The 56,153-nt window shown below is 49.1% G+C and overlaps 2 protein-coding genes across 3 annotated transcripts in view; both read left to right on the top strand.

The window, feature by feature from the left end:
• Positions 1-8,748: 8,748 nt before the first annotated feature.
• On the top strand, positions 8,749-48,678 carry LOC135258204 (voltage-gated potassium channel subunit beta-1-like). The gene is made up of 14 exons (XM_064341505.1): positions 8,749-10,676; positions 27,483-27,526; positions 29,786-29,823; positions 32,419-32,498; positions 33,153-33,197; positions 34,431-34,475; positions 35,533-35,576; positions 36,472-36,558; positions 39,708-39,793; positions 41,202-41,322; positions 43,091-43,185; positions 44,207-44,327; positions 45,542-45,630; positions 46,118-48,678. Exons 1-14 carry the CDS (start codon positions 10,459-10,461, stop codon positions 46,205-46,207), a joined length of 1,203 nt encoding a protein of 400 aa, XP_064197575.1. The 5' UTR covers positions 8,749-10,458; the 3' UTR covers positions 46,208-48,678.
• A 4,858-nt stretch (positions 48,679-53,536) lies between these two features.
• The window catches only part of LOC135258203 (protein mono-ADP-ribosyltransferase TIPARP-like), an 11,316-nt gene continuing 8,699 nt past the window's right edge, over positions 53,537-56,153 (top strand). Inside the window, exons 1-2 of one of the 2 annotated variants that reach the window (XM_064341504.1) lie at positions 53,537-53,680; positions 55,448-56,153. The exon at positions 55,448-56,153 is cut by the window's right edge and continues 161 nt beyond it. In XM_064341504.1, coding sequence (XP_064197574.1) covers positions 55,479-56,153 — 675 coding nt within the window. In that variant the 5' untranslated portion in view covers positions 53,537-53,680; positions 55,448-55,478. The other variant, XM_064341503.1, reaches the window with a different exon arrangement.

Genomic DNA, 56,153 nt, shown 5'->3' with positions numbered 1-56,153 from the left:
GCACACTCCCCCCTTTCTCTCTCTCTCTCACTTTGACAAAGAGGAATGAGAGGTGGAGGGACAAAAAATCGGAGGGGGGGATGGGAGGGACGGAAAGATAAATATTGAGAGAGGGAGGAGAGAAAGAGTGGGAAAGAGGATTTGAAGAGTGGATGTGGGGGGTGCGGTCAGGAGGGGAATGGATGGGTGGGCATGGTAGGCGGGAAAGTGGATGGAGTTGGGGAGAGCGAGAATGTTCCGGAATTGAGCGTTATTTATTGGACGAGGGGAGCGAACGTCCGCTGCTCACCGTGTGCTGGGGACAGGAAGACTCCCGGCTCCACAGGCGGCACGGAGGGGAGCAACTCGGCAACGGAATCAGAACAGAGAATCGCGCGATCGACAGATATCAGACAGAATCGCGGAGATCGACAGAGAATCAGAACAGAATCGCAGCAGAATCGGAACAGAGAATCGGAACAGAATCGGAGCAGAGAATCGGAACAGAATCGGAACAGAGAATCGGAACAGAATCAGAGCAGAATCAGAACAGAATCAGAACAGAATCGGAGCAGAATCAGAGCAGAGAATCTCACGTCTCTCTTTACTCTCTATACTTCTTTAAAAAACACGAAGCATTCGTTTAAAAAGGAACGGCGCGCTCTCACCGGTGGTGTGAAACGCACTGGTGATTTCGGTGCAGGAGTCCGGAGGGCCGGTGGGAGAACAGAGCAGGGCAGGGCAGGGCACAGATGTACCTGTACAGGGTCTCCTGTACCGACATCCCCTCCCCCAGACAGAGGGGGGCACCACGCCCGGGGAGGGACCCCTCCAGGCCATGGGCCCCGTCCGGGACCTGCTGCAGGGCAGAGCGGAGGCCGGACCCCCAGCAGGAGCTCAGACAGGTGGAGGAGTTCCTCAGAGCCCACGGCCTGTCCCTGCGGAGCGCTGACCGGACCCGAAACGGGATGCCTTACAGGTACCGACCCGCGCCTGCCCCCCCCACAGGTACCGACCCACAGGTACCGACCCACAGGTACCGACCCGCGCCTCCCCACAGGTACCGACCCACAGGTACTGACCCGTGCCTGCCCCACAAGTACTGACCCACGCCTCCCCACAGGTACCGACCCGCGCCTCCCCACAGGTACCGACCCGCGCCTCCCCACAGGTACCGACCCGCGCCTCCCCACAGGTACCGACCCGCGCCTCCTCCAATCTGGGGGCAGGAGTCTGTGTTACCCCGTCTCCCGCTTTTACACCTGCATTATCACTCATTTTGCACAGACTTGTGGGATTGAAAATTTTTGAAAGTTACCCCAGCCAGAGATTGTGTCATGAGTGATTGTTGCATTTACCTGTAATATAAGGGTGGGTGGTTGGGGAGGTGGGGAGGGGCTGGATTGATCCTTGAGGGCCACCGTCCAGCTGGTTTTTCCAGTTCACTTGGATAAACGCACACCACTCAGAGCTATGCTGAGTTAGGGAGTGCATCCGGGTGCTTAAGAACTTGCTGAGAGGGGCAGCTTTGTTGCAGAGTGGTTATACGTGATTAAGCGGTCCCTGAAGTCCCTGTGTAAGCAGTGTGGTTGCCATGATCGTTATTGTGCCGTCCTGCTGGTCTAATTGCTGGGATATTTGTTACTGTTATTACTCTTGTCTGTTGTTTTGGAATTATGTGGTGTGTGTGTGTGTGTAAGCCTATATGGTCTTTTTTGCGTGTTGCTATATCTGACGGTAGCAGAAAATTCACGTTTTTAATAAAGCAAGCTTAAATAATGCAGATTTTGCGCTTTAAATTAAATTTTCATGTGTAGATCTTGCGCTTCGAGGGTAGTGTGAGCTTCGCAGCACAGAGGCGCCTTCCCCACGGTCGGGAACCCCTGGCCTGAGGTCTCATAGGTGATCCATCCATAATGCTCCCTTTATAATATTTTTTTAAAAAACGTTACTGTTGAAAGAGGCATCACCCTGAAGCTACAGACTGCCGGAGCGGTGCATGCTGGGATACTATCTTGTTATTATAGACCTTAGAGGTTGGATTTAATCACCCAGTTATCGGCATGCTCTCGACTCACAGGCTGCGGGAGGCACTGCGCGCGCGGTAGCCTGCTTACCTTGGGGCTACGGGCTACGCTCGGGTCTGACATGCTCGAACCAGCCGGCGCAGCTCCGCAGACAGCTGGGCGGCAGCGCAGCGTAACGGGTAAGGAGTTGGTCTTGTAACCCGAAGGTCGCAGGTTCGAGTCCCCGCTAGGACGTCGTACTCTTGAGCCAAAGGTACCTGACCTGCATCGCTTCCGTATATATCCAGCTGTATAAACGGATGCAGTGTAAAAATGCTGTGTGAAACGTTGCGTGAGTCGGTCTGGATGAGAGCGTCTGCTAAATGCCTGTAACGTAGACAACAACAACAACAAAAAAAACAACCGGCAAAGTTTTGGCCGTACTTGGCGGATAACTAGCCGCCGCGGCGAGCTCTGTCAGCAGCGCTGATGGGCAATTTATTTATTCATCTTGGGAAATATCATGAATAATTTAATGGATCTCGGCAGGTGTCCCACTAAATACTTAATCACCCGGAGCGATTATACGTTATTAATCCAGCTCTGTGAGCCGCCCTTCTCCCACGCTCTCTTTTTTTCTTCACCCTCAAATTTCGGCTAGCGCCTGCCAAGAGAGAGAGAGAGAGAGAACCGTCTGCAACAGACCACGTAGGTGAGCCAGCCAGACGGCAAAAAAAAAACTTTCGGCCGAACTCATTTACTTCGCTCAGAATATACTGTGTGCGTGTGTGTGTGTGTGATTGAGAGAGTGAGAGAGAGAGAGAGACCGAGAGAGTGAGAGAGAGAGGCAAAGAGAGAAAGAGAGGGGGTGTTTCCATCTGATTTTACTGTTTGTACCTGTGCCACGGTCCGCCACTAGAGGGACCTGTGCTTTTGACGATTCGCTGTCATGACAAAACAAGAGATGCCGCCTGTGTTTCTTGTGATTCTGCCATAAATTCCCCACCTAATCTCTCGTTACCAAGTGTGCCAAATGTAAACGCTTCCTAATCAGCTCCTGCCCGCACTGAATTATGCAGTTAAAATAAAATCACTCTGCTGTGTTTTGTGTGAAAAGCTCAGCTGCGCTTCAGTGTGATAAGCATGTTTGATGTGATTGCACAGACCGCTCTATGCCCTTTTTGGGTTTTGATTGTAAATAAGCCCCCCCTGCGTTGCTTAGCTCAGAGCGTGTTAGTACAGACATCGCACAAGCATGCCCCGTAAGGCTGCACGTTCGCTTGCATGCAAATGTGCAAATTCCCCATTTTTTAATTTTCCGCATTTTTAACATTTCCCCCATTTTAAAGTTTTTCGCTGGTGTCCGTGCGGCTAGCCGCAGGGCAGAGATGGATCTCGGCTTGGGAATGTTGGCTGAGAAAAGCGGTGTTGCTCTGGGACGCAGAACTGCTTCCTGTGTTACTGCGGGACCTTCCTCTCTGGAACCTCGGTGGGCAATGAAGGCAGAATTAAGAATGCCAGCACAGCAATCATCCATACACTACCTCAAACACACACACAGACACACACACACACACACGCACATGCACACGCACACACACGCACACGCACACACACACACACACACACACACACACACACAGACACACACATACACATGCACACGCACACAGACAGACATGCACACACAGACACACACATACACACGCACACGCACACACACACACCCGCACACAGACACACGCACACACACACAGATGAAACGCACACACACACACACATGCACAGACACAGACACATGCACACACACACACACACAAAGTATGCACAAACACAGTTACACAAAGACACAGACGCTCTGCTTTAACATGAACATGAAGGGCCCTGGATGAGAGGCGAAAAGCACAGGTGCAGGTGTTGGGGGTCTGGTGGAGGGGGGGGTGGGGGATGCACCCTGGGGGTGAGCATCACAACAGCCTGAGGCAGAGCCACGGAATCACAGAGACTCGGATTCCGGAACACAGCCTGCATTCCAATGGGCCTCCCTGACAGCACGCTCAGAGAGAGAGAGCGAGAGAGAGGGAGAAAGGGAGAGAGGGAGAGAGAGAGAGAGAAATCGTGTTTCCTCCCATATGTCACAGGGCCAACTGCAACGATTTGATTCCGCAGTTAATCCCTGACAGGGGAGGATTATTCTGAAATTATCGTGGAAAGTTGAATTGGGCCAAGGGCTCGCTTCTGGCTGTATCAGGAGAAAAAAAAAAAAGAAGCTTCCAAGCTTTCCCTTTCTGATAATGCTCTCTTCCTCCTGATTGGTTGGGCTCTGCTCCCCTGCAGAGGAATGCGTTGGCGTATGACGGTCATGTGCTCATCTGGCAGATTATCCATTCACTGACTCCCTGCCCTTCGGATGTCAAAGGGAGACTTTGGTCTCTTAATGCCTCCTGGACGATTTCTCTCTGTAGCCTACTGCAGCCTTAAGAGAAATAAAATATATATATTTTATAAAATCATAATGGCTTTGCATTTCTGCTGCTTTAATAAAAGATCTGAAAGCACTTACTTTTGTTTTGTTTTTTTTTTTTTTTTTTTTGCACTTGCCCGAAGCTCGTTGAGATATCGTGCGATGACCGATTCGGCCAATCGGTGCAAGCCCGAGACCAGGCTGGGCCAATCGGGTTTCGATTTGGTTTGGTTCTGGTGAAATTGCGGTGGGATCTCTGTGTGCCGCACGCCACGTCGGTCCCCACACCATTTAGCGCCTCGCCCCCCCCCCCCCCCGATGATTCACGCGCTCTGGGGAGAAGGTGGCGTCCCATTTTTAGGCTCTCTTACTGGAGCAGATGATGTCCCGGACTCCAGGGGCGCGACGGCTGGGCGTCCCAGCAGAGATTCGGAAACGAAATGTGTCAATTATTTTCAGTGGGGCTGGTTTGAGTGGCACACTTTTTTTTAGAGTTTTGTACGTGGATAATTGTGAGATCCGACCCCCCCCCCCCCCCCCCCATCGGAAACGTGGAGTCCTTCTCCCCTCCCCCCCACCACCCCCCCAGCCTAATGTGAGAGATGGGTGTGGTGGGAGAACGGTTTGTGCTAGAGGAGGCGCGTTCGCTAATGAAGGTTTAATTGGGTTTTAATCCGTTAATCCATCGTTAGCCGTGGTGTGATGGGGTCTTTTCCCCCGCGTCTGAGGGCCGGCCTGCAGGGCTCCTCCTCCCACTTCCTGGTCTCTGTGAGACGGAGCGACTGGGAACGCCTGTCCTGTGCTGTCACTGTGCTCAGCTGCAGCCTCACACCAGCGCTACTGCAAACACACGCACACACACACACACGCACACACAGACTCACACACGCACACGCACACACAGACTCACACTCTACTGCAAGCGCACACTCACACTCTCTACTGCAAACACATACGCACACGCACACGCGCACACGCACACACAGACTCACACTCTACTGCAAGCGCACACTCACACTCTACTGCAAACACATATGCACGCACACGCACACACACACACACACACACAGACTCACACTCACACACACACACGCAAGCACGCACACACACACACACTCACAGACACACACACACACACACACACACTCTCTCTCTCTCTCTCTCACACACACTCACAGACACACACACACACACCACGCTCTCTCTTCAACACACACACACACACACACACTCTCTCTCTCTCTCTCTCACACTCACACACACACACACTCTCTCCTCTCTCTCACCACACTACAACACAGACCCTCCAACACACACACACACACACACACACACACACACACACACACACACACGGTTAATAAGGCCAGGCGCAGTGCCGCTGAGCTGAGTGCCCTTTGAGTCCAGCACAGCGGTGCTCTGCCACTCAGTGTCCGAGCTGGAGAAACAGCCCGTCAATCACCACCCTGCCCGCCGTCGCGCGGACGGAGATTAAAATGGCGGTCGATATACATCAGTCTCCCCTCTGTCTGCTTTCAGCGTGGGTATACTCCTCCCGCGCTGCTGTCAGAACGATAAAACTACAGTAAACGAAACTGTCGGCCGACTGCTTTTCTCGTTTTGAGACAAAACTGAGAGGAAGATGGGCTGTGCGAAGCGAGCAGTTCCCCCCCCCCCCGGTGTGCATCCCTCAGTGTCAGTCCTGGCAAAGCGGAGGTGGGGGCCGGAGGGTCGGGCAGCTCATTCTCCCCCCCCCCCCCCCCCCCCCACAGTTTCTCATTCCCGGTGATTTCTATTGACTGAATCGCACCGGGGCGCAGGTTGGAGCGTGACCGCTTTGTGGGATTCAGTCGTCCCCGGTAACCGTCCTGCGGTAAAAAATAATCTCCTGTGTACGTTAGTGCCAGATGAGAATTTCAGCAATGAGTGAGAGAGAGAGAGACTTTTGAATTTTAACCATCCTCTGTTATTCAGCGCAATGGCGAGTTCAAAACACAGTTTTTATGCATCGATGACAATAAATTCACTTAAGTGAACAAAAGCAAAGAAGACGCCCCTACTCAGTCACCCAATGCCCTGAGCAAAAGAGAGGGAAAGTTAGAGAGAAGGAGAAAGAGAGAAAGAGAGCGAGAGGAAGAGAGAGCGAGAGAGAGATAGAGAGTGTGTGTGAGAGAGAGAGAGAGAGCGAGAGAGAGATAGAGAGTGTGAGAGAGACGGGGCGGGGGGGGAGACTCTGTTCCACCACATTTACTTTTTCCAGTGGCCGACTCACTAGTGTGGTGCCGGTTCCAGTCATAGAGCTATTGGCCTTGTTCCAGTACGCACACCTGAGGTCTGTTCAGAACAAACAGGAAGTACGGCGGCCATGTTGTCCCTCACAGGTGCCTCCTGGTCCGCAAGCATGCTAAACAGCTGCTACGCTACGCGGATCTCCTGGATCGTTGCTGCGACCTCAGCGTCCAACATTTACCCTAACGCTCTGCATCGCGGGCCACACAGTACTACAGGAGCGCTAGTGCCGAGCGAGGAAGGTGGGGAAGACGTGCGTGTCAGTCGGTGAACGAGAGCTGTGCCCGTGGGCGTTGTTGCGGTCGTTATCGCGGTAGAATCCTGAGGGTTCCGTAGACGTCACTTCATTGGCGGTTGATGACGTGTGTGAGCTGCCCCCCCCCCCCCCGCTGCCTGCTTGCCACTGACCTGAGGGACTGTGAGCAACACAAGAGCAAAGCAGATCAGTCCTTTTCGCCGGTTGTGACTTTCTGGCGTGCGATTGTGTTTCTTTTTATTGTGCGTTTTCGTTGCGGGTCAGTGTGTTGCGGCAGATGTGTCGTTGTTGGCTGGGTCAGAATATGCTTTGGCAGACTGAATGCATTAATATGTATTCAAAAAAGTGACTTGGATGTATACATACCATTTTTAAAAAATATGACTAATACTCTCCACAGCAGTATATTCAGAAACATATAACTATATAGAAATATGTTAAAGTGGCAATAATTTATATTTTTGGTGATGAACTGTGAAATTATTATATTTTTAATTGAAATCGTTTACACAGGGCAGACCAACTGGTGATGGACTTCCACTGTCTCTGCTCTGCAATTTTGTTGATTCTCTTTGAGAGTCTGAGGGAGAAAGACTGAGAAAGGTGTGTGTGTGTCTGAAAGTGACAGAAAAAGGGAGAAGGTGTGTGTGTCTGAATGAGAAAGACAGAGGGTGTGTGTGTCAGAGATAGAGAAAGACAGTGTGTGTTTGTGTGTCAGAGAACGAGAGAAGACAGATTGTGCGTATCAGAGAGAGAGAGAGAGAGGTGTGCGTGTCAGAGAGAGAAAGAAAGAGAGGGTGTGCATGTCAGAGAAAGAGAGAGAGAGAGAAAGAAAGAGAGGGTGTGTGTATCAGAGAATGAGAGAGAGAGAGAAAGAGAGAGAGGGTGTGTGTATCAGAGAATGAGAGAAAGACGGATTGTGCATGTCAAAGAGAGAGAAAGAAAGAGATGGTGTATGTGTCCTCTCCTCCTCCTCCTCCTCTTCCTCATCCTCGTTAGTTATGGCAGGCTAAGACATATTGTGCTCCTTATAGGATTACCAGTTTTTACAAGTTCTTTGGTATAATTTGAGCAAATGCATGTAAATATATCTTTTCATGTTTATTTAATAAGATAAGTGCCCTCTCTCATGCACACACACATACGGATACGCGTTCTGTGTTGCGTGTTAATGTGTTTACTGCACTCATGCAAATAAAGCTCCGTTTGAATCAAACTGCTTTTCCTGTTTCTCCCATCTGTCTCGTCGTTTTTACACACACTTTCACCCTCTCTCTCTCTCTCAGCTCAGTTTGACGTGGTTTATTGGCATTATCTCCATAGAGTAAATATGGCTAAAAGGTAATGTTGACGAACAAGTGTACCCATTTACATACATGTACTTACATGTGCATAGCACCTTCAGGAGCATGCGGATAGTATACACACTACACACACAAGCTCAAACACCTTCTCCCACACCCAACCCACACACACACACACACACACACACACGCATCCCTTAAATATGTTTTGTCCCAGTCCACTGACAAAAGTGATAAAGTGCTGTTGGTAAGATACTTATCTTCGCTGTGCACTTGCTGACACATCTCCCTCTCTCTCCCTCTCTCTCTCTCTCACACTCTCCCTCTCTCTCTCCCTCTCTCTCTCTCTCACACTCTCCCTCTCTCTCTCCCTCTCACACTCTCCCTCGCTCTCTCTCTTTCCCTCTCTTTCTCTCACATGCTTGCCAGCTCTCTCTCCCCCTCTCTCTGTCTCTCCCTCGTTTGGCTCGTTCTCTCGTTCATTTGCTCGTTCCCCTCATTTGCTCCTCTCCTCTCTGCGCTCTCGGTTTTGTCGCTCTTCTTCTTCTTCTTCCTCCAGATGCTGGTGTCCTCCGGTCCTCCCCCTTCCCAGCAGCCCCCCCCCCGGCTTGCCGCACGCTCCGTTCTGCTCCGTTCCACGGTTCTGTTAGCAGAGCGCCACGAGACCAGCTGCCTCTCTCTCTCTCTCTCTCTCTCTCTCTCTCTCTCTCTACGCCTCCCTCTCCCTCTCTCCTTCTCTGCCCGATCTGCGCGGTGGTGCTTTTTTAACCGTGGGGTTCCGCCAGCCTCCGGTGAGTCCGTGCCCGTCCGTGCCGCCGCAAAGTTTGTGAGCGTTTGCGTTTGTGTCTGTGAGCGTTTGCGTCTGTGAGCGTTTGCGTCTGTGAGCGTTTGCGTTTGTGAGCGTTTGCGTCTGTAAGCGTTTGCGTCTGTGAGCGTTTGCGTTTGTGTCTGTGAGCGTTTGCGTTTGTGTCTGTGAGCGTTTGTGTTTGTGTCTGTGAGCGTTTGTGTCTGTGAGCGTTTGCGTCTGTGAGCATTTGCGTCTGTAAGCGTTTGTGTTTGCGTCTGTGAGCGTTCGTGTTGTGTCTGTAAGCGTTTGCGTTTGTGTCTGTGAGCGTTTGTGTTTGCGTCTGTGAGCGTTTGTGTTTGCGTCTGTGAGCGTTTGTGTTTGCGTCTGTGAGCGTTTGTGTTTGCGTCTGTGAGCGTTTGCGTTTGTGTCTGTGAGCGTTTGTGGGGGTGTTTGCGTCTGTGGGCGTGTTTGTATCTGTTGGGGTGTTTGCGTTTGTGTGTGTCTCTCACACGTTTGCAGAACTCGGAAACAGGACAGAGCTGAGCGAGAGAGAGAGAGCTGAGCGTGAGAGGGCGAGGGAGAGAGAGAGAGAGAGAGAGAGAGAGAGAGCTGAGCGTGAGAGGGCGAGGGAGAGAGAGAGAGAGAGAGAGAGATCCCCGGAGCTGCCTCTACACTTCGGCACAGCGGCACGGACGAATCTTTACCTCAACTGCTGAGGGAGAGAGGGAGGCGGAGAGAGAGAGAAAGAGGGAGAGAAAGAAAGAAAGAGAGAGAGAGGGAGAGGGAGAACTGGGACATGATCGCGGTTGTGACACACGTTAACATCGGCGGGCTGAGCCGCACACGTTCCGGCTGTGAGATCTGAGCGGGGGGGACTGCGGAAGGAGGGAGAGAGAGAGCGAGAGAAAGAGAAAGAGAGAGAGAGAGAGGGAGAAAAGAGGGAGTCTGCGGTCTCCGTTGATCACAGAAGAAGTGCCGGTACCCCCTGGATGAAACAGAGCCGGAGTCTCTGACTCTGCCTCCCCCCCCCCCACACTACCCACCACCTCCCCCCTCCCCTCTCCCCCAGCAACTTGTTCTCCTTCCTCCTGCATTTTGGTTTGGACTACGGACCTGGGGAAACCGCCGAGGCGCCTCCCGTCCGCTCCGGAACGTTCCGGACCGCCGCCGCTCGCTCCGGCGCTCGGCCACTTCCATGCCGTCTCTTCTCCCGCTCCGGACAGACGCACGGACGCACGGACGCACGGACGGACCCGCACGCTCGCACAGGACTGCGGCGAAAAGCCGGACCCCACAGGCAGACCCCCCCCCGGCCCGTCCCGCTTAGATCCCACGTTCCCGGGGGCTGAGGAAGAGGAGGACGGGAGGAAGACATGCAGGTGTCCTTCGCCTGCACGGACCACAACCTGAAGGCGCCGCGGAACGGCGACGGGCACGGCAAGGCCAATGCCACCAGCCCCAACGCGGGCAGCGCCGCCCGGGCGCGCTTCCGCACCGTGGCCCTCATCGCCCGCAGCCTGGGCTCCTTCACCCACCGCCACCACATCTCCCTCAAGGAGTCCACCGCCAAGCAGACCGGCATGAAGTACCGGTGCGTGACCCCGCCATCTCCGCTCGCCCCCTCTCTCTCTCTCTCTCCTCTCCCCCTCTCTCCCTGCCACTCTCCCCCTCTCTCTCTCTCTCCCTCTCTCCTTTCCACTCTCCCCCTCTCTCCCTGCCACTCTCCCCCTCTCTATCTCCTTCCCACTTTCCCCCTCTCTCCCTGTCACTTCTCTGCTTCTCTCCTTCCCACTCTCCCCCTCTCTCCCTGCCACTCTCCCCCATCTCTCGCTTCTCTCCATTCTCCCCCTCTCTCTCCTCTCTTCCACTTTCCCCCTTTCTCCCTGTCACTTTCTCTGCTTCTCTCCTTCCCACTCTCCCCCTATCTCCCCCACCGCTCTCTCATTCTCTCCCTCCCACTCTCTCTCATTCTGTCTCCCACTCTCACTCTGTCCCTCTCTCCTGCTCTCCCTCTTTCTCTGTTTCCTTCTCTCCCTCTGTCCCACTCTCTCTCTCTCCCTCTCAGTCTCTCTTTTTCTCTCCCCTCTCCCCTTTGTATTCTCTCCTACTCTCTTTCCCTCCTACTTTATCCCACTCTTCTATTGTTTCTCTCTCTGTCTCCCTCTCTCCCTCTCCCTCCCTCTCTCTCCCCCTCTCCCTCCCTCTCTCTCTCCCCTCCTTTCTCTCTCTTCCTCCTCTCTCTCTCCTCCCTTCCTTCTCTCCGCTCCCTCCCTCGCTCTCTCTTTCTCCCTCTCCGTCCCTCCCTCTCTCTCTCTCTCTCTCTCTCTCTCTATCTGAATAGCCCGTACAGCGAGAGCAGCGCTGCAGCCCGTTTGAAGTTTGTTCAGTTGAGAAAAACAGTTTATGACGGAAGTGTTGAAAACCAGCGATTTATCATTTCCAGTCACCAGGCCCTAGTGACAGAACCCCCTTTGTCCGTTTGGGTTCTGGTTCTGGGCCTTCTGCCTGGGCCCGAATCCTGGCTCCCGGGTCGAAACTGTGCCCTGTGGCTAAACTCACTCGGTCCAAATCCCTACGGCTAGCGACTGTCAACCTGCATAGTCCTCTCGGCGTAAATTACGAGCTAAGCTGGAACAATTTTCTGGCCGAACTGGAGGCAAATTATCTACTGAAAGGGCTGCCTCTTTTAATGTGTGGAGGGAGAGTCTACTCACCTGCCCTGTCCCTTCATCTTGTTCTATGTGATTGGGTTTTTTTTTTTTTTTGGCTTCTTCAGTTTAATGTGTCTTGTGTACTTCTGATACCGATTTCTGTGTGGATCAGTCTGTGCATAGGATCGAGCATGGATGTGTGTGTGTGTGTGTGTGTGTGTGTGTGAAACATTTATGTGCTGAAATCGACTGTCAGTCATTGAAATTAGGTACCAGTGGTAAACTTTTGAAATGCTATATTTGTCTGTATTTGATTTAAGATATCAGTGGAAGGACAGTACAGGGTTTCACATCAGATATATGACTGTTTTACATTTAGATGGATTTAAACCAGGTAGCAAGCTGTGTTTGATTCTGAGATTTGATTTGGTTTGAAATGAGGTGTCAGTGTATATTTGATATGAGGGACTCGTTTATATGAGTCTCTGCTTCACGTCAGGCTCCAGTGGTATTTTAAATCAGATATCAGTCTGTGTTTGATATCAGATGTTAGTCCATATGTAAATTAGGTGTTCATATCAGGAAGTGGTGGTCTTTGATATCAGACGAGAGTGTTCGATTTTGAAGTCAGATATCAGCCTGAGGTGTCAGGGATTGAGTTAAAATTCTACTATCATCCTGTATTTTGTTTTTTTGTTTGACATTGGCTATCTGTGTTTTTCTTTTTAGCTGTCATTCCGTGTTTTGTGTCTTGTATATTTTGTCTACTTGTTCAAGTAATATGACTGAGTATGTACATCAAAACAGCGGTCCGAGTCGGATATCTAGCATTTGCCTGCGTTAATCGGGAATTGCCGTAAGATATCAGGCATCAGTTTAATATCAGGAATTGATGATTGAATTGAAATCAGGTATCAATCTGGTGTCGGGGAGTTTTTCTAAATCAAGTGTCCGTCTGCTTGGTCAGCCGCACAGCACTGACACCACACGTGCCACACACACGCGTGTTCGGCACGAGGCCCGTCGTTTGAATCGACGCACGCGTTTTGAAAATACGAGGACGATCGGAGGTCGACTGCTCGCATTTTGATACGAAAGTGTCTTCCTGCGCTGTGCGTCAGGCCCCAGAGCGTGCGGTTTTAAAAACGCGCCGTCCGTCTGTTTGTTTGATGTCAGCCACCCCTGGCGTCGGGTGTCCGCCCGTGTTTTCGATGTCAGCCGTCCGCCCCTGTGCGGCAGGGGGGACTGGCAGGCGTGTCGGATTTCGGGCTCGGGAAGGACGTCGGTCGCACAGTGGAACAGGACGCTCAGGTTCCCGGGTAAACCCCTTTGTGGTAGTGATCCATGGGGACAGCAGGTGTGTGGCGGGCTGTCACCTGTCTCCCTGTCAGAAAGCCTGTTCTCTCTCTCCTTCTTTCTCTCTCTCTTTCTCGCTCTCTCTCCCTCCCTCTCCTTCTTTCTCTCTCTTCATCTCTCTCTCTCTCTCTCTCTTCCTCGCTCTCTCTTCATCTCTCTTCCTCTCTCTCTCTCTCTCTCTCTCTCTCTCTCTCTCTCTCCCCCTCATCCAGCCTGATCGGTTCTCCTCCCTTTTCCCATTGTGATCTCTAATGAGCAGGCATTGTGCAAACCCTAGTGCGGGCGCACGGGGTGTGTTTATCCAGTAAACAGGAAGCTAAAGCTCAGGCAATACATCGGTGACTTACCAGATTTACGTTGTTGACTCGTCTGATCTGCTGAAACCTTTCAGCACACGCAAAACCAATAACGCAAGCAGCGATTGGTGCAGAGCTAATACTATGACCAATCACAATGGGTCGGACCATTTTTTTGCATGTGCTAAAAAAAAAAAAGTTTTGCATGAGGTCATGAGGTATGAACGCCTCATATTTCTTGTGTTGGAGTTTCGTTTTTTTTTTGGGTGGGCAGGACGGGAGAGATCTCTCTGTTCCCCTGCTTCCCCCAATCTTGCGCCTCCTCCATCTGCGTTTTTCCTAATTAGTCGCTTCTTTAGGGCGTTTTACAATACAACACTCGGAACCCATCTGGTCCTCTATTAGTTTGCCGAAAATGCCTCCCCTGCTTGCGGGGTGGGGGGGGGGGAGCGGGGACGAAGGACGAGGGGGGGGAGTCTCATCTCAGGACATTCTGGCAGCAGTGTGAGGCACTAGCATCACTGAAGATGTAAAGATGTTACACAGGTACTGCTATGGCATCCCAGATCCATTCTTTTACTAAACCCTTCTAAATCTAGACTAAATCTCTCCCCCTGATGGAGATTATGTTATTTATATGTGGCTGCCCCCCCCCCACCCCCCAAAAAAAGGAAAAAAAAACTGCCCAGTATAGTTATGCATTTAATAAATTGATTGCTGTATCTCATTAAACAGGGAGGCGTCTCATGACCTTCGATGCTTTTGATGGCGGGTACGACCGTTAATTTGGACTGATTCGGATTGTAGATGTTCCTTGCGTTCCTCTGCTCCTCTCTGCTTACTGTCTGCAGGAGTTTGGGGCTGCAGACGGTGTATTACAGTATGAAGTGTCTGTTTGCTGCCGCAGTGTAGTTCTCGGTCACTCTCCTTAATTAGGTTTCAGAGCACATATCGAATCGGAATTTTTTTTGGCTTCATCCTTCCGGAATGCAGAGCTTTCCGTGTTAAGAATGCAGACCTGAGAGTTTGGTGACTGCTTGTTGGGGGGGTTCTAACTTTTTGGACTGGACTGGACTGGACTGCACTGCTGGGACTGGGGTTGCGGTGCCATGACCGGGTGTCGCCTGCAGGAGGCGCTGTGGTTTCCGTGAGCTACGGCAGGCGAGAGAACGAGGGAGGGAGAACACAGCACACCTCTTCATTAATTTTAATTGCTATTATAATATGCAGACATTCCAGTCATGCTGAGCATTTAATACACTTTTTCCTCTGGGGATTCTGGTTTCCTCCCACAGTCCCACAGACATGCAGGTTGGCTAACTGGAGACTCTACATGGTGACCATCAGGGTTACTCTCGAGAATGCAAAAGAGAATAGCACTGTAGCACAGTGGGTAAGGAACTGGACTTGTAACCGAAAGGTCGCAGGTTCGATTCCCGGGTAGGGCACTGCCGTTGTACCCTTGAGCAAGGTACTTAACCTGCATTGCTTCAGTACATATCCAGCTGTATAAATGGATACAATGTAAAATGCTATGTAAAAAGTTGTGTAAGTCGCTCTGGATAAGAGCGTCTGCTAAATGCCTGTAATGTAATGTAACACGGAGGGCAGGCGACTCTGTAAAGACTCTATGTGATCAGTAAGCGTAAAGGTAATGGAGCAAACCAACAGTTAGTATTGTAGTCAAATGCTAATACTGCACACAGAAAACTGAAACCGAGAAGCACTGATACCTGATTAGAAACCAGGGCTCAGTGCCGGGCGTGCCAGTGGCACGCAGTCAGCAGCAAGGTGTACTGGGAGGTGGTCTACTTCCTGGTTTCAGGGCAGGTGAAGCGATGCCCACGCGGGATCAGCCGTTTTCATCTTTGACGAAGTCTGCAGCAGCTGTGGCATCTTTTCCTGTTTCCATGGCAACATGCACAATAATCTGTGCATTTTATTTATTCTCTTCTTACAGCTTTTTTTTTGGATAATTACACGCTCGGTGTGCGTTGCTGTTGCTTTGACTGCTTTCTGTTTCTGCAGAAAGGTAGAAAAAACTAAATGTGTTATAGCACTGTTATAACGCATGAATTAGCTTGTAACTACTATGTTATAGGTTGGCTTGTGGTTGCACAATGAGTTAATTTCTGTTTTAGAGCTTTTTTAAAAAAAGACTGAGGAGGAATTATTTGCTGAGTTATGATATTTATTGAGGTTGAAGTGGGGCAGGGCATTATGGGTAAGTCCGCAGACAACTGTTCATTTACAGCGTCAGATCTCTTGCTGCTGTAATATCCCATGACTAATTCAAGCACTGTAATTGACCGAGGATGAAAGAACAGACAAAATGTATGAGTTATCTTTACAACCAGTTCTCAATTTAACGAGAGCACGTCAGTAATTATTTAGGGTTTCTCTCTCTCTCTCTCTCTCTCTCTCTCTCTCTCTTTCTGTACGTTCTCCCACTTAATTAGTTAAATGTGTTTTTTTTTTTCCCCTTGTCGTACAGCGGTCTTGCCCAGATGACTCATGAATCTGCGTCTGTCCTCTCTGGTTTAATGTGAAGTGACAGTTTGTCGCGGGCGGGGTGGGGGGGGTGGGGGGGCTTTCTCTGTTTACCGGCGGCTCCGTACGCGGCCGTCTCTAGCCGCGTCTCGGGTAATGGCCTCTGACAGGGGAAGGCCGCTGGCTTTGGGGTCCGCGGGGGTCACCCCGTTTCCGGGGCTTTGTGTCCTTTCTTAGCGCTGTCCATCATCCTCCCCCCCCCCATCATCTTCCTCCCACTCAAATTCCTCCAGTCATTGCATCACCTTTGACCTTTCGCCCACTGCTCCCAGTGTTCCCTCTGCTCGGTTTCCCACGCGTGGCTGAGCTCCCAGGGCTGTGGTTTACACTGGGAGTGGGCTGTGGTTTACACTGGGAGTGGGGTGTTGTTTACACTGGGTGTGGGCTGTGGTTTACACTGGGAGTGGGGTGTAGTTTACACTGAGAGTGGGTGTGTTTACACTGGGAGTGGGGTGTAGTTTACACTGGAGTGGGCTGTGGTTTACACTGGGAGTGGGGTGTAGTTTACACGGAGTGGGCTGTGGTTTACACTGGGAGTGGGGTGTAGTTTACACTGGGAGTGGGGTGTAGTTTACACTGGGAGTGGGCTGTAGTTTACACTGGGAGTGGGGTGTAGTTTACACTGGGAGTGGGCTGTGGTTTACACTGGGAGTGGGGTGTAGTTTACACTGGGAGTGGGGGCGTAGCTGGGTGCCACGTGACAGAGATTAGGGACATCCAGGTTCCTCAAGCTTTATCCGTTCTCTCGTCAAACGGTCCTTTCTCCTACTAGCACCAGGAAGACCAGATTAAGCTCTGAAGTCAATGTATCCCCCCCTTCATCTGCCCCCCCCCACTTCCCTGCTGATGAAATGGCTTTTCGCTCTTAGCATCGTCAGGAATCTTCCGGAGCTTTCCAGTGAATCTTGGAAACAGTTTTGCTGTTGGATGGGGAAGTAAAGCCTTAAAAAGAGCCTTTGAAGATGAAAACTCAGCCTTTATCTGCGATTAGCTCCTGTAAATAGCAGGGCTTGTGTGTGTGTGTGTGTGTGTGTGTGTGTGTGTGTGTGTTTGGTGTGTGTGTCTGTCTGTGTGTGTGTGTGTGCGCACGTATCTGTGTGTGGGTGTCTGTGTGCATGTGTGTGCACGCATGCGTTTGTGTGTTTGTGTGTGCTCTGTGTGGGTGTGTGTGTGTGTGTGTGTGTGTGCACGCTGTGTGTGCACGAGTGTGCGTTTGTGTGTGCAATGTGACGTGTATTTGCATTTAGTAGTATGTATATGGTTGTATGTGGGTTTGTGTGTTTATGTGTACGTGTGCATATGTATGAATTTGTTCATGAGTACTGTTCAAATGTTTTTACATGCATAGATGTGTGTAAAACATGCTGTCTAGGCACATCATGCAACTTTGAGTTTTATGGCCTGTTTTGCCATAAGGCGTGTTACGCAGTTCTGATTGGTGGGTTAGTGAGGACTGAGCATGCTCAGTTGAGACTGATCCAGTGTGCCGTGAAATGGAAGCCTTAGGTTAATTTATGGTTGCTATGGAGATAAGAATTATGTCACTTGAAAGATAATGAGGTGTGCTCACTGGGGGGGGCGGGGGGCGGAGGGGGGGGCGACACTCCCCTCTCTCCCTCTCCTGATCGTACTGCGCAGTGAAAGAAGTGCTTTGTAAGTGACTGAAAAAGAAAAAGGCATGAAAAATTGCCTAAAAAGGTCTGCTTGTCACTGGGGTAGGTGCCATATAGGGTAATAATGAATCATTCTTTTGTACGTTTTTTTTGGCTTCGTAAAGGGTACTTATTAGTTCCAAAAGAACATTGTTGTAACTTACATTTGGGATGCGTACCTCCCCCGTACCTCAATTTCTGAGCGTGTACAGTCTTATTAAGTTTCTCTCATTAATGCCTGTAGTGCGATAGTCAGCTCATTACATTACATTGCATTGCAGGCATTTAGCAGACGCACTTACCCAGAGCGACTCGCACAACTCATTGCAAAGCATCTACACTGCATCCGTTTATACAGCTGGATATATACGGAAGCGATGCAGGTTAGGTACCTTTGCTCAAGGGTGCAGCGGCAGTGTCCTACCTGCCCAGGTGTGCAGTCAGGTGTGCTACCCGTCGCTCTTATGTGTGGCCTTCAAGCTTAAAATCAGGAACCGGTTCAGATCCGAGGAGCCAAGTGAGCCGAGGGTTGCTGCAGAATCCGCAGCTCTAGCTCATCAGCTAAGTGCTGATTAATGCAGCCGTTACTGGGAACGGGAACATTTTAGCATAAAATCTTCATGAAATCATTGTGCATCTGTTTTATTTTCTTCCTGGCCTCATCAGAAACCCGGACGTCATTTATTTATTTATTTATTCAAAAGTTCAACTGCCCCTCGGTCTTGTCGCCCGCCCTCAGCGGCTAAATTATTCACCCGTTCCAATTTGTTTTTGGTTTGTGGCACGTAGTAGAGGAAGGGGGTTTGTGACAGGCAGTCCCACTTAGGTTTCGAGCCTGCAACCTCCCCGGCTCCCAGCTAGCGCAGTGCTCCTCACGTTATCCGGGTGTTAGCGCACGGCCAGCGTGGCCACACACACCTGGGCACAGGTAGGCAGGATGTTACACTGTCCTCGTTTTTTCTGTGCTCCATTATAGTAGCCTTTTTTTATAGCAAGTTTTGCACTGGATGCGCATTGAGTATTCAGTCCCTGCAGTTACAAAACCGCTCCTCTCTCTCTCTCGCTCTCTCTCTCTCTCTTTCCCCCTCTCTCCCCTCTCTCTTGTGCCCTCCACCCCTCTCTCCCTCTCTCTCTCTCCTCTCTCTCTCTCGCCCTCCCCCCCCCCTCTTATTTTAAACGCACTTATTGCTCATTCGTTTAGCCGGGTGAGGTTTCAAAGGAGCTTTCCAGACCTCCTAATGTCCCCCTAAAATGAATACACAATAAAAAAAATTATGAACTATAATAATAAAGATGGTCTAGATAGAGATGTCAATAGATAACTTTTAACAGGCCGTACCGCAGTAGGCAATTAACATTCTGCTCCATGGAAGCGTGGATAAGTCATGATCGCATTATGCAAGACGTACACTATTTAATACAAGTAATAATGGCAGTGATCTCAATGTTACAAAGGACACGCAAACCGGACTATGTTTATTTTATCTGAGCGTCTAGAAGTAATGATTTATTTCTGACGGGGAGACAGAACGGTCGGCCGGAATTCGTCCGGAGTTTAGAACACGGGCAGAAGTGATGTCACAGAGGCGACGTTTTCCTTCGCTCTCGCTGCCTGGGAGGCGCCTTGAACGCTCCCTCTGACGCTGACGGAAATGCTCGCGGGTCTGTGCTCATCCTGGTGGCTTTCTCCTGTCGGTTTTAAAAAAATTTATTTACCCCCCCCCCCCGCCTGTTTCTTATGTCCTCCCAGGGCTGGCAGGGCGGAGTGTGGCTCTGCGCTAACCTGGAGAGATGGTTTATGGGAAGCCGGTCCTGTGGGCGCCGTTACGCTGTAATTCGGTTAATCCATCACCGCCCCTCGGCTTTGTGAAGCTCGAGTGTCCACCCGAGACGGGATTTTTGCCGCTCGAGTTTAGTTTTTTTCTCGTTTCTGTCACCGAGCAATAATGCCCCCGCTTCAACTTCTTTACCCGTTAGCCGACAGCAGATCTGTGTGTGTGGAGGTGTGTGTGTGTTTGTGAATGTGTGTGTGTGTGTGTGTGTGGAGGTGTGTGTGCTTTTTTCTGCTGTGTGTGTGCTCTATTTTAGCACAGTGTGTGTGTATGTGTGTGTGCACGTGCGTGTGTGTTTATGTGCGTGTGTGTATGCTGTGTGTATGAGTGGGTGTGTGTGTGTGTGTACATGAGTGTGTGGGTGTTTACAATGTTGGTAGTTGGGTGGTGTGTTGTGTGTGTGTGTGTGTGTGGTGTGTTGTGTGTTGTGATGTTGTGTGTGTGCGTGTGTGTATTTTTGTTTATGTATGTGCATGTGTGTGGGTGTGTATGAAACATTGATTGGCTGTGGCACTGCCTCTCCCAGCTTGGCGTTGCTTTCTCTGTGGTTTAAGATGCGTAGCAGTGGACATCACTCCGGGATCACCGCAGAGTGGCTGCCGCACTCTGAAATGTGAGCTTAATCAGGTCATGCTTTTTTGCTCAGTGTGTAAAGATCTCGCCAGACTGCTGATTAAAGATGCACGCATAGTAAAACCTGATTTTCCCATCCGGATCCATGGGCAGGCAGTGACTGGCTGTTTGCGTATTGAGTTATCTCTGCGGTCAGTGCCTCTCCTGCTTCTTACGAGCAGCTGTCAAACCCTTTTACAGAGCAGTGCGGCTTTGCATTAACTCTGCTTGGGGAGATTTACACCCTCTTTACAGGCGGGATATTCACTTCCTGTTAAGCTCCAATCGCTGAAGTGTTGGAGTTTTATGTCAGGACCAAAACACTACTCCGCATCTACGTGTTTGCACACATTTCCAGCGGTCTGCGTCATATAAGTCTATAGCCATGCAATAAGGCAAATTCAGGCTTAAATATGTAGTAATAACCATCTTGTTTGTGTTATTGTATCTTTATACATGTTATCAATGCACTGTTTTAATACACCTTTATAGCGTATGAAAATCAAGTTTTTTTTGACTAGATGTTTCCTGATGTCGTCGCAGGACTGATGGTTTGCTCTCTTGAGGGCACAGAGGAAGTGATGTCACAGGTGATGTAGGCCTGTGCCCCTTCTAGGTGCGTCCCGAACGCCGCCCCGCGCTGCCCCAGTGCGGCCGTGAGCTCGGCCACACCGCGCTTTTGGTGGTCGCTCTTTCTTCGGCACGCGACGCTCGCGGACGAAGATTCCAGTCACGTAACGGCTAAACCGGCTGACATGGCTGCAGGCTCATTCTCTCCTCCTCTTCCCTCTCTCCCTCCCCCTCCTTCATTCCCCCCCCCCCTCTCTCTCTCTCACTCGCTCTCGCTTTTTTCCTGTCTAGCTGCCGAGTTTTTAAATAAGAAAATATCTGTTTTTCGGCTGTTGATGTTTGGTGTCCTCGGTTTCGGGTTGTTGATGTTTGGCGTTCTCACTTTTTTCGGTTGTTGATGTTTCGGTGTTTACAACTCCCAGAAAAGAAAGAAAGCCCTTTAAAAATGAATTCTTTCACCCAGCAACATCCAGCCACCTGATCTCCTATTCAAATAGCAATTTTTTCATCCCCATTTTTTTATACAAGAAGCTCAACAATAAGCCAAAAGCAGGCTGCTATGGCGTGGATGCACAATGGGAATCAAAATCATTTTTTATTTTTTTTTGGCAGGAAATTTTTTTCTGGCATTTGAAAAATGAAAAACTTTTTTTTTTTTGTATGCATGTGAAGTAAAGTGTGGGTTATGAATTATTATTATTTAAAATCGTAATGTGAATATGTGCGATGGGTTATGATTTTAATTTAAACAATGCGTAAATGTTACATATGCTGCGCAGTGTGGGCAAGCGAGCAGAAGATCCAATCGCCTGACACGTCTGTCTGGCCACGAAGCAGCCAAAAAACTAAAAAGCGAACCTTCGGCGTCTGTGACGTGACCTTTACCGCCGACGCCGACAACTTGTTTGTTTGCAGAACCGTCGGCCGAGCGGCGGCTCCTGAACACCTTTTGTTTTTACCCCGCCGGTCTTCGCCTCAGCGCGCATCGACCCGTGAACCGGTGCGCGTGGAGGGCGGTTGATATTCACCTGGTAGCGGCGGCCTCGTGGGGCGTGCCGAAAGGCGTTCTCTCAGAGGGCTCAGCCGTCTTCGGAGCCCACTAAATAATGGCGGCGAGGTCAGCCATTTTGTTGGGCTGTGCAACGGGGTCGGTCTTTTGAGCCCATGAAATAATGGCGGCGAGGTCAGCCATTTTGTTTGGGCTGTGCAACGGTGGCTCATGGCTCTTTTTGAGGCGGGAGTTTTTTTTTGTTTGGGGGTGGGGGTGGTGGGGGCAACGTCTCTGCGCTGGCTCATCAGTCAGCTGCCCAGGAGGTGTCCCGCTCCCTTCATCCTGAAGAATGCACCTGCCAGCTTAACAGCGAGAGGAAGAGAGGAACAGGCACGGCGACGCTGGTGACGAGGCACAAAACTGGTTCCGATTTTCGGCTGGCAGGGAGACGCTATTAATAGCGCAACAGATCGACTGCTATTGGGTAAGAAGTAAGCGTTCAGAAACTTTGGGCGTTCGGAAACGTCGACGTTACTGAAATAGACCCGTACCCCTGCGTGCGGGAGCTTGGATGAGGATGGCTTTTTAGACCGGCGCTACAGTGCGAAATCCTCTGTAAAAACTTTATCCAGCATACAAAAGCCTTTTGATTTGCATCAGTTCCTGAAACGTATTCATTTGAGGTCAAAAGTTTGAAGACGCGCAGTCCTGATGGAGTTGAAATCTAGAGTGTGTGTGCGTGTACTGTAGATGTCCTTGTAAGGTTGTACTTGGGATGATGCTCTTTTACTTCCTGTGTGCGTGGTTGGAATGGGAAGGCCTTAGGTCAGGTGTTCTAAGGACATTCTAATCTTACCAAAATATATATTTATTTTAGCCTTTATGTAACCAGGACGGTGAAGTGAGGACATGTTTTTGTTTATGACTATCTGACACATATTTGGTTGAAAAGCGTGCAGGAAGATTGCATAGAATTTTTTTTAAAAGTTCAATGAAAGACAGAATTGACAACAATGCAGCATTCAAACTGAGTTGTGTTGACAAGAGTGTGTTTAAATGGGAGTCCGCCTATCCGCGTGGATATAATCAGTGCCTGTGGAAGTGTTCGCTGTGAGTCATGGTGTGTGTGTGTGTGTGTGTGTGTGTGCATGGATGCTTGTGTGTGTGTGTGTGTGTGTGTGTGTGTGCATGGATGCTTGTGTGTGTGTGTGTGTGTGTGTGTATGCAGACATGTGGAGCTGAACCCTCAGGACCCCAGTCACCCTGACCCTTTTCGAAACTTTAGAAGCCTGCAGTCAGACTGGGTCTCTGGTGACTCATAGGGAGGGGGACATGGAGGGTGCGGGGTGGGGGGATTGGTGGTGGGGTGGGGTGGGGTGGGGGGGCATGGGGGAATGTTGCCCTGCTGTTATGAAAGCTGCAAAAAAAATCCTAAAAATGTCATTAAATCTGTCTCAGCCCCTGAAGCCCTATCTGCAGTGCCTGCACAGGGAAATGACTGCGTGTGAGATTGGTTTCCAGAATCTGATTAATTATGAAGGTTTATCCAGCATTATGTTACAGGCCACTGCCCTAGTTGGCTCGAAACACCCCCTTCCGCTTGGAACCTCCTGACCTGCACGAGGTCATGAAGCAACTGACCCGACTGAGTTGGTTCAGTACCAGAGGACATCCACAGAAATTGGGCTGAAATGCCTCTGTAGTTTCTCCTCCCCCCCTCCCTTTTTTTTGGGGGGGGGGGTTAGGGTTAAAAAGTGAAAAAAAGTCTGACCGAAAGATGGAAAGATGGTACCAAAAGATGGAAGAGACTCTGTACGCTGCGACACGTCCTCAAAAAAAAAAAAAAAAAACATTAAACGCCCCGTTTGGGCATTTAACAGACGCTCTCTCTTATCCAGAGAAACCTCACACAGCTCACGTTCTTTCGATGGGATCCATTTGTGCAGCTGGGTGTTCGGGATAAGCAGCTCGCTCGAGGGCGCAGGGACAGTGTCCCCTGCAAACTATAAGAGTTATAAGAGCCATAATGGCCTGCCTTTATGTGGCTCTGCTCTCTCACTCAAAGCAATTTGCAGTGACGCAGGGGGAAACTGTGTGGCACCCACCTGCAGGCACGGCCGCCATTTTGTGCCAGAACGCTCACCACGCATTGGCTTGAGGTGGAGGGAGGGAGGGAGGGAGGAGAGAGAGAGAGAGAGAGAGAGAGGAGGGGGGAGAGGAGGGGGGGAGAGAGGGAGGGGGGGGAGAGAGGGGAGGGGGAGAGAGGGAGGGGGGGAGAGAGGGAGGGGGGAGAGAGGGGGGGGGAGAGGGGGGGGGAGAGAGGGAGGGGGAGGGGAGGAGGGGGAGGGGAGGAGAGAGAGAGAGGAGGGGGAGAGGGGAGATGGTTAGGGTTAGGGTTAGGGTTAAGCGAGAGAACGATTTTAGCCAATTAATCTGGGGCATGATTAGATGGCAGAATGGTGAGAGCCAGGTTGGGGAATTGAGCCAGAACACCAGCTCCCTGACCATTACCATAACCATGCACTGCTGGAAATCCTTCTCTCCGTTCCAGTTGCTTTATTGGCATGAAATACCAATGTAATTATCGCCAGAGCATACATATAAATGATATGTAAAATAGTAGTAATGATATTAAAATAATAATAATCAGAAATGTAATAGGGTTTAACAATAACAACAATAACAGCAACAACAAGAATATAAGTAAATCCATAAATATGTACACATTTATATGGGGTGGGTGGTCACTCACTGTCCCCCTCCCTCTCTCTCTCTCCCTTTCTTTCTCCCTCCCTCCCTCCCTCCCTCCCTCCGTCTCTCCCTCCCCCCTCTCTCCAATACCATATCTCTCCCCCTCTCTCTTATACTCTCTCTCTCTCTCTTATTAATACTTCTCTCCTACCTTCCCTGTTCGCTAGCCGTGTGATTTATGGCTGTTTTGGGGAGCACTATGACTCAGCACCAGTCTCCAAATGTTCCCTCTGCCCCCCCCCCGCTCGGCGTGTGGATGAAATACACGTCTGTTTCTCTTCCATACCGTAGACATCAGCGCAGGTCGTGTAATATTTTAACTTCACTCCTCCTGGACAGCGTGGCTGGTTGGCAGATCTCAAGGTTAAGACGTCAAAGTCAGCCGCGAAGTCGGTCTGCGCATCAGTGCAGGCTGGGAAGTCTGCTGGCGTGTGACAGTTAGGCTATTGGAGTCAGTCCTGGAGTCTGCTGGCGTCTTACAGTATAGAAATCAGAAGCTGGATGGGAATTTTGTTGGTAGATTCATGTTAAGACGTCCGAGGCGTCTGTGAAGTCTGCCTTCAGACAACAGCTAAGACACTGACGGAGGCGGAGAAATCTTTTAGTACACCATTAAGTTAAGACTTGAAAGCAGGTTTGTGACGGTTTGTGGCTTAGAAGATTACCGTTAGCGATCCTAGCAGGGCGCGAAGTTCGTTCGCGTGTACAGTTGAGACGTCAGAGCACGGCTGTCAAGCCTGTCGGAGTTAAGATGTAAAAACCTGCTTGTGAAGTCCATCCCTAGATCAGTTAAGACGCCAGTGCTGCATCAGCAGCCGGCTCTGTATCGATTGGGAACGCCCTCTAAATGTAGGTACTGAGTGCGATCGCTGTTCCCACATTGATTAGCACGTTTTTATTAACGCTGCCCTCCGGTGGCCACGTGGTGTGTGTGTTTTTTTTTTTTTTTCAGGTTGTTCATTTTCATTCTTGTCCATAATGAGAACACAGAAGGGCCAGATACTCGCCTCCCCCCCCCCCCCCCCCCCCAATCGGATAAGAAATGACAGAATAATAGCAACCCTCTATTTCTTTCTTTCTTTCTTTCTTTGCACCCTTGTTGAAAGAATTTCAGACTGAATTTCCTTTTCCAAGTCAGGGGGATGATACGAAATCATACTGGGGAGGCCAGTTCAACATGGGTGTGCGATTTGAGTGGATTTTAATTCAGAAGCAACGCTCTTTGAGCCTCCAACCCCCCCCCCCCCCCCCAAAAAAAAATGGCTGGAGACCCCTGGATTGGCCTCTAGCACTGCGTGGGCTGTCCCTTTATCGACAGCGGTAAAGGTCGTTACCGCAGCCCATGCTGAGAGAATGATGTCACAGCCAATGAGAAGTGGCAGAACCCTGTCTCCATTCCGCCAGGGCACCCCCACTGCATGCTGGGAGCATCCCTACTCACCACTCCTCTGCCCTGTCTCTCTCGCTCTCCCTCTCATCCGTTTTATCTTTCTTCATCCATCTCATTTTCTCCCTCGCTTTCTCTCTCATTCCTCTTCTTTAAGTTTTATTTTGCCTCCTCTTTTCTGTTCCTCGCCCTCTCGCTATCTCACTATCTTATCTCATTCTGCATTCCTCCTTCACTTATTTATTTCATCTGTTTTATTTTCCTCCTTTCTCTCATTCTGTATTCCCCTCCCCTCTCTCTCTTTCTCTTTTTCTCTCTCTAGTTGTGAGGCAATTTGAACTCTGCATTTTTGAGGGTACAACACTAAATAAAGCCGCCCCCCCCCCAAACTCCCCCCCAAGACACAGAAACTCTTCTCAAACCTTAGAACCAGAATCGACCCCACTTATTCTGCGCTAGGGGACCCTTAAAATGAAGGACCCCCCCCCAACTGCGCTCCCGCCACCACGCCACCGACCTTGCGAACACCCTCCAGGAAAACGCAGACGCATATCATTAGCAATTTTAAAAAAAAAGAGACACAGTTCAAAGCGTCCATATGGCTCCGCCTGCGGACCGCATCAAACTTTCGCCGCATGGAATGACTCGCGCTGCAGCGAATCTCCGGGATGGGAATGGGAGCGAGAGGAATTATAGCAGCTCGCGCGGGGCTGTAACGAGACCCCGCGCGAGCTGCTGTCCGATTCGCTTACGAACTGAAGGCGTGATGCCGGCGCCGGACCGGCCCGCATTTTAAAAAGAACTCGCTCCCTGACGAAAATGCGGCTTTTCGTGGAAGCCTCTAGCCCAGAGACGGCTACGCAGCAGCTGTATTTTCCGCGAGGGATTTGATGGGGAGGGAGGGAAGCGCGTCTCAGATTGCCAGGGTATTAGGATAAACCGTTCCCGCGGTGATGAGCACAGCCTTGCGCGGTAGGGGGTGACGAATGGTCCCCTACGGAGAGCAATTTAACAACGTTTTGCATAAACCGGTCAATAACACGGTGTCATTGAGTCCGAATGGGGCGTGGAGCTGAGGGAACCGCTCTGAATATTGATTTAAAAAAAAAAGTGGATTCTGGTCTGCAGTAAAGTTTATGTCTGCACTCTGGAGCTCTGTGTGCGTGTAGCTGTGTGTGTGCGTGTGTGCGTGTGTGCATGTGTGTGTGTGTGTGTGTATGTATAGCTGTCTGGGAGAGTTTGTTTGAGTCTGCGTGTGCGTGTGTGTGTGTACCCACATACACATACACATGTATTTGCGTGTAAATGCATGGGAATATGTGTTTATGTGTTTATAATGCCACTGCCATTAACTTGCTACTGTTGCTGCTGCTCATTGCTCACTTAGGGACCCACCTGGAGGTTATCCCCGCAGTTTATTAAAACCTCTACTTTCTCTCCCTACCCATCCCTCTCTCCCTCCCTCCCTCTACCCTCCCCACCACTTTCCTCTGACTGTATGTCTTTCTCACTCTGAACACCAACAATTTTTAACCCAACAGCATTATTTACAGGACCCATGGATGTTAATCGCTTAAGATGCAAGATCGCAAATATGCGATTAGAATGTTCTTAACTGAACATTCTAATGCTGATGTCACAATCACTGCTGGCGATTGAAAGCGATGGAGTTCTAGAACACTGACTTAGAGTCTTGAAAAAAAAAACCCCATTCCAGTGGTTAATGCAGTTATTCTGACTTCTCTGCAGGAACCTGGGGAAGTCAGGGCTGAGGGTCTCCTGCTTGGGGCTCGGTAAGTATGCACTCGCCCCTCCCCTTCTCCAAGCCTCCTCTCTCCCTCCCCCTCTCCCCTCCACCGCCCTCCCTCCCCCTCCCCACCTCCTGCACTCTATTGCCATTACTAAGCTATTTAAAAAAAATTAAATAAAAAATAGATTTGTTGTCTTAATATTCCTTTATAATGAAGACCAAAATTGATTGTGTTCCGAGCGCTGAGCAATACCCAGAATCCATGACCTTAGTAGAACGACCTGAAGAGAAAAGGTTTTTTTCAAGAAAGGTGGGGAAAAAAGACGAACTGTGACTCCTCTGCTTTTTATTGGCTGTACAATCAATGGCAGATCATAGGGTATCAGTCATGCTGCATCCCATCGATCGTGGCACGTAACAGACCCTAAGGGATTCCGGGATTGTTTCAGAGAACTCGCATCGATTGATTCCGGGATGATGGAACGCAGCAGGCGTTCCGGAGCGCTCGCGGTGATGGCGATCTCGTTCGTATGTACGGCACGTGCGGTGGGGTGGGGAGGTGGGGGGGGGGTGGAGCGGAGCGGAGCGGGTGACTCTGCCTCTCCCGAACGAGGTTGTGTGCCTCTTACAAACATTCCATGTTCATGTAATATGAAAACAAAGCAAACAACAACAACAAAAAGAAAACCTTTTTTGACCCATTTTATCTGCCTTCGCTGCAGGGAAGAATAGATTACCATAACAACTAAAGGCCCATGTGCTGCTAATTGCTGTAATTTGCTGCTAGGTCAGAGCTCTTCCTGGCTAACTGCCCTTGCCATCTCAGAATTTTCCAATCAATCAAACTTTATTTACAAAGCACATTTCCGACAGAGGGTGCAACTCAATGTGCTGTAAATAAAAAAACAGGGTGATTGAAGGATATAAAAAAAAACATTTAAGTCCTAAGGACAAAACTAAAGGACCAACGAGAGCAAGATGCTCATTCTGATCCAGAATGAGTTTCCGAGGGCCCAAGTACTCCTACACGCAACACCAAACACAATTTATGGAAGGAGAATTGCAACTTGAATCGACAGACTGAGAAGGACACCACAACAGTTTTTTTTTGTTTTTCTGGATTGATGTCTTTAAAAAGAGGAGAGCAATAACTGAACCGCTCTCATCCCCCTGAAAGATTAAACTGTAAGTAGGGGCCATTAACTGGAGCAATCAACAAGGAAACACTTAAAATGTCCTCCCTCCTAATTTCTCTATTATAAACAAACACATATTTTATATACTGTATACCAATTACAAGAGTTATATTCTTTTAAATAGAATGGCTCGATGCTTCTTCCCCATTGTTCTTTGCACAACACTCATAGAAAATGCTAATGTTCATTCAGGAGAGCACAGACAAGTGTGCGCTCTCATATGAGCATGTGATGCATAAACTGCCACTTCTTTAAAATGAATTTGTTGCCCAACGTAGGGTTGAGTACAGTACATCCAATCCCCCCCCCCCCAAAACTGGAATGTCCAATCAAGTGCAGTCGCAGCCGCGTTCATACTGCGCTGCCCCACTTCTGAATCAGGAGAGGGTAGACGTTCGCGGTTCTCCTCCGAAAACACGCGGTGTCGCCCGTTGCTGCTTCCCACATGGCAGACTCCTGCCGAGTTCGCACAGACCAGAGTCAGAGGAGGACCTTTTGACATGGGACTTTGACCGCAGTTTTTTTTGACCGTCCGATCGACCAGCAGGGGTCGCTAGATGGCAAAGGACGCAGAACTTTGTCCGACTGAACCCCGCCCATTCCCTGAGTGGCGCGTTTCGGCAATTGCCTCTTCGCCCTGTGGAGCTGCCGGCCACAGGCAGCGGTGGCACAGTCCGGATTCGATCCGAAGCCGCGCGGTTCGTCCACGCACCGCGGCGTGGCGCCTCAACCGAACGAGCCACGTAGCAGCCCTTCTGCGTCGGGTTGAGGAATACATCATTAAATGTGTGTCACTGTTCGAAGTTTGAAAAAAAAAAAAATCTTTTGTGTTTTTTGAGGAATTGCATGAAAGAAATGTCCAAATTGATGATGTGCTCACCGGGTAGGCGCTGCAGTGAGAACGAGAGGAAGGTCAGATGCCCTCGGCTCTGGAGCACGCAAGCTTCTGTCTCTAATTAAAGACCAGTCTTTTTTTTTTTGGAGATTTGTGAGGAGTGTGACCTTTTCGCTCGTTTGTCAGGTTGAAGCACACTTTCTTCTCACCTTCCTTCCACATGACGTTCTCTCTCTCTCTCTCTCTCTCTCTCTCTCTTCCTCTCTCTCAGGAACTTGGGTGACATTTGGAGGCCAGATTTCTGATGAGGTAAGTGGCGTGTTTTTTAAAATCAACATTCTTAAAATGACGTAGCTACACTGCACCAGTTTTCTGGGCGCAGTTTCTATATTTTATTTGGCTTTAGTTTGTACGTGTCCATTTAAAATCAAGGTGGGAACCTTTTTGGTCAGCACTGTCTGCCGGTGGCAGTGAAGAACCCTAGAAATTTTGAATAAAAAATACTGAAGTTTTCATAATTGGTAGGAGGGGGGGGGAGGGGGGTAGAATTGCCAAAAAATGTGTGGCAACAAGGGCTCCGCCCCGGTGACAGAAGCCTGGAGGAACAGGATGGCCGCTGCGAGATGAGTCACTAAGCTGTGAAGGGCAAGAAGTTCAAGCTCCGGAACGTTCCAGATTGCTGCTGGTCAAAGACTGTGGTGGGGGGGCGGGGGTGGGAAGGGGGGGGGGGGATAAAGCTGAAATGAAGCAAAAGAAGAGGCTCTGTCAACAGCATTTCTGCTTTCTTGTTTGATTGGGTTGCGGGGTGCTGGATTGACATGGGGATGGGGGAAAGGGGGAGGGGAAATGTTTAAAATGCTTTTTGAATGGTGAGTCTGACTGAATGGACAGAATCCACTGGTATAAGCGTCTGCAGTCCCCTGAGAATGACAGAGCAGATCTCTCTCTCTCCCTCTCCCATTCTTTCACACTCTTTCTCTTCCCCCCTCTCTCTCTCTTTCCCTCTCCCTTTCTTTCACTCCCTTTCTCTTCCCCCCTCTCTTTCTCCCTATTCCACATCCCCTTCTCTCTTTCTCTCTCCTTCTCTTATTCTCTTTCTCTTCTTCCCCCCTCTTTCTTTCTCTCTGGCTCTCATTCTCTCTCTCCTTCTCCCTTCTCCTGTTCTCTCTTTTACTCTCTTTCTTTTCTCCCCCCACCCCCCCAGAGGTAAGAGACTGCCGCAGTCATAACATTATCCATTCTGTGCTGCTGTGAGCTTAACAAACCCCCCCCCTCCTCTCCTGGCCCTCCTCTGCAGCTTTGCTACAGTCTGCAGTGAGGAGTCTGTCCTTCACTTCTCTGCAGAGAGTCAGAAAGCTCACAGACAGGAATCTGTCCTTCACCACTTTGCAGAGAGTCAGAAAGCTCACAGACAGGAGTCTGTCCTTCACCTCTCTGCAGAGAGTCAGAAAGCTCACAGACAGGAGTCTGTCCTTCACCTCTCTGCAGAGAGTCGGAAAGCTCACAGACTGGAGTCTGTCCTTCACCTCTCTGCAGAGAGTCAGGAAGCTCACAGACAGGAATCTGTCCTTCACCTCTCTGCAGAGAGTCAGAAAGCTCACAGACAGGAATCTGCCCTTCACCACTTTGCAGAGAGTCAGAAAGCTCACAGACAGGAATCTGCCCTTCACCACTTTGCAGAGAGTCAGAAAGCTCACAGACAGGAATCTGTCCTTCACCTCTCTGCAGAGAGTCAGAAAGCTCACAGACTGAAGTCTGTCCTTCACCACTTTGCAGAGAGTCGGAAAGCTCACAGACTGGAGTCTGTCCTTCACCTCTCTGCAGAGAGTCAGAAAGCTCACAGACTGAAGTCTGTCCTTCACCTCTCTGCAGAGAGTCAGAAATCTCACAGACTGAAGTCTGTCCTTCACTTCTCTGCAGAGAGTCAGAAAGCTCACAGACAGGAGTCTGTCCTTCACCTCTCTGCAGAGAGTCAGAAAGCTCACAGACTAGAGTCTGTCCTTCACCACTTTGCAGAGACTCAGAAAGCTCACAGACTAGAGTCTGTCCTTCACCACTTTGCAGAGACTCAGAAAGCTCACAGACTGAAGTCTGTCCTTCACCTCTTTGCAGAGAGTCAGAAAGCTCACAGACTGGAGTCTGTCCTTCACCACTTTGCAGAGAGTCAGAAAGCTCACAGACTGGAGTCTGTCCTTCACCACTTTGCAGAGAGTCAGAAAGCTCACAGACAGGAATCTGTCCTTCACCTCTCTGCAGAGAGTCAGAAAGCTCACAGATAGGAATCTGTCCTTCACCACTTTGCAGAGAGTCAGAAAGCTCACAAATGGGAGTGCATCCTTCACAATCTGACTAACAGCACACACACACACACACACACAAACACACACACACAGAAGAAACAAAAAGTTTCTGTTATTTCTCAGCTGTGGGCTGATTTATGTGAGAGGGTGCAGGAGGATCCAGCTGAAACTGTGATTTTTTTATATATCCAATATCCTAACAGTTATTTCTTGCTGAGCTGGTCTGCTTCCACTGAGATGGCATCAATATCATATATATAATAAAGATCCCCATCACTTTTCATTGTTACTCAGCACTTAATTGGTCGATTAAAGCAGTTGACTTTAGCTGATTTGTTTGGCTTGAATGGGATTCCAGTTTTAGGGTGAAAACAAACACCATCAAACCGTGTGGCTGTCCAGGGCCAGGGACAGAAACTCCTGTCCCATAACTTAACTCCTGAATGAAATATCCGGCCCATGGAATAACGATTTTGGAGAGGAAAAAAACCAAATCTGGACGGGTGACAGAATTAAATGGAACAGACCAAACAAAGCGAGACGATGAATCTGCGGTCGCGATAAAAGTACTTTTTGTGCTGCAGTGTAACTCTCTGTCCTGCAGGTGGCGGAGCGGCTCATGACCATCGCCTACGAGAGCGGGGTGAACCTCTTCGACACCGCGGAAGTGTACTCCGCCGGAAAGTGAGTCACTTCCTCAGGAAACGGCAGTCCTTCCGAACTCAAATCGCAGCGCGGCGACCACAAACTCTACCGCCTTTATGCAAATTCTGCCACGCACTGGTTTTGAGGCGAACCCACTCATATCACGTTACCCCTCGCCGACTCTGTGATCCCGGGGTGTTGTCACGACCAGTGGCTTTAAACTCTGCCGTCTTTGCCCAAATGAAAAAAATCTTCTAGTCCCTAAACCACTAAACCATGCCTGTAAACTTGGCCGCCTCTTTCCCGAATGACCTTTCCCCAAATTACTTTTTTAAAAGGTGATTACTTACCGTAAGTGTGCAAAAACGTTTTATCGCATGAAACTCCAGTAACACGACCAATGATTGGCCACGGTATTTGTTTTGCACCAATCATTGGTCATGTTATTACATTGTCAGTGTGCTAACAGGTTTAGCGAGTGCTAAAGATCCCAGTAGACCAGCCTAAATTCCCCAGCTTTCTCCAGACCCGAAAGGGCTGTGATTTCTCACAGCAGCGTGCCAGCTCCAAGCAGTCAGTTAGAACGGCACCGTGAAATACTCTGTACATTTCGCGCAGTGTAATATAAAATAATGCTCACAGACTGTACGGTGAAAAAGTAGAAGTTTCCCCTTTTTGCTTCGTATTTTACAGGGCTGAGATAACCCTGGGAAACATTATCAAGAAGAAGTGCTGGAGGTACCTCTGTGTGTGTGTGTGTGTGGGCATGTATTACTGTCTTTGTGAGAACCAAATGTCCCCACAAGGATATAAAGATGAGGAAAAATATGCAAGGTGGGGACCTTTTGCTGGTCCCCACAAGTTCAAGAGGCTGTTTTAGGGTTAGGACTTGGGGTTAGGGTTACAATTCGGTTAAGGTTAGGGTTAAGGTTAGGCATGTGGTGTTTGGGGTTAGGGTTAGGGTTAGGGTTAGAGGTTACGGAATGCATGTAAGTCAATGGGAAGTCCTCACAAGTATAGCAATACAAATGTGTGTGTGTGTGTATATGTGTGTGTGTGTGCCTGTATGTGTGTGTGTGTGTATATGTGTGTGTGTGTGTGTGTGTGTGAATTGTGAGTACATTGTGAGTACATGCGCTGGAGCATTGTTATTTATTCTACCACATCTTCGTTAGTCAAGGCCGTCTAGTTGCTGTTTGTTTATTGCATGTTTGGGATTAAAAGACCCAGATAATTAATTTATGGATGCTCTCCATCTAGCATAAGACTTCCATTTATACTCCCCAATGAGGATTAACTCATTTTAATTTACATCAGCTCAGAGTGCATGTTCCCCGATGGCATTTGCTAATTAAGCAGAGATAAATAATTTCTTTGTTTGTTTTAATTACATATCTACATATCTGTGCGTGCATGTAGATACAGTATGTTTATGTGTGTGTGTGTGTGTGTGTGCAAGCCTGTGCAGGTGTGTGCGTGTGTGTGTGTGTGTGTGTGTGTGTGTGTGTGTGCATATGTGTGTGTGTGCTAAGAGGGCGGTTCTCTCTTATGTGTGTTTTTGCTCTTTCTGCTGTAAAGTTTAGCAACGCCAATTGCAGTTACATATTGGTACAGGTCAAGGTCTCCTTGTTGGTTTTCCTGCGGATGTTTGCATACACCGTTGGTTTTCTTGTAGTTTGGCGGCCGCGCTTGTAATCTCAGCGAGCACAGCTGTCTCTCGTCTGTGTGAAAATCACACAAACGGCACAGCGTTTCCCAGTCAACGCAAACAGTGCTTCCGATTGGCTGAACCGCTGCTTAGCGATGAAGGGTTTGCTTAGCGGTCTGTGCAGTTAAAGGCAACACTGGCTGTCAAAAGGACAGTCAAATGGGTGTGCTCCTGAGTGACTGTGTCTTCATGACGAGTTCTTAAAGGGGAAGTCTGTGCTCCTCTTGGCCATGACTGATCGGTCTTCCCTGTCTCTTCCCCAGGAGGTCAAGCCTGGTCATCACCACCAAGCTGTACTGGGGGGGAAAGTAAGTGTCTGTCCCTCCCCTTTAAAGTCTTTAATTCCTTCACCCCAGACTGATAAACCTGCACCACATAGAGATCACATCTCCCTACACTTCCTGCAGTTGTATCTGTAGCATGTACATTACACCACCCAGTTCCACCCTCCTGCAAAACCTACACCGTATAACATACACCATCCACCTCCACCGCTTATTTCCAAGCCGAGAGCAGATAACATATACCACCCAGCTCCTGCCCTCAGCGGTAAACTACATTACCCATGAGGCTTCATGGCTGTGCTGGCCTGCAGTGATCCACAGTGCTGTCACTCTCACATACAGCTCTCTCCCTCAGCACCGCGTGCGTGGAGCACAGCGCTGACACAGCTGCAGGAAGGGACTGCATCAGAGGGGGAAAAAAAGAGAAAGAGAAAATACATTTTTCATCCTGTCATTTTTTTTTGTGTCCTTATGGGAACTGCCACCTATGGCTGAGTAAGGGAAAACACTGAATAAAAATAAATAAGGCTTCGGAAGGAACACGGGGAATGCTTTCACCACGCTGTCAGCTGGAAGTGACAGATTAAAGAGCTGTGTTCACAGGGCCACTGTGTGTGTGTGTGTGTGCGCGCGTCTGTGCGTGTGTGTGCGCGTGCCTTGGCCATTTGCTGATATGGGTTTATGCTCTACACCGATGTTTCTGCCTTTTATGAACATTTCTATGGCACTAATAAGAGTGTGTGCGCGTGTGTGTGTGTTTGTGTGTATGTGGGTGTGCGCGTGTGTGTGTGTTTGTGTGTATGTGGGTGTGCGCGTGTGTGTGTGTTTGTGTGTATGTGGGTGTGCGCGTGTGTGTGTGTTTGTGTGTATGTGGGTGTGCGCGTGTGTGTGTGTTTGTGTGTATGTGGGTGTGCGCGTGCGTGTGTGTTTGTGTGTATGTGGGTGTGCGCGTGCGTGTGTGTTTGTGTGTATGTGTGTGTGTACACGTGTGTGTGTGTTTGTGTGTATGTGGGTGTGCGTGTGTGTGTGTGTGTTTGTGTGTATGTGGGTGTGCGCGTGCGTGCGTGTCTTTTTGTCCCAGAGCGGAGACGGAGAGAGGCCTGTCCAGGAAGCACATTATAGAAGGTAATTCTGCTCTCCGTCCTCACTAATACCAGGGATTCCCCCCACCCTTCCCTCTCTGTGCTCTCTTCCTTTCTTTGTTTCCCTCGTTCTCGCCCTCGCTGTGCTTGTCGGGCCCTGTGAAGCGGCGCGCGTCTCTCTGCGTCGCCCGGTGAGAGAACGCTCGCTCTGTCAGGCTGCTTCGTGAGAAAGCAGCTGACCTTGCCTTGCTTCGCGAGGGACGTGCGGATGCTGACGCGCGCGTGTGCGTGTGCGTGTGCGTGTGCGTGTGCGTGTGCGTGTGCGTGTGCGTGTGCGTGTGCGTGTGCGTGTGTGTGTGCGGGAACTCTGACCTTGCGCTTCTCTGGCATTGTGTCCTCTCTCTGGATCTGTGTTTCGGCACGGTGGTCTGACCAGATCCGTGTAAACGCCACACTCGCGTCCCTGCTCCCCTGGGGTCTGTGATCGGCACACTGGTCTGAGATCTGTGATCGGCACACTGGTCTGGGATCTGTGATCGGCACACTGGTCTGAGATCTGTGATCGGCACACTGGTCTGGGATCTGTGATCGGCACACTGGTCTGACAGGATGTGCTCTCTGAGGATACGCAATAATCGCTGTGGTCAGGCAGGTCAGGCAGGTCGTGCAAATACGTCTCCCCTCTCTCTCGGGATCTGTGATCGGCTCTGTGGCCTGACAGGCTGAGTGAGCATCATGCTCACATCTGTCCACTCTGTGATACTCAGCGCTATGGCCTGGCAGGTCATGCTAAATGTTAGGTTCACCTCTCTCCTCTTGCCCTTCTCTGTCCCTCTCTCTCCTGCTGTCTCTCTCTCTCTCTCTCTCTCTCTCTCCCTCTCCTGCTGTCTCTCTCCTTGTCTCTCTCTCTCTCCCTCTCTCCTCTCTCTCTCTGTCAGGACTGAAGGGCTCCCTCCAGAGGATGCAGCTGGAATACGTGGATGTCGTGTTTGCCAACCGCCCTGACAGCAACACGCCCATGGAGGGTGAGCACTTTGGGCCGGTGTGTGTGTGTGTTTGGCGTGGGGGGTGGGGCTCAGATTGATTGATTGGCGCTGTCACTGTTGATGCCATGGCGATGGAACCCCCCTGAGCACCGGCCTCAGCCGAGTGGAACCGGGGTAATGTGCAGCAGTTCACCTCATTAACACAGGCGATCTGGATTACGTTTCCCCCCCTGGGGCAGCTGGGTATTTTTGGCTGGTCTCAACAGGTGTTCCAGAGAGCTCTGGAGAGGCTGGGTTTGTGGAGCGCAGAGGTGTGTCTCTCTGTCCTGGCTCACGCACACACAGACACACGCACGCACACACACACACACGCACGCACACACACACACACATGCACGCACGTACACACACATGTACGTACACACACGGGGCCCACACACACAAACATACACACACACACACGTACGCACACACACACACACAGACACACACCCGCACACCACACACTCCGCTCACATCCACGACACGTTAGTCACACACACACACATTCCGCACACACACACACACAGACACACACCCGCACACGTGCATGTAGTTTTGTCACGGTTGCTCGTTGTCTGTGGGGCATGTGGCCCTGTGATGTCACGGGTTAAGTCTCTTCACATCGCTGTCATGTCTTCCCCTGGTCCCAAATCGTCCTGCGGCCCCAGCTCTGCGCTCCACCCTCTCCCTCCTCCGCACGCGAGTCACTAACCCAGGAGGAAGCAGCTTGTGTCTCACAGGAAATGACCCGCACAGAGAATGCACTGTATGTCCTCAGTACCAAATATCCATTTTTTTTGGTTGCTTATTTCCCGTTTCAGATGGCTGATTGTTACTTCCTGTCTTGTTTCTGGGCTGGACATTTTTGTCTCTTGTCTTATCTCTGGGCTGGACATTTCCTGTTTTTGGATATGGTCTTATTCTTATTTCCTTCTCCTCTCTGTATGACCTTGTCGTAAATCTCAGAGGCAGAGGTCGAATCTCATGAACAGCCCGGGGAGACCCCGAGCCTGCCTGGGGCCCCGAGCGCTGGGGGCCCCCCCAAGGGCTGAGTTTTAGGAGTTTTGGGGTCACATGATGACAGTGGAAGTCCGTCGGAAGGGGGGGGGCCCTGTCTCTAAAATGGGCTCTGTTGAAACTGAGCGGGAGGCTTTTCATTCCGCTAGGCCTCTGCAGTACAAGATGATGATGATGGCGCAGCTCTCCAAGGTTAGCCTAGCGCCGTGACTCATCCAGCGGTGTGTTATTTACAGGCTATCGCGCCGGCTATCGGCCTGCAATGCCTCCCAGCCCTGGAGCCGTGGGTACACGCTACGTACGCTACTCTCTCCCAAGTCTCCCAGCAGAGCCGATGTAATTAGCTGGGCTCGATCGAGCTGCTAATTGCGTATCGATCCGGTTTCGACTTGCCTCAGCAGTCGCCGCTGGTCGCTTTTCAGGTGAAATGCGCGGTGCGCTCGCGTCGGTGCGCTCTGTGCAAAATGAGCTCTCTGTTTCTCAGGCCTGTTGCCCCCCCCTTAAGCAGTTTGACTTTTATTGCTCCTGGGAGAAACAAATTTAAAAACCAGATCATCTCGTCGCTGCGTGCGCATTTGTCTCCTCATCGATTCGGAAACAGACGGCTGTCTTTGGAAGTCAAGCTCAGATCGGGGTTGTATTGACAGCACAATCAGACATCGTTATGCAGCTGGCAGGTGGATCCACAAACCCGCCGGAACAACAGGAACAGGGCTGTGGAACACCGAGGCGGCGGACCTTGCTGAAGGGCACAAGAGGGCCGTCTCACCCGTCACTCAAAACCTACTTCCTGTCACATGTCCCCCGACAAACCGGCTGGCTCTCGTCCTCTGAAAGGGCTGTTGGCTTCCACTGCATGTCTCTGCAGTTAACCGCAACGCCCCCTCATAATGTCGCCATTGCCTGTAAGGTGTCACACTAATATCACAAAGTGTGAGATTAGGACGTTCTTGACTGAACATTCCGATGCTGATGTCACAATCACTGCCGGTGACTGAAAGCAGAGGAGTTCTAGAACACGACTTGGAATTTTGAGGGGGGGGGAGAAAACATTCCACAGAACCTACTCTTCAGAGGGGTTAATGCCTTTAGTTATTGCGGTCGCATTTTGGTCTCCCTGTTAGCGTTTCCTGCTCTGCTCAGCTGGGCCCGCGTTGACGAATCGTCTCAGAAGCAGGCCTTCTGGTCCTGGCTCGGCCCCGCCCTCCAGCTCATAACGTCTTCAGGCCGCCGGGCCCTGCTCCCTGCTCAGCTCTCCCGCTGTGAGGCGATTCAAATGTCAGGGCCCTGGCCTGCCTGTGTGTGAACCCAGCCTTTAAATCTCAGCGGGACGTCCCACTAAAATAAAGGTTTGACTATAAGAGGGGTGGCCGGTCATGTGATGTCAGGGCAGACTGGCAGCAGTCCGCTCAAGGGGAACACGAAGGAGCTCAGGGCTGTTTTTCGTTTTTTCCTGCTTCCTGCTTTTCACTGGAGGAGCACTAATGCAACCAGAATGTCTGTTTGATAAAAAAAAATTATAACCCCCCACCACCCCACCCCCACTAAACTCCAAAATAGTGTAATTCACCCACAGCCAGCAGAAACAGCCCCCCTGTCACAGCACCCCCCCCCCTCCCTCGCCCACTACCAAGTTTTTTTTTTTTTGGTTTTCACCACAGTTGAAATGAGGCCCAGCGGTATCTGGCTGGGACACCTGCGTGTCCCCCGAGCCTGCTTTGTGTTTCCGTGAGCGAGCGCGTGCGAGGAACACAGCTGTTCCCGTTTTGGAATGTGCTGTGTACACAGTTTAAAAAAAAGACAATTTTGTGCCGTAAGGGTTTTTTTTTACCTCGCTGCAAGCCTCATTAATCTTCGCAGGTGTGAAGACAGAAAGGATTTATCATTGGTGAATTATTTCACACGTGTCTCTGTCTTTTCCTGTTGACCTGGGGGTCCTGTGTCAGCTTTACAGCCTTGTTTTCTGGATAATTTCATGAATCAGTCGAATAATTGGTTTTCTGAGTGATTGATTGACATGTTGATTGTCTGTTTAGCTTGTTTTTTTGTTTTTTTTTGGATGGTTGAGTTGGCTGATTGGCCGAATGGATGGACGGATGATTGCTGATTGGTTAGCCTTGTCTCCACAGAGATTGTGAGAGCCATGACCTATGTGATAAACCAGGGCATGTCCATGTACTGGGGGACCTCGCGGTGGACAGCTATGGAGATTATGGTGAGAGAGGAAAACCTCCAAAAAACCTCCGTACAACATCGGCACAACCTCAGGTCAACCTTCATAAAGTTCCATACCAACCTCAGGCTAACATTCAAAAAGCTTCCACACAACCTCGGGTGAACCTTAAAGCAACTTCCACGCAACCTCGAGTCAACCTTAATGCAACTTCCACGCAACCTCAGGTCAACCTTCATAGAGCATCCACACAGTCTCCATTCCATCTATGTGGATCCGTAATACAACCTCCTTTAAGTCTTCCATAAGACTTGATCAAACACCTCCTCCCTCACAGTGCATATTATACTGTATGTGCACAGAAACAACCTGTCTATCACAACATAATAATCATTTTGTCGAGTTAAATAATGCAGATTTTTCCCCCTGGTGAGTTCCCTGAAACAGACAGAAATTCTGTGGGGAAATAAGTGGTATTTTGTGAGAATAAATTTGCGCGATTTGTCCCGCTTTATTCCTGTTCATTTGAACGGCTCGTTTAATGAAATGGAAAAAGGCTCTGAAACCTGCTTGTGCTGAGTATTGTTTCATGCCTGGGAGAGCTGGGAATTGAGGCATTTCTCTGAATTACATTATTTTTAAACAATTATGTAAAAAGTGGGGGTTTTTTCCCCCTCAGTTTAAAAAAAAATTACAAAAATGGGATTGTGAGCAGAATGTTGGCTTTTTGCCATTGCTTTCTGGGTCGTTGTTTTGCATTTCGTCATTGTGGTTTCATTTCCAAAGAAAGCTGATTCTGTGAAATTTCTTATATGGAACAGTTTGTACCTGAGGGAGGCTGCATGTATATATGTATGTAACACAGAATAGAGTTATGGCAACAAATGAATACTTTATCCACATTTCATTAGCATTTTTTCCCCCTATGGTTACCTACAAATCCTTCAGTTTGTTTAAGCCTTTCGTTATAAGCCAAAATAAGAACAGACTCTTGTGTGTTCATAGTCTGTATGAAGTGAATGTGCTCTCTTTTTTAATCGCTTCTTCCCCTCTCCCTCCACCTCTCCCCCTCTTCCTCTCCCCATCTCCCCCTGTCCTCTCCCTCTCATTCTCTCCTACCCCCCTCTCTTGTCCCCCTCTCCTCCTTTCTTCTCCACCTCTCCCTCTCCCTCTCTCAATTCTCTTTTTTCAATTTAAGTTGCTTTATTGGCATGAAATACAAATGTAATTATTGCCAAAGCATACATATAAAAAGTAAAATAATAATAATATTATAATAATAATGATACATCTAACAATATATATAAATAACAGCATTGACAGCAACAGAGGTAAATCAATAAACATGTACAATGTTTATATGGGGTGGGTGGTCACTCACTGTCTCTCTCTCTCTCTCTCTCTCTCCCTCTCTCTCTCTCTCTCTCTCTCCCTCTCCCCCCCCCCCCAGGAGGCGTACTCTGTGGCCCGCCAGTTTAACCTGATCCCGCCCGTGTGCGAGCAGGCGGAGTATCACTTCTTCCAGCGGGACAAGGTGGAGGTGCAGCTGCCTGAACTCTACCACAAGATAGGCAGGTGTCAATCACACACGCCAGCCATCCGCCAGCCAATCGGAAGCAAAGGAGAGCGTGCCGGGCTGTGATTGGGTCCTCTCTCCCACATTGGGGAGCGCTTATGATCTGCTAAGTAGACAGCAGAGATTACATTGTCAACATATAACGTGAGATGTGGCATTGAAGCTGTCCACCTATTAGCAAAAATGCTGCTAGGTTGTCCTTTCAGGTGATGGCTCGCTGCTGTTGAACAGCCACACGCTACCGCTACATGCTACAGCTACACGCTACATGCTACAGCCACATGCTACAGCTACAGCTACACGCTACATGCTACACGCTACACGCTACGAAATAACAGCAAAGGAGGACAATGCATTCACAGCCTTGCATTGCGCATACGGAATACATAAATACATACATTTACATACATTTACATACTGTCAGTACAATGTGTTTGCTCAGCCCGATATTTACTGAAGAGGGCTAATTCCCCTGATTATGCGGATTGCAGCTGCGATCTGTGGGCTTTGCGCTGGAACCCGCCCTCCTGGTTGCTGGCCCAGATCCTGAGACGCCGCACTGCCGCGTTTGCAGAGGACTGTCTATCTGACGAGGGCTCGAAGTTAAAATCCTCCACAGTGCCGAGTGAATGCCCGATTGGGATGTTTAAATTTGAATCAAAATGTACCGAGTGCGCGACACAAAATAAAAATAAATTTAATCTTCAAGTGGGGCACGCCAGGCCCCCCCCCAAAAAAGACAGTAATTCGGATCATCGGATTGCACCCACCTCCTTTGAGGGGGATAAATTGGGAAGAGGTGGTAAGTGGTGGTGAGGATAAAGGACTGGAAAAAAAAGCCTCCATTCTCATCCTTGCTATCAAAAATATTATATGAGCTTCCAGGAAGGCTGGTTTAGCCAACATGAGTGCACATGAATCTCTCAAAATATTACCAGATATTTTTAAAACCAGCTAAGAGACTTATGATAATGTATTGCAGCCGAACTTGGCTTCCTCGGCGTGCTCGAAAATACTTCTGGTAGTATAAATGAAAAACGAGACTCTGTCTGTAAAGGCGGCTATATTTGGGAGTACCGCCATTGAGTACACTCACACACACACACAGACCCGCACACACGCGCACACGCACACTCACACACATTTTTTAATGCCCAAGCGTGCTCACTGCAACAGTCCTCTCCGCCTCCGTTGTTGATTTTGGAGAGCAGAGATCAATCGACGACGCCAGCCGACGCTTCTAATCCCAAGAAGCGCCCCGATCGACCAGCAGGGGTCACTGGTGAACAATGTGGTGCTGTCATCCCAGCATGACGACTGATGGTCGTGCTAACTGCCCCCCCCCACGCAGCTACTGGCCGTACTCAGCACCAGCATGGTCCAGATTCGATACCAGACGGTTGGGGCCCATCCATGCACTCTAACTGCTAACCGTGCCTTAGCAGGATGAGCCACCCAGCAGCCCCCAGAAGGCAGTTTTTTTAAAAATACATTTTTCCTCGTGTCTCCTTTGAGAACAGGAAAGGATGCTCTTATACCTACGTCAGCACCAGGTGCAGGGTGTGAACACCCTCCCTCACAGGGAACAAAGAAGGGTTGCCAGATCTCAGCTGGCTCCAGGATCCACCTGTCAGGAGGATGCCCTGTTATGGCGCGTCGCGTGTTTCCGTGCTGTGTAGCGCTGCGTTTGTGTTTTTAGCAGCCGTCTGTGGTGCAGCCCTCACACTTCTTTCCACCCGTGCCGCCCCACCCGTCTCCCGCAGGTGTGGGCGTGGTCTCGTGGTCCCCGCTGGCCTGCGGAATCATCACGGGGAAGTACGACAACGGCATCCCAGAATCCTCCAGGGCCTCCATGAAGGTATGGGGGCAGTCATGTGATTCCCTTTCTGCCAGCTGATTGGCCAACACTGTGTATCTGACCTTATTTTCCCATAGGTGTTCTGTTTACTGAGCAGCTATTCGACTGTGAACCCCATCTGTTCGACATAAATCAAAGGAAAGGAGGATCTTCAAAGGAAGATCTGTTTGGTACCTGGAGATGTCAGCGTTGTCGGTTAGGCTGGGCTGTCTGTTGATCTGACTTTGTCTGTGCTTCCGTATCAATATTCATAATGCGCCAGTACGTATAAACACTTTTAGTTTCAGCGATATCCGAGGGAATATCTAGTTATTAAACAGGAGGTCTGTTCCTTTTCCAGTCTCCTGCGAGTTGATTTTTTAATATGAATTCTTGTCTCTTTTTTTCTCCCAACTGGTAATCCCTAATTGTGTTTATTGACTTTTCTCATCACAGCAAATCCTCTGTGAAATAGAGACCAGCATGTTTCCTCTGAAGCCTTAGGCTGGAGTAGGGCACTTTCTGCTAGATTAGTGCACTTCCTGCTGGAGTAGTGCACTTCCTGCTGGTGTTGTGCACTTCCTGCTGGAGTAGTGCACTTCCTGCTGGAGTAGTGCACTTCCTGTGGCCTGTTTTGTTCACCTTATGGGGAGTTGAATTGCGTTTCTTTGGTGACAGGCCCAGTGGGGGTGTTTAAGAATTGGCTCTGTATTCATAAAGCATCTCAAAGCAGGAGTGCTGATTTAGAATGAGTCTGGCCTTTTAACTCATTGTGGATACAGTTAGGCTACAGACAGGGGAAACCATGGAACTAGATCAGCTCTCTGAACCCTGAGGCACTTCACGAATGTGGGAGTCAGCCTCTCCTCTCTCTTCTCCTGTCCTCCCCTCTCCTCGCTGCCCTTCTCCCTTCTTCTCTCCTCCCCCCCTCCTCTCCCCCCCTCCCCTCCTTTCTTCTGTTCTCCTCTCCTCTCCTCTCCTCCCCCCTCCTCCCCTCCTCCTCTCCTCTCCCCCCCCCCCCCCCCCCCCCCCCCCCCCCGAGTCGTACCAGTGGCTGAAGGATAAGATTCAGAGTGAGGAGGGCCGGAAGCAGCAGGCCAAGCTGAAGGAGCTGAGTCGCATCGCCGAGAAGCTGGGCTGCACCCTCCCCCAGCTGGCCGTGGGTAAGGGGGGGGGGAGCGGGCAGCAAGGGGGGGGGCAACAACTCACAGCTCTCCCACGCAGACATTCCCATTCAGGCGTACTGCAAACACAGTTGACGTGCAGTCTCTTTATGCAGCTGGGCATTTCACTGAAGCAAATCAGGTGCGGTGACCTCACTCCAGGGCACCAGGGCGGCGCCACACCTGGGAGTAAGACCTGCTGTGTTTGAGTTACAAGCCCGGCTGCCCCGGCACCCCCCTCCAGTTGTTATTGCACCGCCGCGTCAAATATCACGCGCGCCTCGAGAGCCGCCAAGTCTCTCCTGTTCAGTGTCGCGCGCGCCGAACGCGACACCCTGCTAACGCAGTGCGCTAATCCTTATCGTGCCGGCCTGGTCTCCACCCCCCGTCAGAGGGAGGGAGGGAGGGGGAGGTAAACGACTCCCCACTCGCCTCTCAGGTCTGCTGTAAATCAACAAAAAAAAAATTTTTTTTTTGGCCTAATACAAGTGTCTTGAATGACAAAAAACGTCACACTCTAAATATTTTCAAAAATATTATTATTTTATTTCCATAGAATGTCCCTTGTAGTGTGGATTTCAGCATAGCAGAGACTCACGACCCCTACAAGGGGCAAAAATGAATAGCCAGGTCTTGGGAGAATATACTGTGCGTACTTGTAATATAATGCTCTGTGTGGAATTTCGCATTAATTTGTCCTTTCAGTGAGGTACCGTTCCACCAGTGTTTGTCTGGGTTTAAAATATCAGACACTGCTTTAGTGAACCCAATGTAATTGAGTGGGTGGCTTACCTGCAAATCTGTGCAGTTATACCCCTTTTCCCATTATAGAGCGGGAACTGGGCCAATTCCCTCTGTCTGCGTTCAGCGTGGTTTTACACTTGGGTATACTGCCACCTGCTGGATGTCACCTGTATTTTCTCTGCCGCTCATTCCCATCTTAATTGCGGATTTTAAAATAGAATTATTTCGCCAGCTGTGAAGTAGCATCTACAGTCTGGACATATTGCGAAAGTATCCATAAATAGTCTGACCTGCGGCCCCAACCAACTGGAAGCAGCAGGCTCTCCACATCCAGGCTGTGAGGCATGCCACACCATGATTTCTCCAGTGATGGTTCTGTTCAAATTCAACTTCGTCCTATAGAGGAAACACTGCCACCCAGTGGGCACCGGCAGTATTGCGTTATTTTCCCTTTCCCCCCTCCCCTCCAGCCTGGTGTCTTCGGAATGAGGGCGTGAGCTCGGTGCTGCTGGGAACCTCAAACCCGGAACAGCTGACGGAGAACCTGGGCGCTATACAAGTGAGTTTCTACACTTTAGCCGCGATGCCTTAACAGCTCCCTGCCAGCCCAGTCTAATTAACTGTCCCAGCCCAGTCTGCCTTTTCACTCTCTTAAAGTCACATGACTCATGATTCCAAATTCAGAACGGATGTCAATGCATTCCGTGTTCCTAGCACACGTTTGAACTGATACATTTGTAGTATGGGATTTTAAATAAAGTTCTGCAGCTTTGTTCCCTGCAACACCTGTTCTTACGTTTTTGCACTCACACTCATGCCAAAGTTTTAGCTTTGTGTTGTGCTGCTCTATTTGAGAACACCTACTAAATGCTTAAAGGTCAGATAGTGTAGAAGTAAAATTCATAGAATTACAAGTCTCCATCGGACATTTTATTGAAACAAAGCAAATGAAATGGAGGCTTTTTTTTCAGGGCAGGTGTGTTCAGATGACTTGGCCATTTGACACGATGCAACATTTTTATTTTTGTTCTCTCGTGCGCACGCAGGTGCTTCCAAAGATGACGTCGGACGTGGCGTCTGACATCGATCACATCCTGGGGAACAAACCCCACACAAAGAAGGAATCTCGGTCGTAGGGCCCACCCCAGGGACCCCCCCCCCCCCCGCCCACTGCTCTCGCTCCCTGTGTGGAGGGGGGGCTGGACGATCGATAGCGGGTCCACTCTTTGGAGCTCCGCTCCGCTCCTGGCCCAACTCATGGCCCTGTCCCTGGTGTGGTGACACCCGCCACCCGCCACCTACCCTGCCCTCCGCATCGTCCATGCGATCCTCCTTTCTTTGCATCTCGTGCTGAGCCCCTTTGTGAAAAATTAAAATGCATGCATGCGTGGGGGGAATGGGATGGGGGGGGGGGGCGGGCAAAAATGAATCATAAATGGGTTTAATACTGCAAACCAAACAACAATGCAGACTGCAAAAAAATGAGAAACCTTAATCCAACCTGTGTGCTCTCTGTTACTGTGTTATTACACATGTATTAACTTTGTTAAGTCTGCTGGATCCGCCCCCCTCCCTGTGAACTGTGACCTCTGCCTGGCCCCTGTGGAATGGACTTCCTGTCTGAGAGCGAATAAGAAAGGACTGATGCTCATAAAGGATTGACGCTTATGCCTCTCTGAGGAAAACGGATGGAGCAGCGGGATTGCGATTCCTTGTCTTTGTCTCCTCCTGCAGGCCAGCTAGTGAACTGCAGTATGGTCATTTTGACAGTAAGGAAACCTCACCTTGGCCAAATAGCTGGTGCTGGAACATCAACCACAGATTTAATAATGGAAACTACACAAGAACACTGAAAACTAAAGCATAAATGTGAAACAAAATATGATACAGAAAAGATTAATTATTGAATAGCGGATTAACATGGTAAAACTATCCAAAAAAGACTCTGAAGCCCTTTATAGAAATTACATATCAAGTGCAAATATATCTATAGTCTACTCTCTGAAGTGATGACAAACAGAAAATTTCCTGAATGTTTCTCTGGACAGAACAACCTTGATTTCTAAATCAAACTGTAAAGCACTAACAAACAACAACAGGACTGAACTGACATCACACTATTGAACTGAGGTAGCCCGCATGGACCTTTGTTCAAGAATATGCAGTCACATCCCTTCTTTCCCCTATCGACCTGGAGCCAGGCCGACCCTGATAAGTGGTTAGACACTATAATTGCATGGAACCGATTAAAGAGAAGAGCCTTGACCTGTCAGGCCAGTCCAGGGGCGGGGTTGGTGAACTGCACTGTGACATCACATCTGCTAGCTCGAATGCTATTGGAGGAGAGCCATTTTTACTGATATTCCATAAAGGGTATCTTTCCGCTTTACCAACTGAAAGTTTGCATGCGTTTCCAGTAACTGCCTTGTGACACATTCGTTTTCTTGGTATCTATTTTCTTTTTAAATCTTTCCAGAAAGTTAGTCGATAGCTACGTTAGCTGATTTTACATTTAACGGATCACAGAAAGCACAGGCAGCCTAGCTGTAGCATTACTTATTAAGCAGCATTGCGCTAAAACGAATGAATAAAGTCAACCCATTTTTAAACGCGCGGTAGCAAAGTGAAACCTTAAACACTGTGAACGCTTCCTTCCCATTATTGCATAAGTCTTCAGTCTGCTGTAACGCGCTTTCCTGCTTCATAGATTCGGTCTACCATAAATAGGAGTATTACTGCTTGACTGCGGCAAACCTCGCACGTACTGCAAAAGCGCGTTATAAAAATGAAAAAGCGCTACTCGTCGTATGCAAGTGACTCCCGTGTCGTTTCCCGTCTGCAAAAGGAACTAATGACCGTATTTTCACGTCTTTTGGTTCGTGATTTTCCATCTCTGGCATACACCTTACTAGGTTAAATTGTTGTTATAGTGTAAATATTATTATTACTATTATTATTATAATTATTATTATTATTAATAATGCATTGCTGTAATGTATCAATACCATCTCTCGGACTCTAACACACCGGGTACTGCAATAGTTGCAATGCTCCCCCGTGGCAGTTTTAAATTTTTAACCATGGGCTCTTTTCTGAACTCCTTGAGTTTGACAAAAAAAAAAATTCTAACTACTTGTTTGTGTTAACAGTCCAAAAACGATTCCCCATCATGTGACCTCAAGAAACTTTTAGAAAATACAAGGCCAGGTTTCAGGGTTGGAGATAGTAGAAGGGGCAATTTTGCAATTTTGACCCAGGCCCAAGGGGGGCCTGGATACGAGGTGCAACTATTTTTAATCTGTTATAAAATATATTATATTGGCGGGGGGCAATATATTTTGTTTTGGGCCTGCAAATTCATAGCAGCGACCCTGCTGGATTTACTGATGGTTTTTGCACATGCAAATTGTAACTTCACCAAAGCAATCCGTGGAAACTGGAAATATAGTTTTTTTTTTTTTTTTTCTGTGAAAATCTTCAGTAAACCTGGCCCTTAGAAGGGACGGTTTATTATTCTGTCTCCTCAAAGTAAATTGAATTATAATTTGCTCCAGGAAAACCACTGAAGCCAAACGATTACAATCGTTTTCTAAAATATTGAGCTTTTATGATGCTTTCTCGCCATTTCACGGACCTCCTTTGCCGCAAAACAGCAACTTATGTAAATATATACAGTATATATATATTAATAAATAAATGTATATTATTTAGCTTGAATAAATAAAGTTAAAATGTTGGGAAAGTTTCACCCTCTTTCGATTATTATTCTGGTTATTTATATTTTGACTTGAGGATATTCAAACATTCAACAGCTCTCACCAGCAGCAGGGAGACAATCAAGGTGAAAGGGAATGAGATTAAGTTTAAAATATCACACAAACTGTTTAAACAGAGAAATAGACGACAGCACTTTTCATGGTTAAGGAGGAGCGTATGGATGACTACTCATGAGTTTTCGACTGTACTGTGTTAGGATTTCGCATACCAAAGGTCATCGGAACAACTACAAAGCACAGGTTTGATAAAGTACAACACTCAAAATGTGTATCTTAGTGTGTGTGTCTGAGTGTGTTTGTGTGTGTGTGTGTGTGTGTGTGTGTGGAGGGGGATCTTTGCTTTTTATTTAAGTGTTCATGTAGAGCAGCACACAAACAGCTACACCCAACATCAATCACAGTGCCTGCCAACACGTGAATGGAGCTTACCAAGGGAGGCAGTTCAGTCTCCCTCAAGCAATTATAGTGAAAAACAAACAATAACGGCAAATAATTTTCACAAGGTCATTATTTTAATGCTTATAGGGTTCCTGTAAAATGCCAAAATCCATCATGATCTGAATAAAACCGTAGCATCCTCTGCATGAAATTGACAAGCAATATAACGAAACAAGATATGCATTCCGTGAAGCCGTATAGGTTACTATTGATGTGCAGTCCTCGATTCACATAATTTAATCGTGCCATGACAGCTTATTTCCACTAGAGGGCGATGCAAATCATCAACGGTAACCTACGGCTTTACGGAGTGCAGATGTAACATGACTGGTAATATCAGGATACGGTACATATTTACATAGCCTGACCCTAATGGGCACATGACCCCGTATGAGAAGTAGGTAAGGTTGAGCTCCCTCGAATGTCTCTGATAATCAAATGCTTAAACAGAGAATTGCAGGGTTTTCATGTAGTTTCTGGAAATTGTGAGGGAGGATATTAATCAGCATGGATAGGATTTCAGAGACAGAATTACTCTCTCTCTCTCTCTCTCTCTCTCTCTCTCTCTTAAATCAAATTCAAATTCAAAATGCTTTATTGGCATGAAATACACTTGTACTTATTGCCAAAGCGTACACATAGAAACAGGAATAGGAAACATGAAATACAAACAACATTGTGGAAACGACAACAATGCAATCAACAGTGTGGCAATGGCCACAGCGAGTAGGCTATACAACAACAACAATAACAATAATAAACGATAATAAACAATAATAAATCTCTCTCTCTCTCTCTCTCTCTCTCTCTCTCTCACTCTCACTCACTCACTCACTGCTTTCACTGCCTGTCTCTGCCGGGTGGGGGTGAAACTGAGGGATGAGGATAAACGAGTGCAGAGGGAGTGGAGAGAGAGAGAGAGAGAGAGAGAGAGAGAGAGAGAACAGGGTGTGCTGGAACTACCTGGTTCCTTGGCGGCGGTATCTGTTCTCCCTGTCTGTAATCACTTCATAAACTCGGTCATTAACGTGAGCCGACCTTCCTGCTGTCTTTAACTTTCGCTGGCGGGCGTATCAATGAAAGCTGAAGCCTGCTCCCGTGTGTCCACGTGATTCGTGTTACGGTGCCACAAGCCACAAAAGAAACCATCGTTTGTGTTCAGCAGCGGCAACCAACCCTGTTACTGGAGATCCTACCGTCTTTTAGGTTTTTACTTCAACCCTAACGAAGCGCACCTCATTCAACAGCCAGAGATCTGGCTGAGCTGCTAAATAAGTAGGGTCGGGTGTGCCAAATTAGAGTCGAAAACCTACAGGATGGTAGATCTCCAGGAGCTGGTGTACAGAGTTTGTTAGGGCATTTTAGTCGGGGTAACAAAGCCAGAAACTGACACAGCCCTGGAGGAATAGGATTCCTCACCTCCGGCCCATGTGGGGAACCTTTTTACCTGCCTCCTCACTCCTCCAAAACAAAAGAACAGGACCGGCAATCACGTAATGGATGCAATCATGTAAATGCCATGTAAGTCGCTGATTAAGTAATTACTCCAGTCAGTGAGTCTGCTCTGGCGAACGTGCCCCATGGCTTTCACCTTTCGTAGACAGCGATAATCCCAACACATGCCAAAAAAAGAAGAAGTGCAACAGCATGCTCCTAACTCCTAACTGCCAAATCGACAAGTCTGTGAACTCTGCACCAAGATTACTAAATGGCGCCTCACAAAACGATGCAGAATAGAAACTATACAGTCATCTCTGTTGTGACAAGACATTTTTTTTGCAGATCAATGTTCCACGTGATGTATTCCTTAGTGCAGTCCAGAGGATGATCTGGCACAAATGATAAGATGATGATGTGAGAGTCTGGTGTTTTGTGTGTGTGTGTGTGTGTGTGTGTGTGTGTGTGTGTGTGTGTGTGTGTGTGTGTGTGTGTGTGTGTGTGTGTGTGTGTGTGTGTGTGTGTGTGTGTGCGTGTGTGTGTGAGAGTGAGTGAGTGGGAAAGGGAAACTCCTTGATGTAACCTACCAGAAACAAACAAAAAATAGCCTATATTTATCCTAAATACATATTTAAAAGAAATTCACAAGACATTCATTTAAACAAATGTCACTCGTGAGTAGGTTTAACCAAAACATGTACCCTACTCAAATGAAAAAGACTCTCAGTTGCTGAAGAGGCAATTAGGCCGAACAGGGTCCAGTTACACCTTTTTTTTTTAACATAAAAACTGTTCATTTGGACTCCATTGAAGTGAACACATTTGTATTGCGTTTTCAAGGCAAAGTAAACAAACAAACAAACAAAAAACTTAAAATGTAATATGTTGACAAAAGTTTCTTACAACAGCTACAGCGTTTACGGGACATTTACAATGACATATCAAAAGATGGATTCAGAAATAACAAAAAGGAATCACGACAGCTCCCTGGTCATTTCTACAATATTATTCTACGGTCTAATCGTTTTGCTCGCTCTGTTCGTTCTTTATGAGTTCTTTCTGCATTCCAGAAACGTTGTAGCTAAAACAAACAAGTGCACGTTCGCCATTCAGTTTAGCAGAGGACGTTTCCACATACTTCTCAGATGTGTGGATGTGACAGTGCATTCTGTACATAACCGTGTATTTGAGAGGTATCTGCTAAGTTTCATAGTCGCAGAAAGGAAATCTGAACACAGAACACACACACACACACACACAAGCACAATCAGTGCCTAAATGAGGTCTTCCCACCGTAGTGGGACCTTGTGACCACAGAGATGAGTCACTCTCCGATGGCAAGCCTTGGTATCGTCATGCCGACTGAGGGTCAAAGGTCAGGTGTTCAGCTCACAGTCATTATGGGAGGCCACAGTTATGCAGGAGGTACAGACATCAATCAACATCTGAGAGAGTGTGTGTGTGTATGTGTGTATTGGAGGGTGGGCTATGTTAAAATGGCATTTAAGGAAGGGAGAAAAAGATTTCAAGGGCAGGGTGAATCATAGGGTGACTGAAATGTGTCTCATCTTATCTTAATCAAATCCTTTTGCGGTTTGATTGACGCAAGTGTGTATTCTCTTATCATCCGGTCTCGAAAATACCAACATACCCCTCTCACGGGGCAAAATATAGCCTGGTGAGTATCACAGTGTGTGCTCTCAAGTAACTGTAACTTAAAACATACTGTACTGTTGTGTGAAATCTGTCATACTCCACTTTATTAATTTATTGATTTGCCACTATGGCTAACTGGTGAAGTATCCGTGGCATTCTGCACTATTGTCAACCTGCTGAGTGAGTTTCAGGGTCATTAAAATTCTCTCTCTCTCTCTCTCTCTCTCTCCTGCAGTTCAGCGTGACGTGTTGGCTCTTGTCCATCCCGTTTTCTTTTTTCTCGTTTGGGAGATGAATCTCGGGTTCTCACAGTTCAGAGATAGTCATCGCTCAGCAGAGACTTTCTGGTGAATTTATTACGTTTCGACATTAGCTGAACCCGTCCACCCTCAGGTGTACCCACATCGCGCGCGACACACACACAGTGGCCCCGTGACAACTAGATGTGTAAATGGACCATGGGCACATTTCACTGTCTTTCACCTAGAGCAGGTGCGACCTTCCGCTAACAGGGGTGATAATGTGTCTATTATTGAGATTATCCTCACAGTCGATGACCTCTTGACAGGAACTCTCGTTTCCTCGGCTACGCACAGCAGCAGTTGGCGTTTACCTCAAATTCAAACTGTCACGTGTGATTCCGCTCAAATTCTGACATTTTCATATATTTGAATAATTGCTTATTCCGTCTAAGCAGTAACGGTAAGATTGTCGTTGGAACTAGGCTATAACTGTGTGAACTGAGTTCCTTCTTTATGAGTTCTTTCTGCATTCCAGAAACGTTGTAGCTAAAACAAACAAGTGCACATTTGCGAAATCATTGCCAAAAACCATGATTTGCTCTTATGAAGTGACTCATTAATGGTGACAAAGTTCTGACAAACACCATGCAGTAAAAAAAATGTTCAATCATCATGACAGTATCACTGTGCTTATGACTATACGAGCCAGTTCACGGGAACTTTGGAAAGCAGAAATGTGTTTGAAATGCAGTAAATGTTTAGCCTAACATTTAACCCCTTTCAACACGCACGCATTCCCCTGTTGCAACAGCATCCTCGTGTTGTTACTCTTCCTCCTGTACGCAGAGTGTTTTTGAATACAATCTGCCAAATGCAAACGAGAGCGAAACTCGAGGGCCAATTTTTTTTCACTAGGTCCGCCCGGTTGCTCAGCGCATTCAGACGTACGAGACTCCCGTAAGGCAGATACTTCCTGGCACAGTTCTGACAGACCGGTTTCTTTTCTCTTCGTTTTCTCGTTTCATCGTCAGAGCCCGCCTCCAGCCGAGTACCCGGCACGGTGAGTGGTCGGCGCTGAAGAAGGAACAGAGAGTACTCTCCAAACAGCTGTGTGACTGTGTGTGTGCGCGGGTTTGTGCGTGTATCTGAATGTGTGCGAGTGAACCGCATCCACCGGAGTTGGCATAGCCCGTGCTCTCTGTCCGAATGGGGAATTACACGGCTCTTACGAACCTCTTATCGGTACACACATTAACGCGGATGCAGCAGGCAACCCGACGCCTATGAGGAGACCGACGGCGGAACAGAAAAGCCGGTTCGTTTCAGGACAGGTACGCCCGGACTTTTGTTTGTGTAGAGCTTGACTAGGCCTAAAACAGAACTCAGCAGAAATAACGTCGCTTGTTAGAGAAATGTTCGTTAGAACTTGGTGATAGATTGTCAATCCAATATATGTGCGTACAGCCACAGATCTATATCAGACACTGCGTTATGACAGGAGTATGGTTCCATAGAATATAATGGGTTGGATTAAAGGCGATGTTTAGGAAATATGCGTGTTCTGTTCTGAAAGTGGCTAGCCAGCTACTTAGCATAAGCTCCGCATTGCCCCACTGGAAGGCGGTTCACGGAGATCGCTATAACAAAGGGGGGATACGTGCGAACTTGCTCGATCTGCGATTTGTAACCGGCACGTAGGCTACGTCTCAGTCTGGGATACGTAGAGGCGCAAGAGAATGAACAGAACTAGGCGACTCAGTGGGGACGTTCTGTTAAAGCTGAGCACTGATGTTATCAATCCGTAAACGCAGTTTTGTAATTAAACAGTGTTGCCCGTGAGAGTTGGAGTTGAAAAGTTGTTTCTGCAGGAGTGTTGTAGTCGGATCTGTGACTTCCACCGGCAGCCGACGTCAGCTGTCACAGTCAGTGCGCGTTGCGTGGGAAGCGTCCTTGAAAGGCTGGTTTTGAACACGCTGTCCCGTCAAGAATAGATCACTGATTTTTTGGTGGAAAGCGGCGGGACGGGTTTAGTAATCCGTGGGAGCTGTAGCTAGAGCTTACGTCATATAGGCCGAGATGTGATCTGCGTGTGGGATATTTAGATTTGCATCGATTAAACCAGTAGGGAAGGTAAACGTTTACCCAGGACAAAGGGTCGAAGGTTTCTTGTTGCTGGTAGGGCGTTTAACATATACATACATACACACACATATATACTTATATAAGTACATGCCCCAGGAAAAGAAGTACATTAGGAAGTAAAGGACTGTCTTAATAATAAGCAGTGTAGTTTTGCCGATTCAGAATTTTATTTTGGAAAGGTGGTCCGCACGGTTTGACATCTGTCTGTAAACCTGTCAGAAGTTGTAAGTCACAATGTCAGTAATGTCTCTACTTTTGTGTACCAAGAGAATACACCTCGCTTCCTGAACATTGCAGCACCTCCTTGGAACCAGAAAAGCATCTCTCTCTTGCACCAAACACCAAAATAACATCTTGCTTCCTGCCTGTACTGGAATAACATCTTTCTCTCCCTGTCTTTACCAGAATAAGATCTCTCCTCTCAGTACCAGAATTACCACCTGGCTTTCTGTCTACACATTACATCTCTCTGTTGCTGTACCAAAATAACATCTCTCTCTTTTCTGTATCAAAATTGAAACTTTGACCTCTCTGTACTAGAGTAACATCTGTCTCCCCTACACACTAGAGCGAGATCTCGCTTCCTTTCCGTGCGTTAAAGACACATCTGTTCCACCCTGTAAACGACGAGATCCCGCCCTGCCTGTATGTTATATCTGTTCTCTCCCTCTCTGAACCCGAATAGGTTTGAGGAGGCGTACCCCTCCGGCGTTGTCATGGAGACCGCTCTGCATCCTCCGTCGCAGATGGAGCCGGTTGCCGCGGAGCCGTCTCCGGGCGCGGCGGTCGGGACCGGGGAGTTCGCCGAGCCCGTGGGCCTGTTGGGCCGGATCCCCCTGGTCAAGCCCTGCTTTAAGAAGAAGGACGCCCAGCGGAAGCTGGACCCGAAATGCCTGCGGGCCCTGGACCCCGTCCTGACCTCCCTGCTGGCCTCGGACGCCCTGGTGGCGGGCGACGGGGTGTTCGTCACCCCCAAATCGCTGAGGGCGCGCGGGACCCTGTGCTGCTCCGCGGGACCCAAGCAGGCCTGGAGGAAGCGGGCGTGTCCCGCGCAGCCGGCCGCCGCCCCCCCCGGAGCTCCACCCGTTGGCGGACGCGGGGGGGCGGCGGGACTACGGGGCCCCCCCGACCCCAGCGGAGGGGAGCGGGACCCGCCCGACGTCAGCCGCCCGGCGTTGCCGGCGGCGACCGGCGAACGCCCCGTCACGTCCCGGGACGGCGAGGCGGGGGACGGCGCCCCCGGCGGCGGCCCGGGGGACGGAATATTCCGGGGTAAAAGCGAGGAGGCCTCCCTGGACCTGGTGTTCGACTTCCTGACGCAGCTGCAGTACCACACGCACCGGGACGAGGGCGTGGCCATCTGCGCGGACTTCCTGCGCGGGGCGTGCGCC

This window comes from Anguilla rostrata, chromosome 6, assembly GCF_018555375.3.
Source record: "Anguilla rostrata isolate EN2019 chromosome 6, ASM1855537v3, whole genome shotgun sequence".
NCBI lineage: Eukaryota > Metazoa > Chordata > Actinopteri > Anguilliformes > Anguillidae > Anguilla > Anguilla rostrata.
This window is presented reverse-complemented; position numbering and strand designations above follow the sequence as displayed.

What these genes read in the sequence shown, in the direction of transcription:
- LOC135258204 (XM_064341505.1), top strand. Translation starts at nt 10,459, where the DNA reads ATGCAGGTGTCCTTCGCCTGCACGGACCACAACCTGAAGGCGCCGCGG. An exon ending in AAGCTGTACTGGGGGGGAAA is followed by an intron (nt 34,476 to 35,532) that starts GTAAGTGTCTGT and finishes TTTTTGTCCCAG; the next exon opens with AGCGGAGACGGAGAGAGGCC. An exon ending in AGAACCTGGGCGCTATACAA is followed by an intron (nt 45,631 to 46,117) that starts GTGAGTTTCTAC and finishes GTGCGCACGCAG; the next exon opens with GTGCTTCCAAAGATGACGTC.